Source organism: Pinus tabuliformis, chromosome 1_2, assembly GCF_031772625.1.
Source record: "Pinus tabuliformis cultivar Carrire ecotype Pingquan chromosome 1_2, CPIR1, whole genome shotgun sequence".
Classification (NCBI taxonomy): domain Eukaryota; kingdom Viridiplantae; phylum Streptophyta; class Pinopsida; order Pinales; family Pinaceae; genus Pinus; species Pinus tabuliformis.
Genome location: NC_142298.1, coordinates 472333184 through 472405272, shown reverse-complemented (window position 1 = coordinate 472405272; position 72089 = coordinate 472333184). Strand labels below are relative to the sequence as shown.

Genomic DNA, 72089 nt, shown 5'->3' with positions numbered 1-72089 from the left:
GTTTTTTGTCTTTCATGTTCTTTGATTACCCCACGAAGGCTAGATCATCACCATTGGTCAACTGGAGTATTTTCTGTCGTCAACCCAAGTTAAAAATACAGGTAATTAAGTCCCACTTGTCAGAGATAACCATGGTCATTATGACAGTGTTTGCACAAGATTATTCAAAAGCTCATCCCTTATTGGTATCTTTCCTCAATTACCATTGCCCGAAATTTATTCATCCTCTTCTAAAGCTCATATGCATATGGTCTCTTCTAACACCTATGGACCCCATAGACCTCCTAATCCTTGGATGGTTTCTCCTGATATTATGGAACTTGATCAATCTAGTGAGCATCCTCCACCACCATTAGTGGAAGAGATTGCCTCTTCGTTCGTCCCGTTAATACCTCCTGATGTTGGTTAGAAACTCCATCCTAATATGGAATATGAACTGGATCATTTTCCCACATGGATCGTCATTCCGCCTCTTCCACATGAATCCCTTAACAATGAATCTTTGATGCAGGAGGATCTGTTAGATTAATGTATTCATATAAGTTAGGTTGTCATCAGTCTCGTCAATTTTCGCCAGAGTTTTCAGTTCTCTTAAGGTTGTTTCATCGATAAGGTTTCATGGTGAAAATTTCACAATGTGACAAATTGGTTTGATATGGTTCATTTAAAGGGACATAAGCTATGATATGTAAATATGATCCAATATCTATTTAGACCTAAGCCTAACCTACCACATTAATCCTAAACCTAAAGACCTAATCCAAGCATTACATGCCTAAGACTAAACCCCTAAAACCTATGCTAATACAGCCTCGGCCTATGAACATTATAAATAATTCAAATGTATTTTAAAACAGTCCCTAACTGCCATCGTTAGACCATAGTGCGACCACATGGTCATGTGACCAGAGATGGATAAACCATCGGGGTTTCATAAAGCCGCAAAAACACTTAACCGCGTCGAAGAAAGGTTTGTATGTGACCAATGTGGAAGTTCACCGCTAGAGGAGTTCACTGCATGGGTAGTGTGAATGCTAAGTTTATAACCGGAAACTATGGAGGTAACCGTCGGGGAAGAGTTGACAGTTGTCACATGCGGACAGTTGATGAAGCCATCGCCGGAACTGTCAGGAAGACCACCAGATGGCAGTCAGACAGTTGACCATCGACGCTCACATGCGATAGTTCAACCTCCGCTCGGTTAGTAAGCCACTAGTGGTTCTGAGCTTTATCATAAGGTTAATTATGGGTTTTTGGTAATAGTTCATAAAAAACAACTAATGCAAGACCTAAAACCTAGCACCTATGTGTCATGAAACCACCAGACCGAGTTCCCAAACTCATCCAGGAGTAACCAAATTCACCCTGTATTCAACAAAGTAGAGAATGACAAAATAATATCACACACACATACATAAGACACAAGGTATGCCTTGGGAAACCCTTTCGGGAGAAAACCCAGATGGAAGGTGAGGCTGCTTCGCTCTCTTTCTCTATCTGGAAATATGGCTATAAGTACAAAGAAGTAATGGTTGTGGCCCGTGGGCTACTATAGTGCACAAACCCTTTTTGTGTGCTCTACCTCCTATCTCTCCTGGATATCTTTTCTCAACTACGAAACAAAATTCTCTCAAAATAATGGAATGCCTCTTCTTCCTAGTGGCCCGGTTATGGCTCAGTTATAACCCAACCCGATAGCCTACTCGTGGTTAAGTTTGACTACATCAACTCTTAACTAGAGTTACAATATAGACTCTTCTAGAGTCTTTTACATAAAAAACATGTGGATAGCCCATTTTTCCATGAATAATGGGGTTGACGCAGCATCCTCCCGAACTATAGGTGTGAAAACAAGGTCAACTTATGTGTGGCATAACTTTTGCATATAGACTCCGATTAACGTGCTTCTTGCACTGTTGGAAATATATATGCATGTAGAATAGCATGAAAAGGTGTAATGAGAGAGTGGAATTTTTTTACCCCCAAAAAATGCCATTTGATGCCTCAAAACACTCCCGAAAGGTTTCAGACCCTATTTTGCCAAACTGGGTCCCGCTGGTAAAAACGGTCCCATGAGCTGATTCCTCCACTTTTTCCACTTTGAATGCATTGAGATGGATGAAAAACAATATAATGATCCAATATAGATCACACCTCTCCATTTTGGGAGGATTTTGGCCCCCAAAATCTTTTACTAAATGAGGTGAGGAAATTTTTCCTCCACCTTCTCTTTGGTGTACCATTTAGCTTTGCCTGGAAGTTGTCCCTTCAACAGAATCTGCCGAAGGTCACGCTGCCTCTATTTTGTAGTTCTGGACCTCTTCTACAAAACTACATCTTCTCTTAACTCTGCCTCAGTGTCTGGTGCCAAATCCTCCACAAAAGGTAGTACCTTTTCCTCTTCCTGATCTAGCATGGAAGGCTCATAGAGTTTCAAATTATCTACATTCACAATTGAGTAAGTGCATATACACAGTGGTAAACTGAGTCAATAGGAATCATTACCCACCTTTTCTAGTATCTCAAAGCTACCATACATCAAAGCCTTGATTTTCTTACCAAACCCCTGTAGCCTGTCCTTGTTCAATTGTAGCCATCCTCTATCTCCCACCTTGAATGATTTCTCTATTCTATGCTGATCACGCTTGGGTTTATACTTCTCCTGTGACTTTTCCATTGTTTCTTGTACCTATAGATGGATTTTCCTAATCTTATCTATAATTTTTTCAGCCCTCAAAGAATACATTGTAATATATTCCCTCACTCCTTCTTGTTGCCCATATGTAATATTCGAAGGTGAAGGTGGAAAATATCCAAAACAAGTTTCAAATGGGGACTTTCATATAGAAGTGTAGACTACTATGTTGTAAGAATGTTGTATATATACCATATTTTCATCCCAGGTCTTCGAATTCTTCTAGTTGTATCCCCTCAAAAGATGCACCAAAGTCCTGTTGACTACTTATATCTGCCCATCTATTTGTGGATGGAATGTTGTAGATATCTTCAACTTTGTGTCCATATTCTCCCACAATGTAGTCCAAATTGCACTGAGAAATATTGTATCCCTTTCTAAAATGATGCTCCTTGGTATCCCAAAGTGCACCCAGACCTGTTGAAAGAACAAGTTTGATACTTCTTGTATATTGATGGTCCTTTTACAGGGCATTAGAACACACATCTTGTTGAACCTGTCAACTACCACGAACATGTAGTCATGTCCCTTCCTAGTTGTCGGTAAACCTCCCACAAGTCCATGGAAATTCTTTCCTAAGGACAAGTAGTAGGTAAGGGATGATATAGACCCTGTTTCTTGTTGCTAGGCTTGTTTATACAACAAAGTATGCATCCCTTTATGAACCTAGCTACCTGCTCTTGCATCTTGGGCCAATACACATACCTCTACAAGTTATCCATGATCTTCCCTAGACCAAAGTTCCTTGCAACCTTGGAGGTGTGAGCCTCTCTAATCAATTGCAGTCGCTCACCTTTAGGAACACATAGCATATACAACCTGTAGAGTAACCTATCCTGGAGATGGTAGTCAATGGTTCTATCACCATTGTGTACATGACTTTGACTCTACAACTACTGATAAACTTCCTTAAATTCCTCATTCTCTGAATATGCCTCTCTATATGCATCATGGGTGAATGGATCCATGTTCATAAGAGTCCCCAAAGTTGTGATTTGTTATGAAACCAGCTCACAAAAAGATAGAAAAGATAGATGAACGCCTTAGAAATAAGCCTCTTCGAGGGGGCAACCTCCTTTACATTATAAAAATGAACAATTCTTAGATAATACAAATGACAAGACCTCCTTTCTATATATAGGAGTCTAAGGGGTCATAATATAATCAGAGCCGACATAACAATAGTAATGTAAGGGCATAATAATAATAATAGTGGGCTTCTATGGGGCACAATAATAACAATATGGCGACTACATGGGCACAACAATATAATAAGGGGGTTGTACTAATAATAATAAGGGTTTACACTAGTAGTATAGGGACCTAACATGCCCCTCTCCTTCAAAAAGTGTTGTCCTCAACGCTTGAGTATTTCTTGATGCTTCTGTATAAATACTTGTCCTCCCATGTGGAATCTTTAGTGGGTAAGTTCTTCCACTTGATGAGATACTCTGAAATTGATCTATTTCGTAGTTGTCGATTTCTCAGTTATGTGACTGCTTCAGGTTCCAATATGATTTTTCCTTCTTTGTCAGGTTCTCACAATACTGTTTGAATTGGGATCTTCTGCAACTTTTGAATGAGTTCCCACTCCTTTGGGCATATGGATATCTATAAGGCCTGTTGTTCGAAGGAACACTTCCTGGAATCAAATGAATAGCATGATCATGATCACGAATAGATGGGAGGCCTTTGGGAGTATCAAATACCTTGCAATGATTGTCCAAAACGTTTTGGAGATCTGGGGAAATACATGATTTCGATGTGGGATCCTCTAGTGAACATAATTGTGCAATTACGCCCCATTGTTCTTTATTTAGAAGCTTTGTCATGTTGTTAGAGTTGATTATCTTTCTTGGTTTCCCTTTGATACCCCTCAATTCAACTTCCTTTCCTTCCCAAAAAAATTTCAAGAAAAGTTCTTGAAAATTAAAAGTTATCGTACCCAAAAATTGTAGCCATTGGACTCCTAGTAAAACATCACCACCACACTTTGGAATGGAAATCATTGGGCTATTCAATACATATTCTCCCATGGATAGCTTGATATTATGGCACTTTCTAGAGCAATTTATGGTTCCTCCACTTGGAACCATTACTTGACACTCTGGTGCTGGATATAGGAAGCAATTCAATTCCTTGGCTATCTTACAATGAATAAAATTATGGGTACTACCCGAATCAATCAACACTATTACCTTTTTCTTCTTGATATGTCCTTCTATCTTGATAGTTTAAGGAGTGGTAATTTCTTCTGATGCATTACAAGATATGGTCGGATTCATTTCTTGATGCTCAATGTGATCTTTCACTTCTTGAACATTTTTCTTCTTGATATGTCCTTCTATATTGATAGTTTGAGGAGTGGTAATTCCGGCCAATGCATTACAAGATATGGTCGGATTCATTTCTTCTTTCTCAATGTGATATTTCACTTCTTGAACCTTTTTTCCTCTTGATATGTCCTTCTATCTTGAGAGTTCAAGGAGTGGTAATTCTTTCCAATGCTTAACAAGATATGGCCAGATTCATTTCTTCTTTCTCTGGCATGGGTTCCTGGTGTATATCCTCTTATTTTGATGTCTCTTGATCCTTTTCTTCCTCTTCTTCATAATCTATGTAAAATAATTTCTTCTCAGCACACTTATGACCTTTAGTGTATTTTCTATCACAATTGTAGCAAAGCCCTTTTTCTCTTTTTTCTTCCAATTGTTGTGGTGTAAACCTTGTAGGTTGTGGAAGGATAAGAGAAAAAACACTTTCATAATTATAGTTGTGAGTGGTGGGATTCCTTGTTTCCATAATTTCACTTTCAATTTTTCTTGCCAACCTGAATTCCTTCTCCAATGAATCAGGTTCCCAAAGACGAACCTCGTGTTGAATGTTATCCTTTCAAGTACCTATGAAGACATTCAACATTTTCTTCTTTGGAATATAATTTACCCTTATATTCAATCTTTGGAAGTCCTCAATGTGCTCTTCCATTGAACCATTTTGTCTGAGATTTATCAATTGGCTAAAGAAGGTGTTTCTCTTTATAGCCTCATAATGTGCTATCATTTCCTCCATGAAAATTGACCACATGACAAGTGGTTTACGAGAACAAAGCTCTTTATACCATAAAGTTGATTCAGTTCTAAAAATTAGATGCAATACATACCCTTTTTAATAGTGGTACACCATGTAGATCAAAATATTTCTCCATCTGTAGTATCCAATTTACCGAATCCTTGCCATCAAACTTCCTCATCTTGCTTTTTCTTGATTTTAGGAGCTTGATATTGAAACAACCGTAACTCTGTAATTTTGGATCTTCCAATTCTGAAATCACAACCTGTAGTAGCCCTCTACATCCTCCTTCCAATGCCACTAATCTGATCAAAATTAGATTCTCCAAGAATGAGTTATGCACAATCTCCCAAGATGACTTGATTATATACCTTTTCAGAAGAGCGGACTTGTATGAAGTGCCACGTCTCACTGTTTTGACCTTCGGATCTGAAAATTATACATCACAAACTACAGTCTGTCATCCTTCTGTAACTTCTTACGAAATTTCAATTTGATGCTCAGAGAGATAGTTATGACGATTTTCCCCAAGTCACTTGTTTAGGATGTAATTCGGGCATCTTCCAAAACCCTAATTTACTCAGATCATATATTTGTAAATATAGCGAGATAAGATCTAAAATTTGGACCCGAGGTTCAGATTGATTGCTTCTCAAATGGTTTCTTTTTTTAATCTTTTTAAACTTCGTATCAACATAGTTATATCGAAAATTACACGATGACCTGTTTTAGATGAAATTCTGGAGCTTGTAAAAACCCTAACTTCCTCAGATCATATCTTTGAAAATATAGCGAGAAAAGATCTGCAATTCAGACCCGAGTTTCCGTGAGATTTCACCTCAAATGGGTTTTTGTTTTAGCTTCTGAAACATCGCAAAAAAATAATGATAGCGAAAATTCCACGATGACCTGTTTGGAGCAGCAAAACCCTAGAATCCAAAGCTCTGATACCAAATGTTATGAAACCAGCTCACAAAAAGATAGAAAATATAGATGAACACCTTATAACTAAGCCTCTTTGAGGGGGCAACCTCCTTTACATTACACAAATGAATAATTCTTAGATGATACAAATGACAAGACCTCCTTTCTATATATAGGAGTCTAAGGGGTCATAATATAATCATAGCTGACATAACAATAATAATGTAAGGGAATAATAATAAAAATAGTGGGGTTTTATGGGGCACAATAATAACAATATGGGGACTACATGGGCACAACGATATAATAAGGGGGTTGTACTAATAACAATAAGGGGTTACACTAGTAGTATAGGGACCTAACATGTTCTTTGATGTGGGTGGCCTTGATAGCATGTTGGCCAAATTGTTTGGGATGTCCTTCTTATACTTGATCACCTGTTAGGACTCCAGGAATCTCTCCTAGGTTGTAACTCGGAGATTCCTGGTAGCATATAATCTTCAATATGGTTCTAGGAACTTATTGGGATGGGTGATGGTTTGGTTCAAGCCAGATAACCACTTCTACTCTGTTTCTACTCTAGACATGCATGAACACCCTCAGGCTACAAGGCTTTAGACCACCAATGCTCAACAATTTGGGAATTAGGCGAATAGACGAAGAATACTAACCACACCAGCAGATGCATACAGAATGTATGATGGCCAGCTGCAACTAGTAAAGAAACTTGTAAATCTAATCTATCAATGCAGAGATAAGATGACAGTTATCTTGCATTAGATACAGAAGAAACCTGAGTGACCTACTCACTGATACATTCAATTGTCTAATCCAGAGATAAGATGATAGTTATCTATAATTAGATGTAGAAGAAATCATGAATACAACACTTCAAGCTCAAGCTTAGAACATAGGAGAAATGGACATTGAGCAATTAACAACAAAGGAAGCTTGCATTGTTGAAAATGAAGATGAGACGCTGCAAGTGACAGAATATCTACAGTCTCCAAAAGTTGAACCGAAACACAATTGACAACCCTGATTACATCTTTCTTCCATCTATTTATAACCAATCATTACAATGGCCCTTAGCCGTTTAGGGATGGAGGGGTCTTAATTGACCACCAACTACCATTAACTATCTGATAGCGTCTTTGATGTAGTTGCTTTCTCCACTATGAAAACCTGATCAGTTCTGGTACCGTGCTGCCCTCCAGGTGGTCGGATCGATCATGGAAGTGAAGTTCCATGACTGTTTAATTCGGTTGTTGAGTTGTGCTGTGTCCTTTTCTTCTCCGGCCATGCTATTATTTTAATTCGGTTTCATGGTCAGACTGTCACTAGACTGACAGAGTCAGCCATCTTCTCCTTCATGCAACAGACAGGGAGTGGAGTATGGAATGCATGAGCAGATGAACAGTGGTGGGTGATCGTGAATGGTGGCTGTCGAATCAATGGAGATGTGTGGTGGGGATAGCTTTGGAGTCTAGTGGTCATGGTGGGAGCGGAACATGTCTGGGCCGTTAGATATTCGGGCGAGTAGATTGGAGGATTATCGGGCGATGGAGATGTGCGGGCAATAACGCGCGGGGTGGTTTGATTTGAGTGGTAATGGTTTTTATCAGGCGAGCATCGGGTGGTAAGCGGTAAGTGTCAGAACTCGCCCGATGCCATTCAGTGGATGACACGTAGCAGCGGAGGAAAGAGAAAAACCGCCCTCATCGGGTGGGTACTTTTCATGCTTGTTGTCCACGTGATATGGACGATAACCTTTAGATCCGGTGGGGTTGATCTAATGGTGGAGAACAATCGGGCATGATGCATTGATCGGGAGAAATGTGGGTTGTTGGATCGGCAGAAAAGATCAACAGCAGAGGAAGGTGGGATTGTGAGGTGCCCTCGGGAGCTGTGTAGAGGGCGCATATGACAGAAAGGTAAGGTTTTGCGAAGGGTTTTTGGCTAATTCACTTGGGGCTAAGATTAAAGAGGGTTTCGTCGGGGTATGAAGGTTAATAAAGGAAGTGGGAAAGGTAAAGTGAGAGCGGGATAAGGGAAAAAGGGGAGTGATGGCCCATGTGGGACCCCTTTAAGAACAGCGAAACAAACTGAGCCTTTCCTTCATCCTTAAAAAAAAAATCAACACTGCATCTCAAGGCTAACATCACCAAATGAAACAATTGTAAAAACCCCATCCACTTGTAATGGTTTGTTGTAGCTTACTCTAGGCATGTTAGTGTTGTAATGTCTGGTGATTTGTGTGGATTGTTGTTTCCTTTCCCATAAGATAGTGCTTCCACTTCTTCACAACTTGAATCATGGTATATAGCTCCTTGTCGTAGGTAGGGTAGTTAAGAACTACCCCATGAAATACTTCAAAATGGTAGCAAGCAGGCCTTCCTCCCTACATCAAGACAGCTCCCATAACATACCCACTTTCATCTATCTCCACTTTAAAGGGTCGCTACAAGTCCGTTAATGCTAGAATTGGTGCTTGAATGATCTTCTTCTTTAGCTCCTCGAAGGCCTTTTTTTGACTTTTCCCCCACTAGAAACTCTTTCCACTTGCTATTATGGCGTGGAGCAGTGTTGCTACTGCTGGAAATGAGGCTACGAATTTTCTTAGGTATTGTGTTTCCCCAATGAAACTCTTGACCTCAAAAACATTAGTAGGCATCAACCGTTTCATAATGGCCTCCATCTTAGGAGGATTTATCTTTAGTTCTCCTCCACAAATCACATACCCCAAATACACCAAGGATTGTTGCACAAACTTGCACTTCTAGAGATTTTCTAGCACCTAGTGCTTCTTCAATGTTTCCAACACTTGTGTCAAATGTGAAATATGCTCTTCCCAAGTAGCACTATATACTAGTATATCATCCAAATAGAAAATAAGAAATGAATTTATAAAATGGCACATTACATCATTCATTAATCTCATAAATGTAGCCGGTGCAGTACATAGGCCAAATGGTATAACTAACCACTCATACAAAACTTGCCTAGTTTTGAAGGCAATCTTCCATGTATCTTCTTCTTTGACTTGAACTTGGTGATGTCCAAACCTCAATTCCAGCGTGGTGAATTACTTTTCTTGCCGCAACTGATCTAGCAGACCATCTATCCTAGGCAAGGGGTATCTGTTCTTGAGCGTGATTTTTCAATGCCTTGTAATCTATACACATATGTCAAGTCCCATCCTTATTTGGCTCAATGGTGATGGGTGATGCACATGCTAATGTACTCAGTCGAATGCCACCCTATTCCAATAGCTGATGCAACTGTTTCTTCACCTCACTTGCTTCTATAACAGACTACCTGTACAACCGAATATTTGGCAATGGGGAGTCTAGTAGTTGGATCTCATGTTCCACTTCTCTCTTAGGTGGTAACCCTTTGGGTTGTTAGAACAAATCCTTGTATGCCTGTAACAACTCCTCCAATTGTTGTTTCTATTTATTAGTACACCCCTCCAGGGATGCCTTGCCTCTTATTAACTCCTCTTCAGATTGACTTTCTCTTAAAAACAATAAAACATACTTCTTGTTGGAATTGATCAATTACTTGGCTTGGTTGGCACTTACCAGTCAAAATTTTGACTTGCCTTTGTGCGTGTTGATGATGAACAATTTTCCATCCTTGACGAGTCGGTACTTATTGGCTCTCCTCATTAATATTTCATCTCACATGTACATGTATGGAATCTCAAACACGACCCCACATACATCAAGGGGAACCACATCTAGATCTTCTTCATCAATAAAATTGGAACTAATAGAAAATATAATTTGACATTGTTTTGTTACCTTCAAATCTACATCCTTATTTACCCATCCCAGTGGATATGTGTTTCGATGATCATGAACTTCCAGCTCGAACTTATTGATCAACTCTACTGCAATGAGATTCACCTGTGATCTTGAGTCAAACAGAGCATCAATTTTTGTCTTCTTGACATGTATCTTTATATGGAAGGGTTTGGTCATTTCTTTCTCTTCCTGTTGTTGAAGGCTACTAAGATTCACCTCCTTCTACACTGACATACATACAATCTTCTCATCCACATCTGAGCTTCTTTCAATTTAGTTTCTCGAATATGCGGCCATGATATTCTTCTTCTTTTTATATTTCTTCATGTTCTTCGTGTTTAGCTCTGGATGCAACTTCCAACACTTATCCTCTATATGGCCATCAATGTTGCAGTGGTTGTTAGGATCTTTGCACTAGTGTTTTGTGGTTGTCGTATTTTTATATTTTCCCCATTTTTTCTTCTTCTTTCCCTCCTTAGAAGCTTCTTGTTTCTCCTTCTGCTTCGATCCACTTGATTGCGCTCTTTTTAGGCCTATGTTCTCTAGGTATTGTGCCTGTACACAAGCCTCATCCATCGATTTGGGCTTGAAAAAAATCACTTGCTCACGCAGATGGTGATGCAGACCCCCCAAATACTTGAGGAGTACATTTGGGTTCTTTGGAGAGATACCCAACATTATAGCCATCTTCCTGAATTTTGTGGTGTACTCTTTCATGCTTTGGCCTGACTTTTGTTTGAAGTAATGCCACGGATCCACTAGTCCTTCACATACCCAATGGGATAAAACTATGACTTAATGAGGGTTTTGAAATCTTCCCAATTAGTCACTAGAGGTTCTCCTTCCAACCTTAGGGTTTCTGTGTGGCTCTCCCATCAAGTCACTGCACGACCCTCCAATTTTAGCCGCGCAAATGAGATTTTATGTCCTTACTCAATCTGATGGATGCTGAAATAAACTTCAAGTTGCTGCAACCAATGGTTGAGTTTCAGATCATTGACCTCACCATGGTATGGCTTGATATCAACTTTTTCTTCCATTTTAAACAAGGACTGATTCACGAAACTCGAACCGATTTGATCTTTTCCTGGTTCTTTCTTCGACTAGTTCTTTGTTTCTCCATGATCTTCTGATCCTTGTTTAGATTTGTCCTCTGCATTTGAACCCAATCTTATCCAAATATCCAAAACTTGTTATTCAAGGCCACTATGAGGAGGCTTACATTGCATTTTATATCTACGACTTGTTGTTCTAGCCTCCTAAACCTCACCTCTACATGATCATGAGGTTCATTTACAGATTCATCGACCATGATTAGGGTTTTACAATTTTCGGCCCTGCCGATCTAGATCCATGAAATCTCCATAAACTACCCAAAAGAACTTTCTCTGATACTGAATGATCCGTAAAATATAATGTATATTCCATTGGACAATTCATCACAACAAATCTAATAATAATATATTAAAATTCTATATTTTTACACTATTACAGTTTTATTAAATTTCTAGATTTGTAAATTTAACTATAATTAGTGCATGCAACTGAATGGAAATTATGCAGAAAAGTAGAGAGTGACAAAATAAGCTCACACACACACATAATACACAATATATGCTTTGGGAAACCATTTCGATAGAAAACCCAGCTGGAAGGTGAGATTGTTTCGCTCTCTTTCTCTGTCTGGAAATATGGCTGTAGGTACAAAGAAGTAATGCTTGTGGCCCATGGATTGCTACAATGCAAAAATCGTCTCTGTTTCTCTACCTCCTATCTCCCATGGCTATCTTTGCTTAACTATGGAACAAAATGCTCTCGAAAGAATGGAATGCCTCTTCCTCCTAGTGGCCTGGTTATAACACAACTCGATAACCTATTAGTTGTTAAGTTTGATTACATAAACTCTTAACTAGAGTTACAATATAGACTCTTCTAGAGTAGTTTACAACAAAAACACGTTGTTAGCCCCTTTTTCCATGAATAATGGGGTTGACATGACATCCTCCTGAACTATAGGTGTGAAAACAAGAAGGCTAACTTCTGAGTGGCATAACTTTTGCATATGGACTCCGAATAACGCACTTCTTGCGCCGTTGGAAAGATATTTGTGTGTATAATATCATCGAAAATTTCAACGCTAAAGAGACAAAGTTTTACCCCCAAAAAACATCATTTGGTGCCTCAAAATGCTCCTAGAAGATTTCAAACCCCGTTTTGCCAAAGTGGGTCCCACCTATAAAAATAGTCCCATGCGCTAATTCCTCCACTTTTTCCACTCTAAGTGCATTGAGATGGATGAAAAACAATATAATGATCCATTCTGGATCAGTTCTCAAAGATTTATTTTGGGAGGAGGAGATTTAATCTTCTTGATATTATCTTGGAAATTATTTTAAATGAGACACTACATAGAGATATTTGGAGAAAAATATGAAAGGACACTAGATTGACCTCTTTTGGAAAGAGTGCCAGAAAGGTAGTATTTATTCCTCCTCCAATGTTTTGTGCTTAGAGGCAATAAAATAGCATATAGGCTAGGTTTAATTTTATGATGGGCCGACATAATTTGTAAAAGTGATTCGAGAAACCATCAAGGCCTAGATCTCTGTTGAAGTCCATTAAAGATAATATGTCACAAATTTCTTTGTTAGTGACTGCTCATGTTAGGGCATCATTTTCCTCCTACATGACTAGGTGAAGAATGTGCTCTAATATTCTTTCTTCTACATTTTTTCATAAGCCAAGGGATTCTCTATAGAGGTCAAAATAGTGAGTAAGATTTGCTTCTTTGATTTGGTTGTAGGAATCTAGAACTTTCCCATTTGAAGTGGTAATGTTACTAACATTGTTCCTCCTAACTCTTTAGATTTTCCTTCTTGTGGAAGAATTATGTATTCCTATCTCTTACTTTAAACCATGTGCTTCTTGATTTAGTTCTATTTTGTCTCTTATACTTCCTTTTGTAGTTCCTGTTGCAACCTCTAATAGATCCAATTTTCCTCTAAGAGGAGATTGGTTGATGCTGGAAGGTGCTCTAATTGCTCTTGTGTTTCTTGCAACTAGAGTTTGAGAATTTTTTTTCTTTAGATTTGATTTTCTTAGCATTTTCCCATGATTTAAGAGCTCGTTTGATCTCTTTTCTTTTTTATTCCCATTTGAAGGTTGGAGAGCCATCTAGCTATTGATTCTACACATTGAATATCATTCCTTAACAGTCAGGATCTTGGGACCATAAAAGGTTATATTTGGAAGGAAGGGGGTCATAGTTCTTTGAGGAAAAGAAGGAGAGGGCTATATGCTAATGATCATAGCTAGACCAAGGAAGGATTTGGGGTAGGGGCATGATGTTTTCTTCAAGGACTAAGCTATGAATTAGGAATCTATCAAGCCTAGCCATTATGTGTCTAGGGCCAAGTCGTTTATTCAACCAAGTGAATTTTCCTTTGATATGTTTTAAATTTACCAAATCCATGATGGAAGATTGGTCTTCCATTTTTTACCGAGCAGGGTCTTTGACTAGTGATCCCAATTTTTTTCTAATTGTGCATGGTGGTGTTGAAGTCCCCCATCATAATGTAGTTGGAGCTCCATTCGAAGTCTTTGAAGTCTAATAATGAGGACACACATATAGGTTTGTTTGGGTAGGATTTAGGCATATAAACATTGATAAAATTAATTGTCTTACCTAAGGGGATATGAAGTAGACTAACTACTAGCCAATGAGCTAAAGGAAGGGCTTATATGAATTGAACATGTGATGTGGACCACATTTTGCATAAGCCTCCATATGCTCCTCTTGAGTTAATTTATTAAATTACCATGTTGTTTTTTTAATTATCTTACTTTTGTGGAGGGAAATCGATTCCTCTAAGTTAGTCTCTTGGAGCATACCGATTTTGGGTGTCTCTATTTTGATTAAGTTTTTGACTTAGTTCCATTTTCCTTGACTTCAGAGACCCTTATAGTCACAGGAGATGACTTTCATCATTTATTATATTTGGATCTCTTTCCAAAGGAGGGACTAAACCACTTTCTTCTTTGGAGCTTTTGGTGTTTTGGTTAAAGAAACCTCCAATGGTGTGTAGAGTTCCCAATCCTTATCCAAATCAACTTATTCCTCTCTTTATCCTTGCTAAATTTCCTCCCATATTTCTTGCTAGTCTTGCTAACTATTGATTCTTTGGTTGTTTCATTCTTTGATTGGTTTTCTAGCAGTTTTGATTCTAGGGGAAGGAGGTCTATGTCGAGTCTCGAGGTTCCTAAAATTTTAAAGATAGAGGGACTTTCCTCTTGGAAGGGGAAATAATGGTATGAACAGAGTGAAAAGGGGAATCTTCTAGGTTAGGCATATCTCTTAATTTCTTTTGTAGGTTTTCTTTAGGGTCAAGTTTCATTGGGGGATCCTCATGAGAGAACACTTCATCATAGTTTGTAGAAGGGGATGGAGGGGGGTGGGGGCTTGGGTGGCTACTGGATGGAGGAAGAGGGGCTAAGGATTTAGGGGAGTGATTTGCTAGGGGTTTGGGAGGGGGTTCTTGTCTGGCTCTTCTTCTTCTTTTGGGTTGTTTCCACTTATCCCCTTTCTCATCTTGTTCTCTTTTGGAGGGGCCTTTTGGGAAATTTCTCACAAAATGGTCATATTCATGGAATGATTTGCATTTGAAGGGGATTTGACCTATTCTACTTCTTTTGGGTTGTTTCCACTTATCCCCTTTCTTAACTTGTTTCTCTCCTAGAGGGACCTTTGGATAATGTCTCACAAAATGACTATATTCATGATATGATATTCATTTGAAGGGATTTGGTTGTTGTCCATCTCTTCTATAAATCTATGGTTGCTTAGGTTGAGTTGAATGGCTTCTAGAAGTCATTTTTCAAGGTCGAATTATACACATATTATGACATAGGAAAACATTATTTCTTTTGGTTGTTCCTTATCAATATATCTCCCCAAGCATTGCCAATATTTCTTAAGGTTTCTTTGTTTCGGAAATGAAGGGGAGGTGTGGAAGTTTGAACCATACAAGAACGATTGAGGGGATGTCATTTTTAGGGTTCAAGATCCATATGTTCAAGTATAATTCTTGGACCCCCATAAAGTATGGGCCACTCGTGAATATTAAATCTCTGTCAGCCTTCCCTTCAGAAAGGAATTCAAAAAAACCCTTATTGTAGAATGATAATGAGAGATTATCTTTTATCATGGGTGCCTAGTTCTTGTCCACCCAATTTCCCATCAATTAGAGAGAAGGCCATATTCTAATAAATTGGCCTATGAGGGTGCACTTAGAAATATGTAGAGCCATTAATTAGGATGGGGAAACATGAACAACAACTTTAGGAATTTCCTCGAGGAATTTTACAAATCTCAATTGAATAGGCTTGTTGATTTGGTTTGGATATCAACAAGGGTAGTGAAGGAAACCATATTAGGAGGGGGTGGGGGTGGCAGCAGGGGCAAGGGAGGAGGACGAAAGCCTCCTCCTAGAGGTTGGGCCATCAATAGGAGTTGAGAGGACACTTATTAGGTTTTAGGGGGGTATACAAAAAGAATTTTATGAGATATTTTCCATCCATCTATTATTGTTGTTATGTGTTTATTATGCATTTATTTTTATCTTTTTTTCATAACAAATATAAATAAAAAGCATGTTTCTATTTTGAAAGGCACTAACACATTATTGATTGAGCAAATATGGAGACACAAACTATTCACTAAAGAATTAGTGCCTTGTCAGTGAGCTCTAAATGACTAAACCATAACATGCTATGGGAAATAAATATTGATAAGTCAATGAAAAATTTATCATGGCTTTAAAATTTTATAACTATTCTTTCCTTCTCAAATAGGTAGTAAATCTTTGATTTTAATTTTTTGGGGTCCATTTATGATTAACAAGTTTGTAAAAAAGCTCATATTTCCCAAAATTAGAAAGAAATCTGAGATTCATTTGGAGAAGGGACTTCCTAAACCCCTACAAATCTTGATGGGTGGATTTATCAACCAGTATTGGACTATTGTGAGTAAACCCCATTTAAATACATGACATGTCATGCATAAGGGATTTTTTTTTTATTTTTTTTATCTGTTTAAAATTCAATAAAAGCACCCCACGAAGCTATCTAGGAAGCATCCCAAGTTCAAGAATGTTTTGAACAAAAGGAGTTCAAGATGCTTTTGAATATAAGAAGGAACTTGCAATGAAAAAGGTCATCCAATCAACAATCATCTCAAGTAAACCCAACCCCTTCAAGCATGAACAAATATGAGATTCTTGGCAATTTAGAGAACAAGGAAAATCTAAAACTCATGGAGAAGAAAATTGAAGAGAAACCAACAACATATCTTCATTCAAAACTTGATCAACCACCCATTAGGTGTGATCCATTCTTAAGGGGCCAACACCCAATGTAGAAGATAAACCCCTTTAAACATGAATAAATATGAGATTCTTGGCAATTTAGAGAACAAGGAAAACCTAAAAATCACGGAGAAGAAAATTGAAGAGAACCAACAACATATTTTCATTCAAAACTTGATTCTTGGCAATTTAGAAAACAAGGGAAATTTAAAAATCTTAGACTAGAAAATTAAAGAGGAACCAACAACATATCTTCATTCAAAACTTGATCAACCACCGATTAAATCTGATCCATTCTTAAGGGGCCAACACCCAATGTGAAAGATAAAGAAGAGGTTGAAAAAGAAAAAAAAATGATTCAAACAAATGAAAGGAGGAAAATGAAGAAGTAGAAGAATCAAATATAAAAGGTTCAGGTCAAGAAAAAGTACAACTGTCAAAACAAATTGTGGAAACTTCATCCAAGTCATCAAAATCCTATGCTAAAATTATGGAAAATGCTTCAAACGCTTCAATCTGATCCATTCTTAAGGGGCCAACACCCAATGTAGGAGATAAAGAAGAGGTTGAAAAACAAAAACAAAAAAAATGATTCAAACAAATGAAAGGAGGAAAATGAACAAGTAGAAGAATCAAATATAAAAAGTTTAGATCAAGAAAAAATACAATTGTTAAAACAAATTGTGAAACTTCATCTAAGTCATCAAAATCCCATCTTAAATTTATGGAAAATGCTTCAAACCCATACAACTATTAAAACAAATTGTGAAAACTTCATCCAAATCATCAAAATCCTATCCTAAGATTATGGAAAATGCTTCAAAACCTTCACCCCACATTACCACGGGTAGAAAATCTAATGAAAAATAAATTGCTTCGGAGACAAGTCATCAAAATTTTATGCTAAAATTATGGAAAATGCTTCAAACCTTTCACCCTACATTACCACGGGTAGAAAATCCAATCGAAAATGAATTGCTCTTGGGCAAATTTCAAACAACAATGAGGGAGTTACATTCTTGGTCTTTTAATGTTCTATTTGTGTATTATTCTTTAGTGAATTTGCGGAGATTAATTAATGTATTAAGAGATGTGGTAACATGAGTTTTAGAATTTTGGTGTTTAAAATTGATTTGCAATAATCTCCTTAGTGTTCTCTCTGGTTCATGTGTTCTGTCTGGTTCATTAATGGGAGGAAACCACCACTAAGAAAATTTGAATCATGTTATAATCAAAACTCAAAACTCCTTTTCATGTAACCCCATTGGACACCTTTTCTACAGTTTTTTAGTGACTTTTTAATTGGCGGGTCAATATTGATTTCGCATAGCGCGCTATGGATCAGTAAAGTCGAGCTCACCGACAGGCCACTAGTTCTTTCTTTAGTGAAAAGTTGAAATCTCCATAATTGCTCCATCAATAATGCACTAGTGCATTTTCTATTTTATACCATTGAATCAACGATCTGATTTGGTGCTGCTTTTCCGTAACGTATGGATCGTTTTGTTCACACTACAAGCTTAGGGTCAACAAAGCCAATTGATTTCCAACTATTTCAAGCGTCAAAAATGGTGGCTACTTTTGGTTTAAGTGTGGAAATGAAAAGAGACGACGAAAAACACGTTTAACCTACAACGATTTGTGTTGTAGCCGATCCATTACCACTATTCTACTGATTGTACCGCATAAGGTTGTTTTATGAAGCTGTAACTAAATTTTATATTAGATATTTTGTATGTTTTGGTTAAAAAATCTGATGGTATCACGAATTTTATGGTTGTTATTTAAGTTGGAATACAATTTCATTTCGAATTTGGTTAAGAAAAGTTTAGCTCTTTCTTATTTTCCGGATTTTATTGAAAAAATTATGTGGTTGTTTTAAATGTATATGATTGAATTTTTTTTTTTTTTTTTTTTTAATTTATAAAAAAATAATATATATATATAGAGAGAGGTGATTTTACATAGATACAATGAAATTTTATTAAGTTGATATATTAATAATTTCAGATGTTAAACTAAAACCACGAGTAAAGTTTAAGAGGAGCATCATGCATAACAAAGTGGCCAAAGTCATACCAGTCTTTTTAGGGAAACTAGGTGGGATAGTTAAAAAGCCTTAAAAAAAAGGCATTTAGGCTAAACATAATAATAAAAGAATCTTCCATAGAGGAAACTAAACATTTAAAATTTAAATATCAACACTCAATATAATAAAGAAAATTATATAATTGAAATATAATGAAAATAATGATTAGGGAGTTAACTACTTAGGAGTGCAACAACAACATGAGAAGGAGTAGAGGACTTTGCCCTTGGAGGGCCCAAGAGCCTCAACTTGGATCACACCTCTGCTTTTCTTTACCAGCCATGAACAACCAGTAAAAATTATATATGTGTGTGCATGTTAAATTAAAACTATAAGTAAAGTTTAAGAGGAGCACTCATGCATACCAAAGTGGCCACATAAAATAGAAGGTCATATAGGCCTTCCTAGGGAAACTAAGTGGGATAGTTAAAAAGCCTAAAAAAAAGGCATTTAGGCTGAACATAATAATAAAAGAATCTTCCATAGAGGAAATTAGGCACTTAATGACCAACACTCTCAGTAATAAAGACAATTATATAATTGAAACTTAATGAAAATAATGATTACGGAGTTAAGGCTAGTTAGGAGTGCAACAACCACGGTCTTCTAAGATGGAGTAGAGGATTATCATGGTGTCCTTGGAGGGCCCAAGAGCCTTAACTTGGATCACACCTTTGTTTTTCTTTACCAACCATGAGGAAGAAGTAATTAAAAAACCATTTTGCTTTCCTGGCATCTCGAGTCGACTGTAGATCTCATTCCAATTATTATCATGAGATAACAAAGCATGGGTCGGAAATTTCTTTGTATGTCAATAACGTTCCAAAATGTGGTGGAATTTGGTGTTGTGGGTGCAACTCGAACCAAGGTTCATGAGAAAGCCATAACCGTTGCATCCACCTATTCTTTCTCCCAATAGGCTTGCTAAACACCCACACCCACATGATTCATTTGGTTGCATGTGGCTACAGAGATAGAGAGGGGTGGTACTAAGGAAGGTAGAAGTGGTTGCAACAACATCAATCTCCGGATGAGTGTGGTGCAAAAGGGCATTTCCTTTCTAGAAAGCTTGAGGGGATGAATAGAACTCTATCATTAGATTAACGCATCAAGTGTGGAACGTTTTAACCTCCTCGAGGTGTCACAAATCAAGGATGAGATTTTACTCGTTAGGAAATAAAATTCTCATCTGAATATAATTCCCTCCATTCTACCAAAAATCGTGTAATTTGATGTACCTTGAATATATAGATCCTTTTGTCATCCACTCACCTTTATCATCAAATTCTGTTTGCATGGGATAACTCCCTCCATTCTACCAAAAATCATGTAGTTTGGTGTACCTTGAATACGTAGACCATTTTATCATCCACTCACCTTTGTCATCAAAATTCTATATGTATGGGAAGGTTATGCAAGGAGTCATTCGTGCAACACATGGCTACAAACTGGGGAGGAAGGGATGATACTACTAAAGCTGTCACCATATCACCCCACTTAAGGATTTTTTTTTTTTTTTGTATCCTAGAGGAACCTAGCAATTCACTTGACATGTAGCTACTAGTAAACCTCTCGGGTCTACGACTTGTCCTCCTCTCCATAAACTGGGTCACAATCTGTGGGATTTGAACCTTGGATCTCTTAGTTTTCTCAGGGCTCACATTACTTCAATCACCAATTTGGTCGCCCACTAGAACCACTTAGGGAAATATTTTTATTTTTATTTTAAAAATATAATTAATTTATATTTAGTATAATTATTTATACAACTTGACTATGCCTATTGATTAAGAGTCACTTGTTGTGTCAAATAAACATGAGTTATGGTTTTTTGGGTATATAATATTAGTTAAAAATATTGTTACATTTTCTTTAAAACGTATGTGTTTAACTTATATATAAATTCTTTTCATAAATCATAAATAATAATAATAATAATAATAATAATAAAATTTTAAAATTATATTTTATTTTTTTTGGAAAGGTGAGATTTATCATTAGATATTGTTTATTAACATTTCTCAATCATGTACTTTATATGCTTGTGTTAGTTTATTATCTTTTTCTTTCATCTCATAAGTTTGATACCACATTATTCCCATTCAACGGAATAAAATGATAAATCAATTATAAATTAATACATGGTGTTTATTATTCATCATTTTTTTCTCACACTAAGATTATCAATAAATATTGTTAATCATTAATTTATTGTTTTTCCTTTTTTCTTCTTATAAAATTGGTTATAAAGTTATTTCTATTGAACAAATAAAAGGGAGAAGATAGTAAATCTATTATTAACTTAATACATGGTAGGTATTTTTCTATATAATTTAACTAATAAATAAAATGATTATTTTCTGAGCATTTTTTCTGAATAATTTTATTTAAAATTCCATAAAAATTTATACAAATCTGAAATTTAAATGGTCACAAATCCAATATCTTAAAAGTTTCTTCAGTCTTAAAAGTTTTTAAAGACGTTAAATCTATATGTATTGGAAATGCATTTAAAATCAATCTTACTAATTAATTGCCTTTTTTTTCCTTTCGAAATTGCTTTATCCACCGTTACTATTAATTGCCTATTTTTCCGGAAGTGATTTGCTATAAGTTTATTCTTTTCTAGTGAAAGGAAACATAATGTTTCCCCAGATACTTAGAAAACATCATTCAACAGGAATAATGGAGGATCTTTCGGAGACGCTTTGATGGCTTCATGAATTGAGCTTGACTTGACTTGAATCCAATATAAAACGAACGAGCTTGACTTGACTTGAATACAGAACGGACACGTATCTATCAGACCCTGAAAAGTTCCTTTCCTCTTTCCCCATTTCCCTGACTTTACACGTCATTCCTCAACCCGGGAAACTAGGTGGGATGCTTAAAAAGCCTAAAAAAATGGCATTTAGGGTTAACATAATAATAAAAGAATCATCAATAGAGGGAACTAAGCATGTAATGACTAAGTGGGATAGTTAAAAAGCTTGGAAAAAAATGGCATTTAGGCTTAATATAATAATAAAAGAATCAGCAAAAAGAATCATTAATGTAGGAAATTAAACATTTAATGATAAACATTTAATGATCAACACTCTAAGACAATTATATAATTGAAATTTAATGAAAATATGATTAGGGAGTAAGACTAGTTAGGAGCGTAACAACCACGAGGAGTAGAGGATTGTCATGGTGTCCTTGGAAGGCCCAAGAGTCTCAACTTGGATCACACCTATGTTTTTCTTTACCAACCATGAGCAAGAAGTAATTAAAAAGTGATTTTGCTTTCCCGACATCTCTAGCCCGCTATAGATCTCATTCCAATTATTATCATGAGATCACAAAGCATGGGTCAGAAATGTCTTTGTATGATAAAGTTCCAAAATGTGGTGGAATTTGGTGTTGTGGGTGCAACTCAAACCAGGATTCATGTGAAAGTCCATAACCATTGCATCCACCTATTCTTTCTCCCAATAGGCTTGTTAAACACCCACACCCACTTCATTTGCTTGCACGTGGCTACAAAGATAGAGAGGGGTGGTACTGAGATAGGTAGAAGTGGTTGCAACAACATCATTCTCCGCATGAGTGTGGTGCGAAGGGGCCTTTCATTTCTAGAAAGCTTGAGGGGATGAATAGAACTCTATCATTAGATTAACACATCAAGTGTGGAACATTTTAACCTCCTCGAGGTGTCACAAATAAAGGATGAGATTTTACTCGTTAGGGAAAAAAAATTCGTCTCACTATAATTCCCTCCATTCTACCAAAAATCATGTGGTTTGATGTACTTTGAATACATAGATCCTTTTGTCATCCACTCACCTTTGTCATCAAATTTTGTATGCATGGGATAACTCCCTCCATTCTACCAAAAATCATGTAGTTTGGTGTATCTTCAATACTAGATAATTTTGTCGTCCATTCACCTTTGTCATCAAATTCTATATGCATGGGAAGGCTATGCAAGGAGCCGTTCGTGCAACACATGGCTACAAACTGGGGAGGGAGGGACGATACTCCTAAAGCTGTCACCATATCACCCCACTTAGGAATTTTTTTTTCATTTTTTTTTGTATCCTAGAGGAACCTAGCAATCCACTTGACATGTAGCTACTAGTAAACCTCTTGAGTCTACGATTTGTCCTCCTCTCCATAAACCGGGTCACAACCGGTGGGATTTGAACCTTGGATCTCTCAGTTTTCTCAGGACTCACATTACTTCGATCACCAATTGGGCCGCCCACTAAGACCACTTAGGGAAATATTTTTATTTCTATTTTAAAAATATATTTAATTTATATTAGTATAATTATTTATACAACTCAACTCTGCCTATTGATTAAGAGTCACTTCTTGTGTCAAATAAACATGAGTTATAGTTTTTTGGGTATATAATATTAGTTAAAAATATTGTTACATTTTTTTAAAACATATGTGTTTAACTTATATATAAATTCTTTTCATAAATAATAATAATAATAATAAAGTTTTAAAAATATATTTTATGTTTTTGAAAACATGAGATTTATCATTAGATATTGCCTATTAACATTCCTCAATCATGTATTTTATATGCTTGTGTTAGTTTATTATCCTTTTTTTTCATCTTATGAGTTGGATACCACATTATTCCTATTCAAACAAATAAAATGATAAATCAATTATAAATCTAATACATGGTGTTTATTATTCATCATTTTTTTCTCTCACTAAAATTATCAATAAATATTGTTAATCATTAATTTATTGTTTTTTTCATCTTATAAAATTAGATATAACCTTATTTCTATTCAACAAATAAAATGGAGAAGATAGTAAATCTATTATTTTTCTCAGTAAAATTAAACTATTTCTATTGAGTAAAATATAGTACAATCATGAGAGACAAGAAACCGACAGACCGGAAATGATGAAGCTATCAACCTCGGTCCCGGAGAAGGAGTGAACCAATCACGGAGCTACAACAAATAACTTGAGAGCAAAAACTGACTATTACCCCACAGGGGCAGTAACCTCAGCACGATGTTTTTTCCCTTTCTTTTTATTGACTTTTATCCAGCCATCCTGGGGAGTATGAGCTAAAACAACTTGAAGACTGGAATTCTCCATCAGGGGGATCTCCTTATCTGATTCAGAAGAGGAGGTCTCATGGACACGTTTCTGGGAGATTGCTGTGACAGAGTTGTGCGCAGGAGTATCTGTGGACGGATCCATCGTCTGAGGCGCCTGGTCCGGCTCTGAATCGCTCTCCTCATCTTTCGAGCTTGAGGAATCCGAGCTTACTGCTGGCGGCGGAGAGCAAGGGGTCCAACGCTTGGGTTTGGACTTTGCAAAGTTGCCCTTTTTCGATTTTGCTGGCAGCGATGGGCAGGAATTCTGCAGGTGCCCTGTTAGGTGACAGTGGCGGCAGCGAAAGGCAGTGTTTTCGTAATCCAGGTTCTGGGTCCAGACAGAGTCATTGATCTTGAGATTGATTTGCTCTGGCAGTCCCTTGCTTAGATCTAGCTCCACACATATTCTAGCATATGTGTAGAGACCTTGTTGTTCCCGCGTGTAATCTCCCATTAAAAAGCTGCCCAAGGTGTTGCCTATGCTTCTATAGACTGCTGTATGCCACAGGTGAACTGGAAAGTTTGGAAGTCTGATCCAAACAGGGGCTTTGGTAATGACTGTGGAAGCTGGGTCAAAGTCTGAGAACCATGGAGTTATGAAGAGTCCTGTTGTACCCATGAACCAAGGACCTTCTTCTAAGGCCTTTTCATAGTGCTTAAGACTGTCGAACAAAACTATAAAATATCCTTTTGAGCAGAAGCAAACCTTGCAATGGTGAGTCCAGTTGTCATTGATCCAGTCATAAAGGTCCTTAGAGCGAGGCCAAAGCCCATTGAATCTGCAAATGATGGCCCTTTCAGCAAATCTTTGAATGTCATCTGCAAGGTCAGGGTGGGAGATCTCAACAGAGGGGACCTCCTCTAACTTGTCAACCAGAAAAGGCTTAGGTTTGGGAGGTTCAGGGGAGATGGGTATCTCAGAGCGAACTGCAGCTTTGTAGGAGTAGGGAGGAGGAGAAGAAGATTGCCCTGCAGCGCCACCTCTTAAACGAAGGGAAAACACTAAAGAGCTATTATTTTTTATGCTGTAAGAAGAGAGGGGAAGAGGATCATCGAGTTGTTTACCTTGAAATATAAGTCTCTGTAGGGCAGAGGGGATCCCGAATCGACGTTCCAGATTTACTTTGAGATTCTGCACCAGATCTGAAGGGTGTACCCATTGTAGAGTGGTCTTGCCTGAGATCTGTGTGATTTGAACCTGAAAGGGGGCAGAGAAATTTTCAGAAGCTTTCTGAAGCAGCACAGGGCCAGAGGCTTTAGGGTCTCCTATCTCTTGAAGCACTGGAGGCAAAGGGGGAGGAAAAGGCTTCTGCCGATGGAAGCTTTCGCTCCAGCCCAGATCCGCTGCAAAGGAATTCTCTCGAGCCGGAGACTCTGACAGAGATCTCATTTTCAGGTTCACACTATCAGGGGTTTCAGAATGTGAAATTTCTGAAACAGCTTTGGAAGTATCAGGCGTCGAACTTGAAGGCTGAGTCAGAGGCAATGCCACCACAATCTCCAGATCCGAGGATAGTGATGGCGAATCAGGCGTTCCGTTCTCCAGATGGGCATTCTCATCCGATAGCTTCTTCGTGCTTTCTGCGGGAGAAGAAGGGCACCTGTTCGTGAAGGGTTCGGTGCCATTTCGGTGGGTTCTCTTCTTTCTTTCACTAAGGGGGAGAAAATCCGCCTTCCTCTTGTATCCGCCATTGTTGTGCCTCTGCAAGCGATTTGGCAGCGATTTTCCGAAGAGCAGCTTGTGAGACTTGCTGCGGGTAAGTCTGGGGAGTTTCTCCATTGGCGGGAGAAGGCGGCGAGCCAGAACTGCGAGAGATCCGCTAGGTTTTTCCCTTTGCATGCAGAAATTATCCTGGTAAACCTTAGTCTTGAAAGTAACTTTCGGAGGCTTAAAGGGGTAATCAGGAGGGAAATGGATGACGATGAAGAAAACTCCTCCGGCATATGGGCTGTCCACTGGACCCATAATCGTGGCCTGCCAATGAAATAGATCGTCCCCCACTGGTCCGGCACTGCATGAAATGGGGGGATCCCTCTGCAAGTCCTGAAGCTCCTTCGTTATACGCTTGGCGGCCATTGCTGTTCAGCTTCAAAACCCTCTTTACCCGATAGTAAATCTATTATTAACTTAATGTATGTCACCTTTTTTGTGTAGTTTTCTGAATATTTTTGTTTGAAATTTTGTAAAATTTTTAGAAAAACTGAAATTTAAGTGGTCAAAAATCCAATGTCTTCCAATTTTTTAATGATATTGAATCCATAGGTATTAAATTAATAATTGCCTTTTTTTTCTCCTTTCGAAATTGCTTTATCCACCATTACTATTAATTGCCTATTTTTTCGGAATTGAAAGGAAACAGAATCTTTCCCAGATACTTAGAAAATATCATACAACAGGAATGATGAATGATCTTTCGGAGATGCTTTGATCGCTTCATGAATTGAGCTTGACTTGAATCGAATATAAAACGAACGAGCTTGACTTGACTTGAATACAGTTCGGACACGTATCTATCAGAACCTGTCAAGTTCCTTTCCTCCTTCCCATTTGCCTGACTTTACACGTTATTCCTCAACCCCGCTCTGCTCAGAGATCTCCAAGCGGAAAGGACGAGCTCGGAAAAAATGAATCATTTCAGTTACTAATGACAGAATGGCCTCCTCCCATATCAGTAATTGCAATACCATTAAATTCACTGCAAAATTTGATATATTTCTCTCTTTATTGCTGTTACTACTAAGATTAACATTAGCTCAGTATGATACTTATAATCGCTCGTTTAGCGAGTGCGGGCAAGACAATATTTTGCATCGAAGTGCTTTGGAGACGAACCTGAAAGTGGTTCTGAATTCGTTGGTTGAAAATGTTGGGGAGACAGGCTACAATATTTCAAGTTATGGAGAGAATGGAGATAAGATCTACGGTCTTGTTCAGTGCAGGGGCGACCTCAATGCCTCTGCTTGTAAGACATGTACTTCACGGGCTGGAGATAGTCTTCGTCAAATCTGTAATGGTACTTCTGGAAGCATTCACCTCGGTCTCTGCTTTCTGAAATATGCCACTCACAGCCCTGATTCAAGTTTAAGTTCATTCGGCAACTTTAGTGGGCTCTGCAATGAAAGTAAATCAGAAAATGCAGGGGGTTTTAGCTGGAGGATTGCCAATCTTTTGACGAGGCTTGTGGAAAAAACTGAGTCCAGTATGGTGGGTTACAGTACACTCAGTGATTATGGGGTTTATTCTTTGGCTGAATGCTGGCGAGACCTTACTAGGAGCCGGTGTAGTCAGTGCCTCAACACTATCTACACACATTTAAATGTATGTTCAGTAGGAACTAACAAGGGAACTGTCCTGAATGGCTACTGCATGATTCAATTTACAGAGCACAAGTTTTACAGTGATCATGTCCCTCTGCTGTCACCCCCCAATGGCCCATCCCCAGAAACAGAAGGTACTATTGTCATTTTTTTGTTTGTTTTATTCATGGGGATTTGGAATTTTTTTTGTTCAGTAGAAAAAAAACCCTACTTCTTAGTATTAATATAAAAGTAGCACATTATCACGTTTCTCTATCTTCTCCGGGTAGAAATTCTTACAATATCTTAAATTTGCTATCTGTCTATTCCTTTGACACTGTTCTAATAACATATCTTTATAATCATTACTTCTCTACATTTGTCCAGGAACATAATAAAAACTAATCCATAAAGCATTCCACTTGCAAACTAATCCATAAAGCATTCCACTTGCTTCGCCAAACATTTAGTAGCATGAAAAAAACCTAAACATAAGACTTTCCACTTGTTTCGCCTAACATCCAGAAACATAAAAAAAACCAAAACATAAAGCGATCCACTTGCTTCGCCAGAAGTCTGTCGGAGATTACACAGTTCCAAATTCCTCCCTTGTTTGTATGCGTAATTTATGCTCTCTGTGTTGATCAGATGACCCCTGCTGGAAAACAGAAAAGAAAAATTTACCTGTAGGTTTCATCATCCCTCTCTTTGACAGCAAGTCAGCTGTCCAATTCTGTTCTCTGTAGATAGGATCGAAATAAACTACTTGGAAAGTACTCACAATGATCTGAATCCTACACATCCAGTTTTTGAGAATGGGAGGACTGAAATTTGTGTTGTTCTGCACCCAGTCGATGATTCCTTTTGCCTCTCTAAAGATCTGTATACTATCAATCCTTAACCATTTAGTGGCTATAAAAACTCCCCATAGTGCTAAAAGTTCTGCCCTGCTATTAGATCCCTGGCCTCCTTCCCACCAGAAATGGTAAAATTTCCTGGGGTTGATGACTATGACCGCCACACATCCACATCTCCTCTCTTTACAGGCTCCATCAAAAATATCCCACCAGAAGCTATCCATATATCTTTGTTTCTGATGTTTGGACCCATTTCCTCATATGCTGTAATTATCTTATAGATGTCGTTCTGAGGCTTTTCCATTTCCTGTTCGTAAATTGTTGCGTTCCTGCTGCCCCACATGGTCCAGAGTAAAAAAAAAAATATTTGAAATTTGAATGCATAATACTTCATAACAAAGTGATCCATTTAAAATTACTGTCAAAATTTCAAAATAAATTAATAATTCAATTCAGAAATAAAGAATTTTATTTGCTGCAGGGAAAGCTGGCCCTAAATTGCTGGGATTGAGCGTGGGTGGTGCGGTTCTTATAGTGGTGTTGCTCGGGGTGGTTCTAATTTGGAAAAGAGAAGCTATTAAGGCCACTTACAAGAAACAGCTACCAGGTAAGTGAAGTTTCTTTCTTACTTTCCTATAATGAGAGTGTTATTTTTTCAATAATATTTAATCTTTATTTATGTAAAGATCAGCACTTAATGAATTGCAAAGATACTCCAATATGATGTGAACCAGAGCTCAACAGTCCATGAATTACAAAGTTACAGTAAAGGTTAGTCAATATTCAAACCCAACATTGAACAATACACTATTCAGTCATCTTAAGATTTTTAGTATTTTAAAACAGTGATCCTCTGAATCCATCTGAAACCTTACAAACCTGATCTTAAAAATGTAAAGCAACCTGGTATGACAAGTTTACAGTAAAGGTCAGTCAATGTTCAAATCCAACAAAACACTCCTCAGTCATCTTAAGATTTTTTGTTTTTAAAACAGGGATCCTTTAAATCCATCTGAAACCATACAAACCTGGTATTGACATGAGAAGTAAACTGGTATTACAAATCTACGGTAAAGGAAAGGTTAGTCAATGTTCAAACCCAACAATACACTGCTCAGTCATCTAAAGGTTTTTTTTTTTTTAAAACAGTGGTCCTTGAAATCCGTGTGAAACCATACAAACCTGCTATTAACACCATCGAACATACGAGAAAACTTCGAAAAGATCCAGAAAACCAGTACATGATTCTATGGATTAATCATGATAGACTGAAGGATTGGTATTCAAGACTTGGTGTATATATATACACACTTTTGTTTATCTCCGTATATGGTTTATATACACTCTTTTGCATGTCTCTATATCTTGTTTTGTGGTTATTTTACCATATTTAAAATGAGATGATATTTTAAAAAAAAATTGGTGAATGGCAATTATAAATTTTAATGATATTTTTTTTCACATTTTATTTCAATTTTTAATTTTAATTATAAAGTTTAGTTTCTTAGTTTAAATTATCTAAATCATACTTTTTCTTATCTTTTCTTCAACTTACTAAAAGAGCAATTAATTTGATGAGGAAACATCTCATTTGATGGGGAAACAACTCAGTCATTCATTTTTTATATATACAAAGACTAAGGCTTCTAGGCATTCATCATACATATTAAAAGACTAGGGCTCTTAGGGTATTGCAGAGCCATTTACAAAAGAAATAAGATAAAATTTATAAGTATACTTCTTTGGTAGCCCACTAAGGATTTGTTACTAAGCTTTTGAACCGAAGTAGGTTTGTTGTTCTTTCATCTTTTAGCATTAGAAGTTAATATAGAAATCAAATAGAAGAGAAAAAAAGGCTAAAGGCCAATGACTTGAAACTCTTTCTCTCTTTTCTCATGTTGAATTATGGTGGCAATGTCTTCAATAGCTTTGACAACTTGAAATCTAACATAGCTTGAGTGGGTCTTGAGTTCTTGAGTTTGAGAAGGAATTCTTGCATAAGTGTCAACTACAATGGGATATCCCATGTTGAAGAGTCTAAACATCTAAGAGCTTGTTTTTGTAGTAAAACATTATGACAAACCAACCCTACATGCCCCCACATTTTGTGTGATGCCATCATGTGGGAGAAAGGGTGGAGAGGATGGAGGGAGGTGTATTCACCCCCTCATGCCTCTACGTTGTGCATAATCCATATTTTGCAAGATTTGTTAGCAAATGAAAAGGGAAAGAAAAGAAATAAAGCATGTGAAGAGGGATTAATGTATAAGCCACCACGAAAGCCATAATTACTTCCCTATTTCCACATTGAATCCACATAAAAAATGACATTGATATACATGTGTGGTTGACAACAAGAATATGCTCACCAAAATTTGGAGGGAAACCTATTTCCACATTGATTCCACATTAGGAATGACATTGACATACATGTGTGACTACCAACAAGAAAGTGTTTACAAAAATTTGAAGAGTAGTCCAAAATTGTGAAGAAAATATGATAATGAATTGGAAAGCAACCAAACCACCTATAACTAACTCTTAAAGGAAAAATACATGAAAGGAAGAAATTGAATCGCTAAAGGAGTTGCATCAAAGACTCATGAGTAAGAAAATTGTAGAGATGTACATACACAAAACTAGAAGGAAATTTAAAGGTTTGTATGTGGAAAGAGTAAAGAGAGAAAACATATATGGATAACTTCAAGACGCTATATGAGAATTCAAAGGTTTCCTACAAAGTTATTCAAGTTAACAAATTAATTTCCATGTGTGAAAATAAAAATAGTTGTAAGCCACGTACCTATTATAAATCAATATCATATTGGAGTGTTATTGCTCATGAGTGTTTCTATAAATGAAAAAAATAAATCATATTGTTTAGAATTTTATTCGTGTGACTGAACTTTTGTTCTCTGTATTTGTTTTCGTCAAGTATAGAGGAATGCAAATACATAGTTAAGCAAAGTGAGAATCCTTAGTGAATCATAATGAGCAATTTTGATTTTTCCACTAGAATATAGATCAATTTGGTATAATATAAGTTTGTTTTAATTCCTAATACAAAATTAAATGGTGAAGACAAAACTTCACTATTCGTTGGGTGGAGAGCCATTTTGTAGGACTATCATGCAATATAGCTCCAAGAATTAGACATGATAAATGAACATGAGATCAAACATTGTGAATCAAGTCTTTAGAAGATGTAATCATGCATGGAAGGTGTTGTACCCTACTCTTCTTTCCTTTTATGCTTCATATAACAAAGGGGTTGAGGTGCAAAGCATAGCATAGTTTGGAGCCATTTTTAGAGTGGAAGAAGAACTCAAAGAACACATTAGACTCACTCAATCAGAAAGTGCTCTGGAAGAGCTTTCGAATGATATAAATAAGTATGAAAATGGCCTCCTGGACCATAAGATAGTGGTAGTCAAAGTCAGGTTCATAAAAGTCAAAATCTCGGAGACCCTGCGACCTCGGAATCTTGTAACTAATGAGAAAATCAATTTCAAAAGGCTCTGGGAACTAGGGACCAGGGATTCATCAACTGTTAGAGCAGGAGTCGTCTATTGACAGAACCCTATAACAGAAATTGGAGGCCTAGACCTCGCGGCCACAGAACCTCGTAACCTTTGGTTAGATGAATTTTCGAAGGCGCCAAGATTGGACCATTTACAGAGAAATTTATCACACAAAAAAGGATCGGGGAGCCTTCTCTCTCTCCTCTGACTCGACATGTTGCAACAAGTCATTAGGTAAAGGTGACATTACCAACCACCCACTAGGAGGTGGACATGTGGCTTGTCGTTTTGAAGGTTTCAGGTACCCGAAGGGATCATATAAGGATGACACTTGGACCAATCATAGGTTGACACGTGGTGTGTTTGATGTCAGCATGACATCATCCCAATTGCATGTCCCCAGAGGGTTGGAAACTCATAAGAATTTCCAATTATATTTCAAAAGGGGTTGGGATTCCGAGGACCAGGGGACTAGAGCATCAAGGCATTTGAGTTCCAGCTCAACAATGAGGATGATCTGAATTTAAACAACAAAGAAACAAATTACAGATATAACCATACAAACAGAGATGCAACGGAAATAAAACTTCATTTCATTAATATCAAAGAACTGAAATATGCTTACATACAAAATGGAAATAAACTAGCTCGAGCGATGGTAGCTTACCTCTGAGAAGAGATGTGGCGACTACATGCCTATGGACTGTGTTCCAATGAGGCTTGAAGGCCTATTTATTATTGTGAAACAATAGAAAACCATAAACATCCAAAAACCTAACCCTAGGAGATGAAACGCCAAACTATGGGCCTTGTTGGGGTAAGTTGGTACATCAACTTCCCAGGGTCGTAACTTTGGCATATGATCTCCATTTAATTAACATGATACCTTATTATAAAAATATATATGAGGACTACAACTACTGATAGCGAATACTGAGTTTAAAACTTATATTCACCACTGGTAGTTTTCCCAAAAACATCGTTTAGGACCTCAAAATGACTCCAGAAGTTCAGGACTCGAAAAATTGCCAAAAATAGTAAATTGTGCTACAATTAAGGAAACTGAAAAACTAAAAGAAACAATGGTGGGGTTCCAAGTGGAGTAGATGGATGGCCACCAATATCCACCTGGATCATTCCTTCCCCCTTAGGAAGCAATGGTCCCCATTGTGTTGAGTTCCTCCATGAGATGAGGAAACTTCTGTTGAATTTGGTCCCTCGTTAGCCACTTGCCCTGGTGAAGGAGTTGGCCTCCTTTGACAACTCGATATACATTAGGGGAATTTTGAGGTCTAAAATGGGCCTCCTAAGAAAAAATTACAACCAAAATAAAATTTATAAGAACCAATAGGATTCAAGATGATGATGTCAACCATGGGGGATGATTCACCATTTTTGGAGTAAAAAAGTAAAAATATTAAAAAATAATAAAATAATAAAACTATTTTTTCAACTCGTATTTTTGACTTATCTCCCTAATGTTTTACTCAAATTTTGAGCGGGAGTACTCGTTGGATGCAAAATTTAATTCCTCATCCAAGGAGTACGATGTTGCATACTTTCGATGGACCTTGCTACAAGAAAAATGAGAAATACATGAAAAAATGTGATTGCAATCACATCTTTCATGTATTTCTCACTTTTCGTGTAGCAGGGTCCATCAAAAGTATGTAACATGGATACTCCTTGGATGAGGAATCAAAATTTTCATCCAACGATTGTTTCCACTCAAAATTTGAGTAAACCCATAGGGAGATAAGTTGAAAATACGAGTTGAAAAAATAGTTTTTTTTTTTTGCTCTAAAATTTGATGATGTAATCTAATATATTATTTTATAATTTCCTTAGGAGGCCCATTTTAGACCTAAAAACTCCCCTAATGGTTGGATATTTTGCTGTCGGGTGTTCTTGATTTGTGTGTCCAGGATCTGATCAGTTGTGTCTCGTTCCACGCAGTCTAGGTTTAACTCTGTTGGTGTGAGTTGTTTTGCAATGTCGGATGTGTCCCACAATAGTGTAAAGTAGGGTCGAAGCTAGTCCACATTGAACACTAGGTGCAGACCAAGGAATGGTGGAATACTAAGCTCGAAGGCATTGTCCCCTACTGCCTTGTTGATGGTGTATGACCCATATTAGAGTGGGCGAAGCTTGCGGTGCGGCCCAATGAGGCGCTCCTTCTAGAAATGTAGCCAAACTTTGTCGCTCACATGGAACTTGTCTGGCACCTAATGTTGATCATGCCATTGCTTGTACTTAGCATTGGTTCTGTCCAATATGTCATGGACTTGTTGGTAGATGTGTTGAATGTGCTCAGTGAAGTTGTTTGCCTTGTCAGCTTCGGACTAGACATGAGACAAATCTACCTGAATAGCTACAAATGGTATGGCCACATTAATGGGACATATTGGCTGAAATCCCAAGCCCGCCTGAAAAGGGTGTGGTGAGTTGCACTGTAGAGAGCCTGGTTATAGTTGTGCTAGACATAGGGGAGGCTCTCATCCCATGTGTATGGGTGCTTTGAGTTGTACATGTGCAAAATCTGTAAAATCATCTTGTTGACGACCTCTGTCAGGCCATCAATTCGGGGATGGAAAGTTGTGGACTTAGTAAGCTTGGTGTCCAACATCGACCAGAGACTGGATCAAAATGTATTAAGGAACCTGTTGTCCCGATCCGAGATGTTATACTATGGGATCCCAAAGTGCATCCACACTTGTTCAAAGAAGAGTTTAACAGTGACTTCTGCGGTGATATTCTTCTTATAGGCCTCCATAATGGCCACCTTCGATAATCTGTCAACGACCACAAAAAGATAGTCATTTCCCTTCTTAGTAGAAGGAAGGACTGACATGTAATCCGTGGAGATGGATTCCCAAGGTCGCCTAGGGGTAGGCAATGAAGTATAGAGGCCTTGCTTCTTGATGGTCGGTTTGGAAATGACCCAGGTAGTGTAGGATCTGATGTGCTTCCCGACATCCTGTCGAAGATTCGACCAATAAAAATACTTATGTAGTACTGTCACTATTTTCTCGACCCCGAAATGCCCAATGACCCAAATGTAGTGCGCTTCCGAAATCATCTTGGCATAATCACTTGAAGGAACACAAAGGTGTCCCAGGTGGCATAACAGTGCATCTTGGAGGTGAAAATCGGGAACTTGCTGACCCTCTAAGAGCGTCTGGTATGTGTGGCTGAATTCTGGGTCGCTTTTGTAGAGAAGTGGCCAATCAAAAGTCTCATGCCCACAGGAGTTGAGAATGGTAGTTAACACCATGATTGAGGGTTGGCTGAGGCAGTCTACAACATTATTGGTGCTACCCTTCCTGTACTTGATATTCAAATGGAACTGTTGCAGGTATGTGGACTAATTATGATGGCGATAATTCTACAACTTCCCTTACACTTGTATGAACTGCAGGGGTCGGTGGTCTGTGTGGATGATTGTTTCTTTCCCCAAAATGTAATGCTTCCATTGTCAACATGACTACACAATGGAATACATCTCTTTTTCATAAGTGGGATAATTTTGGATTGTGTTTGAAAGTGTCTCACTGTGATATGCCATTGGATGCCCCTGTTGAGTAAGGACTGCCCCAATAGCAAAATTAGAGGCATCTGTTTCGATCTCAAATGGTTGTTGCAAGTCTGGTAATGTGAGCACTGGTGCAGAGTAGAGACGATGTTCCAACTCTACGAATGCCTTTTGTTGAGATTCAAACAAAAATAATTTTTCTTTCTCTCCTCCCTTGGTGATTTGACTCAAGGGCCAGTGATATGAGAGAACTCCAACACGAACCCGCGGTAGAAATTGGCAAGACCTAGAAAGCTGCAGAGCTTTGTCAGAGTAGTTGGGGTTGGCCAATCCCGAATGACTTGGACTTGGTTGGATCCACATGCACCCCTCGTTCCTCAATATTGTATCCCAGATATTGAACCTGGGTCATGCCAAAAGTGCATTTCTCCAAATTGGCACATAACTTGTGTTGTCGCAGTGTTTGGAGAACCTCTCGGATGTGGTGGAGGTACTCTTCCCAAATTTGGCTAAAGATCGAGATGTCATCCAAGTATACCGCTACAAATGAGTTGGTGAATGTCCACAATATGTCATCCATCAGCCTCGTGAAGGTTGCAGGAGCATTCGTCAACCCAAAAGGCATAACTAGCCATTCGAAAATTCCCTCCTTGGCTTTGAAGGTAGTCTTCCACACATCAGAGGGTTTGATTGGTACCTGGTGATATCCGAACTTCAAGTCGATCTTATTGAAATATTTTCCCCCTTGAGTTGGTCTAGAAGGTCATCAATTCGTGGGATCGGGTACCTATTCCAAACAGTGATCTTGTTTAGTGCCCGGTAGTCAATACAGAGTCTCCAAGTACCATCCTTCTTCTGTACCAACATGATCTGGGTCCCACAGGGTGATGAACTCAGCCGGATGTAACCTTTCTGCAACATCTCTTGAATTTGCCTCTTGATTTCGTCGTTCTCCAGAACATAGTGCTGATAGATTGGTCCATTGGGAAATGACACACCTGGGGTCAGATCGATGGAGTGCTTGACCTGACAGTGAAGAGGCACTGCTCTAGGGGAGGTGAATATGTCCTCGTACTCCTCCATGACCTTGTCCATTTGTTGTTGTCATGCGGAGGGGCCTTGTCTAGAGGTCATGGCCACCGTATTCTTCTTTCCCTAAGGGTGTATCATCAGAAAAACAAATTTCCCAGTTTTGGAAATGAGCTTAGTGCATTGTTTTGCAGTAACCAAAGAGATTGTGGTAGGCGGTGCTACCTCCAATATCCTATACAATTTATTTCCCAAGGTAATAATAACAACGCGAGGCCTTGACTCATACATAGCATGTCACTTCCACAAGTATGGTTGGCCTAATAATACATCACAAACATCAAGAGGATCAACGTCACATAATACCTCATCCATGAAGGGCTTGATGCTGTATCAAAGGTGACATTGCTGGCTGACGCGGAGATCCCGTCCTTGGTAAAGCCACTTGATGGTGTACAGTTGTGGGTGTTCTATGGTTGATAAGCCCAGCCGCTTCACAACCTCTGCTGAAATGAGGTTATTTTGGATCCCGCTGTCGACAACGTAGCGGGGAACCCTTTACCCACATCTGGGAGTGGAAGAGGCACTCTTCCTCCTATGGATCTTCGGGTTCTTCCTTCTGTGATCATTGTGGTGGAAACGGTGGCATTGGGATTCACATCGATAATCTGCTTCCATTTGTCATTCCCCTTGTCGGGTTCTGACTTAGAGTCGGAACATGCATCTGATTCAAAATATTTCAGCTTGGCCACTAGTGACTGCTTGGCTCGACACTCACTTGTGTTGTGAGTAGAGCTCTTATGGAACTCACACCACTTTCCCGTGTCCTTCTTCAGCTTCACAGTGTTGTTCTTTGGTTGCGGCTTTGTCGGGTTGTTCAGGAATGCCCTGCCTTGGCTTTGTCCTTTGTTTTGTGGGTTGGGGGCACCTTTCCCTTGCTTCGGATTCACAAATCCAAAGTCTCGCTTTTTTTGTTTAAGTTTTTTCTCAATCTTGACAGTGTATCGGTACGTCGTGCCTAGCGAGGTGATGTATAGGAACTCCATCTCATCCTAGATGTACTAGTGTAGGCAACCATGGTACTTGAGTACCAAATGTTTCTCAGAATCCTTGATACCCAACTTCGTGCGAAGGGTATGAAAAGCATTGGTAAACTTCAACACGTCTTGGTCCCTTCCCTGCCACAACGTGGTCCACTTTATGTATTTATCCTCATAGCTCTTGACAGGGTAGTACTGCTCCTTGATGGTGTCCCAGAACGAATTCCAACTGGGTGTTGCTGAAAATAGCGAGGGTGTACATTCATCCTTTTGCTCACAGTAGGCTTCCCACAAATCCTTGATGTGGGGGGCAGCTTTGAGAAGAGAAAAAGTAATCTTTTCCCGGCTGGAAAAATCATGAACAGAAAAAAAAGTCCTTCTAGTAGATTTAACCATTTGCCTATGGTGTTTGCATCTATTTGGCCGTCAAATATGGAAATGCCAAAGTTTACTTGTACCTTAAAAGTTGTGGCACCTCTAAAGTGGCTGTTGGATGTGAATGCGCCACCGGTGGGAAAGCGTTGAAGGATTTGGGCAAAGTTATCCATCATTGTGTTCCTTTGTTTCTCGAGGGCCTCCTTGAGAAATATTTTGATAGGATCTCTTGCTCCCTCATCTTTCTTTTCTTCCCCCATGGGAAGTCATCAGGTTTTGCGAGGCTAACCTTGCAAAGATTCAACTAGATCGAGCCCTAACTCCTTATACCCCATTGGGGACATGCAAAGAAGGATCGAGAAAGAGCAGACCACTATAATACCATTGGTCTGAATTTAAACAAGAACGCGACAAATTACAAATATAACCATACACATAGAGATGTAGTGAAAATAAAACTTCATTTCAATAATATCAAAGAACTGAAATATGCTTACATACGGAATGGAAATAAACTAGCTTGGGCGATTGTAGCTTATCTCTGAGAAGAGATGTGGTGGCTACATGCCTATGAACTGTGTTCCAATGAAGCTTGAAGGCCTATTTATTATTGAGAAACATTGGAAAACCCTAAACATCCAAAAACCTAACCCTAGGAGATGAAACACCAAACTACGGGCCTTGTTAGGGTAAGTTGGTACATCAACTTCTCAGGGTTGTAACTTTGGGATACGATCTTCGTTTGACGAACATGATACCTTGTTAGAAATACCTATCTGATGACTACAATTGTTGTCAACAAATATTGAGTTCAAAAATCATAATGGCCACTACTGGTTTTCCCAAAAAATATCGTTTAGGGCCTAAAAAAAGCTCTAGAAGTTCAGGGTTCGAAAATCTGCCAAAAATAGTAAACTATGCCACAATTAAGGAAAGTGAAAAACTGAAAGAAACAATGGTGGGGGTCCAAGTGGAATAGTCAGATGGCCACCAATATCCACCTGGATCAGAGGAAGCATTAGAAAACACCATTTCTGACCCACAAGATCTGCAAAGTGGTAGTGGGCCCTCCCCCCACTTTCCAAATGTATATGGTTAAGTAACAACCACCAATAGAGCAGATCATGATCCATCTTGAAGCGACCTCACCCAGGAGAAGCTCCGTAGGGTAAATAAGTGTGACAATTAAGTCAACGCTTTCTCTTGGAAAGTTAGAGTCAATAAAGTGGATAACACAAATCAACCGTTGTGATTAATTTCGAGGGGTCGAGCCTTGACTCCATGTTCGCTTAGGCACCACGACAGAGGAGGTAAAATGGGTCCACCACCTATCGGGTTGATTCAATGACCATGTCAGTAGGTAATACCACTATTAGGTGAGCATGGCAAGAACATGAGACTATTTGATACATAACCCTCCTCCCTTGGCCTCCACCCAATCCAATTCTGCCACATGTCTCCCCCGCGCCACCTCTTCCCTTTTCTTGTGTAAAAAAATCTGTGAGCCAACCGTTGCACCTCACACACTAAACGTTGTAATTTAAACTTGCCTATTTTAAATTGTTCTGTCTCTAAGTCGTGCCATCTGTTTGTAGCTATCTCCACTTGACTGTCTGCCAATTGGTGTAAGGACCTTTGCACACCCTTAGTGTCCATTTTACTCCACTTACTAGGTAATTCACAGTATCGTGATCCTTGCACAATTTATTATCATGATCAAATTGAAAAAGGTATCGTCAAAAACCCCAAAAAAGCAAAACCAAAACTCTCGAGCCACACTGAACCCTTTATGGAAACCGAGGGGGAAATTCACGATTTCTCCTACCCTCTAAACCTATCCGACTTTCAATTTGACTTCTATGGATGCTATTTGGACAAGGAAGACACATTCTAAGTAATCATGATAGGATTGCATCACTTAGTCACCCCGATGGTGTACCCTTTCCCAGAATTCACATCGTTGCTCATGGCCATGTTTGTTAAAGCGAAAAATTGTTGTATTTTCTCCATTGGGGAGAAAATTTTGGAAGTCACCCCTGAATTGATACACAATGCCTTCCTTTAACCAAAATCCCAAAATTTGGATAAGCTTATAGGTACCATGCTCTTATGTGATTACATTGGACATTTGGCTGGAGAGAAACAAGTCTTTCACCAACTAATCCTAGCCCCAAATGCACAATTGCATGCCAACTCATAAAACCTTCCTATTTCTTTGTTTTAACAGTTCTTGTAGCCCATCCTCTCTGTTATATTATGGTTATTTTGTGAGGATGAGATAACATATGTCTCGAAAGAATCCTTAGGGCTTTTACATAAGATTATGATGCCAGACATTGTCCTTGACATTCCCTCTTTCATGGCTGAAGACATCAAGTTCAGTGCGAGCGATACTATTTGGATTCCTCCTTAAGTCATTACTCCATATTTATTTAATTGTTCTTTTACACTCATGTTGAATAATTTGTGTACCTAGGCCTCAACATTGTAGACACCCATAATAAAAGGAAGTCTATGGTTGTCTGGGATAGTTCTCTGAAAAAACCCAACAATGAAGGGTTTTCACACTTTCTCTCTACATTAATGGTCATTGCTTATAAAATTATCAACAAAGTCTCCCCTCCTTGAATATTACCCCAACATAGGAGCATTCATCAGCTCAACAAAGATGCTAGGTTGTGTGAGTGGTATTTGTTTGAAGACTACACTGAAATCAAAGTATACACGTTTGAATTTCCTCCTTACTGGTTTCTTGTAGTTTATGCCCATGAGAATTTTTGCCTTGGAGTTTATTAGGCAGAGCCTAAACATAGATCAAATCCATTTTGTCCCTACCAAAAATGGATATATGTTTAAGCTTCCCATGACTGTAGGCCCCTTTGTTATGAACTCTAGACAAACTTTCTAATAGGTGGAACTTATGTTGAAGGAGTTGAACTTTGGAATTGGAGAGGTGTGGCGTTATGATCCTCATGGTATTATTTATAGCTGGAAGAAAGAGATTAATGCATCGGCCTATGAACATGAATCCAAACCAGAGTTATAATGGAATGCTAATCTTGATTCATGGCCCATTAATACAGAGATGGAGATCGAGACACTAAGCATAAAGGAACAACCTCAGAAAAGGAGTATTGATGAGGCAGGCGACACTGAGATGGAGGATGCATCCTTGACCAAGAAAGTGAAGCTTTAGGAGCACACAAAGGAGGAGATTGAGGTAAGATTGACAAAGAAGAGCCTAAACTAACCAAGCTTCCAGGTGCAACTAGAGGATCCCCATCAAGCTATCACCTCCAGCTCAACTGAGGTATCAATTTTGGTTTCAATTGGAAGCACAATAATCGCCAGACCTAAATGGGAGGAAGGGGATCTAACAAAGGAGAGGAACAAGAAATTATGGGAGGAAATTTCATCACAGATGGCCTCTCATTCGGTTCCATATCATACCAGGTCCTTGGCTGCCATGGACCTAGAAAGAAATCATATGAATTTTTCTCTGTATCACCCTTCAGTGCAGTCCCTCCCCTCTCGGCCACAGTTCAGAATAATGGACTTATCTCTAGACATGACTAGTGTCTCCTTATAGGATACAATCAATTTACATAGGCATGCAGGGCAGATGATATATAGTGAGTTAAGCGAGCGAGCCTTGACCATCAACAAGGCCGAGAATTTGTTGGAGAAAGTAACTACTAAGGTAAAGCAGGAGAAGGCCAATGCAAGAGCCCTCCATATCCAAAATGAAGGTTAAAAAGAATGTATTATCAAGTTGGTGGTGGATCCAAGTGATAAGAATTCCATAGATGCTATTATCAAAGGTTCACAATCAGAAATACAGTCACTAAGGCAACAACTTAAAATGCCTGTTGCAGGGCATGTACAAACCAAGGAATTGGCATAGGTTGAAAATGAGAACGAAATCTTGGCCAAGGAGTTGATTGAGAGGAATAATGAGGTGGTATCACTCAATCTGAAGGTAGTTGAGTTGCAATACGATATTGATTCCTATAAATTCATTGTGTTTATGCCGGATAACCCACAGGACCCCAATGGGTAGTTAACCAAGGCCCTTATAGAGCCACAACTGTTAAAGCGCGAGATTAAAAAGATATAGATTGACATGGACAACACCAAGTACACACTGGAAAATAATGAGAAACAACTCAAGTCGACCTAGGCAAGTGTGGATCAAATTAATAATAAGTATCAGGTGGCACAAGATGAGATTAAAGCAATGAAGAATAAGTTGAAGAGCAATATGGCCCTCGTCAAAGCTAGGTAGGTAATATGGGATGATATAATCTCTGGAATAAAGAAAATATGGGAACACCTAAAATTAGTTGTAGAACAGAAATCTACAGTGAAAACCACTAAATTCTCTATCTTGTCAGCCAAAGAGGAGAATGCAAGGAATGCCAACACTGTTGAGAATTTTATCAGACTCCTTAATGAGAAATCACCTAATGAATTGAGGGGAATAGATATTGTTGATAGGATAGGTGTAATCATAGAAGTTTCCAAAATTATCCAAAATAATAAAGCGAGGGATAGGGCCGAAATGCATGTGACTGAGTTGGAAGAGTTAGTTGCAACATTTAACTCTAATTTTGACTAGAGGACTAGAGCGGGTTTACCTAGTTGTTGGGATTTCCAAGAACATCTACTACCATGGGAGCAGTATGAGAAATTGTTAGTTGAGGCTAAGAGCAAGGTGGACTCATCACATGAGAAGACTGCCACCCTCAAGGGCAAGACCATAGTGAACTATCTGCAGAGAGACTTCTAGTTGTTGTGGCTTATGAAGACCTTGTTCATGGCTAGACCAAATTACATTGATCTGACAAATTTAAGTATGGTATATAATACCCTTATGCACACTCCCCTACCAGATCCAGTTTCATGGAAAAGATGTGACCAACTGGTTAACCCACCGCGAGTACAAGTAGTGGAGCATGGGTCCACTTCGAAGGATCAAGCGAGCCCGTAGTGAAGATCGTTTTTGATTTGGAATCATGACATATCTTTTTCATTTTGGGAAATTTTGCAAATATTTGATTTTCAAGAAAGAATCAAGTTTGTTATGTAATACTTAGGACAACTAGGCCATTGGCACACTTGGATAGCTGATTAGTTTAGACAGGCGTCACACTTCAAGGTATTTTTGTAACTACTTTTTTTAGGACTCTCCCTATAAAAGGGAAGAGGAACTCATTTGTAGGGGTTTAATTTTCTATTATGGAGGTTGTAATATTCTACAAGTTTTGCAAGTTCTGAGGCTTTATGATATGTATGCTATTTTGGAAGATTAATGAAGAAGATTTTGTTGATTCCAAGAACTGATATGTGGAGCATATGTTCTTGTCTTTCTTTATCATTTTCATATGTGTTTCTTTCCTCTTAGAAATCGTGTAATTGTAGCTATTGGAACTCAATCTTGTATGTCAAATTTATCTATGTCATGCTATGGAAAATGGTACTTGTAGATGTGAGATTGAAAGACTTAAAATGCACTCCATGGTTTTTGATTTCATTTCCTTTGTCTATACATAATTCTGCTGAAATAGTTCCATGATTCTATATTTAGTCCTCTGCACCATATTTCTTTCTTTTTTCTCTTCCCTCACCTATACTACAATACCTAAACAGACTTCACTATCTGTGTATAGGCAACCATGGTTTAACTTTAATTCTTTGGAATGAAATATCGTCAATGTATGTAATGTGGTTGGGCTTTGAGTAGGATTATTGAACCCTATTTTAATCATTTTACATTTAAATCTTGAGCAACAATGATTCATCTTCGCGAGACTCTAAGAGGTCCTAGGCACTGACCCTTCTCCTCAACCCCGGAGTTGTCTCTAGGAGCGACAATAAAAAGTGTTGTAGAGATGTTGTGGGAAATGGTTCATGGAATAGTAGGTAAAGGTAGAGGCACAAATTCAAAATACCTAATGTAGAGCAGTAAGAATAGGCTAGGGAATCCTAAATATGGATCACATTAATATATTTTGAGGACAATATGACTACTAGACCTCCAAAAATCCATTAAGAATCTATGCTAATGCTAACACCAAAATTCAAGATGGAAAAAATGACCTTGAAAGATTGAGTAATTTCCTAAGGTGACTAGAAGCTTATTTCATCTATTATGGGTTGAATGCTACACATAAAAAATGTTTCTCTCAATTAAATATGGAAGGATATGCACTTCTTACATGGTGGGAAATATCTATCAAGAAAGGAATTTTAGCAAGTAGAATTAGATAGTTGATATGAAGTGTTCAAGACTCTTATTAAAGGTAAACTCTATCCCGTGGGTTATGAATTAGATGATGAGTTCAAGTGGCATTACTCGAGATAGTGACAAGGACAAGAAGTTCATGATTTACAACTGAGTTAAAAATTAAGTGTATTCGACCATAACCACAAGGAAGTTGTCATTTTCAAGGTTAAGGGTTTTTATGAGGCTTATAAGGAGACTATGTATATATAGCCTAATCATGGTAAGTAGCAAGTGGATGCATCCAACACAAGAAAATTAGATGGAAATAAGACCTAACAATAGAAGGGGAAGAAATAACAAGTTAGGGTTGAAATTTCAATGCAACATAACTAAAAGAACTAAAATGTAAATTATTAAAATAATGGTCATGTTAAGAAGAACTACTAGGAATTGCACCAAAAGTCATCTCTAAGAAAAATATTTTCATAAAGTTTCCTAGAATTTCATTCTACAAAAATGGAAGGGAAGGAGATTGCTAGGCCATTTGATGTTGATGATAGAGAACGAGATTGCTAGGCCATTTGATGTTGATGATAGAGTATCAATGTTCATACAACCAAAATTTAGCAATAGTGTCTAAGATAAATTCATTTCCTCTACATATATTGTGAAAAGAAAAATATTACGAGGGAGAAGTAGTTCCATGTGAAGATGCAAATCATGAAGAACGTTATGATAATAATTTTTATTCATGCACCTAAATGAATGTGATTTATGAATCCTTGGTCCAATAATGGAGATTTATTTCGATGATACATCTCAAACCATATCCATTGTGATGGTTATGGAAGGATATTGAGCTTTAAATCACTTGTTAGCACAATTCAATTTTTATATTTCAAGTCAATTCATTGATGAGTTGGACAATGCCATTATTCATTTGGATGTTGTGTGGTTTTCAGTGGTACCTTATATTTATGGGATATAGACATTATTTTCATAAGAAGTGACATCACATGAATGTTACTTAAGGAACATAAAACTTACCTAACTAACATCTCCAATTGCAAGAAGAGTAACTCTTTTATTTTATTGATTAATCCAAGGGGCTAATTAATGAAAAAAAAAATATCTGTGATGCTGATAGTAAACCCCCAAAAGGATATTTCCATAGAGAAATAACATGTCAAAGATAATAACATAACAAAAGTAGGATTTACATAAATTTTTGAGATGCTATGAATTAATTTTTACAAAATCAAGTGATTTCCTCCAAATACACTAATTGAGCACGAGATATAATTACTACAAGACTCCAACTTTCCCTAACCTCGGTTTATACCAAAACTCTGTGGTGGAGAGTGAGAATATATATATATATATATATATATATATATATATTTCAAACTTCAAGGGTGATGACATCCCATATATATAGATATTCATGAATGGTGTAGTTTCAATTTTTTTTTTTTGGAAAAATGGAATTAAGAGACTTTGATCTTATATTGGAGAATACACACACTTTAATTATTGACACAATTTTCCATGAGAAATGGCAAAAGTTCCATATGGTTAAGGAATGAGAGAAATAAGGGGAGTTTGTGGAAAATTAAAAAAACAAAGCTTTTATTTCTGATTTTTTATCTTTTATTTTTATTTTTTATAACTTCATGAATGAATGTTTTTCAAACATTTTTTACTAAGTGACCGTGCTAATTGAAGCTAGCATGTTCCATGTGGACCCTTATGGTGTTGGTGCTAAAGAAGGATTAAATATGGAGTATGTGTGTTGAATTTTGTACAATGTAATGGGTATCACTAATTTTTCCCCTTTAATACTAGAAATTCTACTTGAAACTCTAATTCAACATTAATCATTCACGACTATGGGTATAAAAAGAATAGTGTATAAGAATCAAGCCATAATTCATAAAAATTAAAACACATAACTAAGTTAAAATAACAATAGACCTAAAAACACATTGATTCTGAAATATACAATACATGTATCTTTTAGCTAGCTATAATCCAAATATTGAGCTACCATTGCTCGTGATCCCTTGAGCCAACCTTCAATCAATTAGTGTTGAATTCACACCTAACGGTTGATTTTCGAACCAATTAATGCAACTAGCTTCACACGTGTTTTCCTTGAGAAGGGTTCAAGCTCAATGAGGCAAGGAAATCACAAAGCCATGGTAAATCTCATGAACCCCACCCACTATACTCAAGAATAAATTGAATAATATCACAACAATTCAACCTAGGTGTTTTGGATAATATCTTGAACATTTAGTGGCTTTAAGTCTAGTGGGATTATGGAATGCAAGGATATTTACTACTGCCTTTAGTTGGTGACCGCAACCATGATATTAGTGGAACCCCACTCAAACAAGGATCTTACTACCACCATCAACTAGTGATTGTAACCACAATTGTAGTAGTGTCTTGCAATTTGGGCCAAAAGGAAAATATTACAAGGCACTAGGTGCATAGACATCCTAATTGTGACATGATCCCTTTCTCTAGGTGCATTTCCTCTTCATTGTTTCACTTGCATAAAATTAGTAAATCCAACACATCCATGTATACACATATACAACAACGTCATCATAAACAAATCATAACATCTGGGTAACCCATATCATTGATGAGTCAAAGAATAAAAAAAATATTCAAGCAACATTGTGGTATCCCAAGGGCTCCCTAAAGACACAACCGCTAAAGTTATGGGCCAACGTTTTCTAGGTAAACATATAATATTAAAACATCATATATGACATGAAATAAGGACATATTTTCAAGCCACACTATCATCAGCAATCAATATGAATAGGTGTTAAGAGTTAATTTCAACATCCATAAGCCACATAAATGTCTAGGTCCAAGAATTAATTATAAGAGTATATTAAATCTAAAACAACATAGAACAAAATATAGCATCATGGTTTTCACAATCCTACCCCACTAGTAAGGGCTATGATCTAGTGCCATGCCATGATCAAATATATGAGGGTAAAGTTTCTTTATTTATGAGTCTAAATCCTATTGTCATCATATCCTAAGTATTGTTACCAATGGATCTTAACCCAATTTATTATTTAGTTTTGTAAATGTTATTTCTCACTATCGATAATTATTAGTGGCTCAATGAGAAACTCTATGGATTCCTTCATCTTTGTAGAATCAATGTCCAACACATGACTAGGGCCATACACATCTTTCTTAAGTAAATGTACATAAAATACATTATGAAATCACACTTGTGATGTTAAAGTTAATTTCTAACCTACAACACCCTTTTGTGATATGATTTCAACAAATTTCGTAATATGTACGTGTGAATTTCCTCCATTTTCTTAAATGTAATGCAATTCTATTATGCTTAACGATAAGGAACACCTTTTCCACCACCTTGTTTTCTCTATCCTTCTCTTGCATGTATAATTCTTTTGTTGACCATAGGTACTCTTTAGATTCTATTGAACTTGCTTTACTATTCTTTTCATTCCCTCTAGAGTATCCTATTCAACAATAACTACACTTCCAAATTATCCTAACTCATAGGAGAGTTGTACTTTCATCCATGTAGGAATTAAAATGGACTCTTCTTGATAGAGCGTTGATACTTATTATTGTAATAAAACTCTATCATAGGTATACAATCTTCCTGACTTCCAAGTTGATTCATTACATACATTCTAAGCATGTCTTCCAAAGTTTAATTGACTATTTTTGTATGTCCTCTTGAGTCCCATATTTGGATAGTAGGTTGTGTTGAAACTAACTTAGTATGGAAATCATGAAATAGGCTCTATCAAAATCCAGAGGTGAACTTTGAATCACAATCAACCACACCATGTAGCCTCACTAATTCTTTGATGAAGATGCAATCTATGTCACCTGCCCAATCGATCATCATTACTAGAATGAAATGGAATATCTTTGTTAATCAATCAACCATTAATAGTATGGAGTCATTACCATTATAGGTGTTGGGTAATCCTTTTATGAAATCCATAGATATTTCTCCTCATTTCTATGATGGCATGCCCAAGGCATTCAAATTTCTAGTGCGATGTTGATGTTCCACTTTTATCTATTGACATTCTAAGAATCAAGCTACAAATGTGGCTGTATCTGAATTTAATCCTAGTCATTACTACATCTTCTTTATACTTTGATATGTCCTTTAATACATTGTGAATTCAAAATATGACACTACCTCATGGAATGCTAACCTCCTTAGAGTCCGTTTGGTTGGGCACATAAATATTGTCTTTCCATTGCAACACATCATCTTCAACAATCTAATAATTATAATATTTCCTAACTTATATTTTCTTCTCAATCATTTCTTTGTAATAATGCTTATTTTTTTTACTAATGCCACTTATCTCCCTTTGATCATATTATGATGATTTCTCTCAAGTATAAATAGGATTGAGATATTGCGTCTATATGCCATCTCCATCTCAAAGATGTAGCTTTTACCTTGTACAAATAATTGCTACAAAAAGATTCTTAATAAAATAGAAAATATACAATGGAAAAAACACTTATTAACATGGATATTTTTCCCTGAGAACCCAAACTAGGAACACTAGAAATATTTTTCAATATAAATTATCTTTATAGTATTACATTACCATATATATATATTCAATTTATTTACCTTGAATTAGAATGCAATTGTTGTTGTTGTTTATTAATTGAAACTACAAAACTATGGGATAAACCACCATGTGCTACAAAATTGCTAAAAGTGAAAATAGTGTGCCGAAAAAAAAAATGCAAAATACCACTTTTTTATATATATTTCTTTTAGCTTTACCTCCTCTACACTCCCCACAAATGGGTGGGGGGGGGGGGTGGGGTGGGGTGGGTTTGCCTCCTTTGTGATCCCCCCACTACACCTGACATAATGTACAATGCCTAGGGGTAGTTGTGCAAAGAATATAACACACCTCAAAAATTATTTCACTTGTTCTTTTCTTTGCACACAAGGGGTTGCAGGAGTACAAGATCACTCATCATTTCTCTACACCATTAAAACTTCTCAATGCTCATTGATTTTGTTAATAAATCCACAACATTGTTAGAAGTGTCTACCTTCACGAACAACACCCTGTTTTTTTCAATTATCTATCGCAAAGTGATATTGAACATCAATATGTTTTTTCTGAGAATGATATGGTAGGTTCCTTCCTAGGGATATTGCACTTTTACTATCACAATATATCCTTATAGATCCCTATGCTAACCCAATAATTGAACACAATCTCTAAAACCATATTTCTTCATTTCTTGCATGAGTGGCTTCCATGTATTCAACCTTAGTACTTGAGAATGTTGCTACAGGTTGTCTCTTTCTCATCCAAATAATCACTCCTCTAAATATATTAAACACATACGCACTTGTGTATCTTCCACAATCCAAATTTCCATCTCAATCTACATTAACAAAGGCATGTATGTCCAACACTCTGTCCAATCTTAGTCTTCGTCGAAATCAGAATCTATAGCTAGTAGTTCCATGTAAATACCTGAAAACCATCTTAAGTATTGTCTAATGTTGCTTCCTTGGTTTTAACATATACCTGCTTAATACTCCCACTGCATGTTCAATGTTTAGTCTAGTACAAACCATTTCATATGTCAAACTTTCAACCACATTGGCATATGAAACATGGGACATGTCCTCTTCCTCTTCTTACATCTTGGGACATTGTTTTGCATATAACTTTACATCTATAAAATAGGGACCTTTACTAGTTTATATTCCTATATATCAAACCTCTGCAATATTGTCTCAATGTATTTCCTTTGATTTAACTAGAGTTTCATGTTTTCTTGACCTCTTTTAATTTCCACGTCCAAAATGAAATTTGTAGCACCAATATCCTTCATATCAAATTAAGAGGATGATTAATTTTTCAACTCCTTGATGATTTCTCTGTTATTTCTAATAAGCAACATATCATCCAAATATAGGACCAAATAAGTATGATGATCATCAACTAATTTTAAATACACACAATGATATGTCTTGTGCCTTGTGAAGCTAAGTCCCAATATATAAGTAACACATTTTGATACTATGTCCTTGGTGATTGTTTTAACCCATATAAGTACTTTTTAGCCTACATTCGATCTCTTTCTTTCCCTTCACCACAAATCCTTTTATATGTTTCATGTAGATTTCTTCTAGATCCCCATGTAGGAATTTTATCTTCACATCCAACTATTCTACCTCAATATCAAAAGTAACAGTAGCAGATAAAAGAAATCTAATAGAAGTTAAATTTTTAATAAGAGAAAAGATCTCACCAAAGTGAATTCCCTCTACTTTTGAGTAACCTTTTGCTACTAACCAAGCTTTGCATTTCTCCAGTTTGCCTTATGCACTCATCTTCTTCTTAAACACCCATTTGCAGCCAATGACATTTCTTCCACCCGATAATGACATTGGACCCTAAGCCTCATTATTGTGCAAGGATGTTGGAAATACTAATATGGGTGAATCAATAAGTGTCTAGAATCCATTATTCTAAATACATTCGGCATGTCCATAACATGTTGCATAGGCATCTAGCAGGGGACATCATCCCCACCTTTCATACCTGATCGGTCCCCTCCATAATCATACCCTGGGGGTAGTATCTCGTGCTTGGGGGCATGATGGACCCCTTGGCCACCTAGTCACTTATTTAACATCAGTCTTGGCCTATACCCCAAAGATCTAGATATGGTAAATTATCCTTTCATTCCTTGGATAACTTGTCTTATCAAACTCTCCAGGAAGCCATATACACATCACACAGTGTACATGATTGATACCATATATTGAACCATTATACTCTATGTGATGCCACACTTACCACTCGGTCCCCATGTTTGACTTGGTAGGTGGGGATGGCTCTAGACACCCTCTAATAGTGGATTCCCTCACTCTAATTTCCTTAATGCTTCACCATGAAGCATCGTTCCATGAAGTATTAAGGCCATTTTAGACAAGTTAGGCCACCCACCTAAAAGTCGCAAGATCCAAATCCATCGATTGGTTTTTCCACTATGAGCTTGTAAAGTTTTAGGGCTCTATCCTCCTCTCCAAATTGACCACCAATGCAATGCACAAATGAATTTGAATTGGGGGCAAGAAGCCATTTTATAGGAAAACCCTAGTTTTTTCCCTTGGCCATTACAGACTCAATATAACTCAGTTTAACGATTCATCTATATGATTGGAAAGCTCTCATGAAGCTATATAATGGGTTTCTTTTCATTTTTGGCAATTTGACACTTCAATTGAAAGCCATCTTTTCCATGAGGTCTCAATTTGCCACCTACTGAAATCAAATATATTCATATTTGTCGCTCGTACTTTGGCACCACTTTGTCTTTGCACCTGCAAAATTATGTGTGTAGTTTCATCATGAGTAACCACATTTTACACATGTTTTGATTCCCCCTTGGGGCTCATCCCTGTCACAACATCATTGAGTGAAATTATTCAAATCATCAGATATGAGTCATGCTTATATCCCATGGAGTTTGTTTAAAACCCCATTGAGTCCTGTTACAATATGTCATCCTCTCTGTGTGTCAAATTCATCATGTATTGCCCCAATTTGACCTCCAGCTATCCTCACCTGTTTTTGAAAAGCCCCCGACCGAGTAATTGACCATTCCCTCTAGAATCATGTCATTCGCTGCTAGGTCAGCCTTACATATAATACTCTGACAAGTGAAGTCATAAGTCCACCAATCCCCTTATTTTCTATCATTCTCCTTGGTGTCAGTTTATATCAGGCATATTCTATGTTCCTTATGCCTTGGTTGAGGACTCCTCACTAACTCAACTCTGGTGGGCTCTCTTTTGTTAACTTCAACACATTAGACCAAATCAAGTTCTAATAGCTAGGAGTATTTTATTATATTTAAGAGATGAAAAGATGAATGAAATGGTCAATAATATTTATCTAGTGAACTAACTCAAAAATAATGATTAATTAAGTTAATTAAGATAAGTGATTAGATAAATCAATAAATAAAATGATTTATTAATTACTTTAAGGAGATATGGTCTAGGTGAGTTGGAAATAATTATTAAATATTGATTTAGAAATGATTCATAGCATAAATGTATAGAGATTAAGGAATAATAAACAAATAATTGTTTATTTAATTATTCCTTGTCAAAATGGGTTAGAAATAATTACTAAGTAATGATTTAATAATTATTTCAAGGGAGAGAAGTTAAATTATTAAGGAATAATAAATAAATAATAGTTTGTTTAATTATTATTCCTATGGATGGGTGAAATTATTTTTTATTATATTCACAAAATGGGTAAATATGAAAATAACATGAAATTAATTAAATGAATTTATGGGTTATTTTCAAGTGGGTAAACATAAATAATATAGGAAAAGTGTTCTCTAAATTATTTCCTAAGGTGAAATTGGGCTTGTTTGTGTAAAACCTATACTACATGGTGTATTTCGATCATCCTAGTGGAAATGGCTAGGTGATAACAATGTGCCCAGAGCCCACATGTTTATTGCTCCAAATGAACTTGCTGTTCACTAGTATGGTGTCTATCAATTTTTGAATAGCTATGAAATATTCCATATTTTGTTGGAAAGGGTCCTTAAAAAGGGAACCCCCCAATTTTTCCCAAATATCGGTAGTTGTATTAAAATGTCCCCCAAAATCACAACAATGATTATAATATGATTCCCAAATATTGAGCAAAGAATACCTAAAAGAAATATTTTCTTTATAAATTATTTTCATATAAATATTGGCTATATTACATACCTTTTGGCCTAGAATGTGAAATAAGAAGAAAGTTATCTAGTGAAGAGAACTAAGCTCTAGAAGAAGTTAAAAAATAGAGGTGGACCATACCATGCACAATCATCCTAAGGCCCCATGAGAGCTAATATCCCTCACCCAACAATGACACCGCCTATTGCCACATTTTTGGAGAACTTCTTGTTCCCCCATTTTCATCTCCTAGAGAAGGATGATTAGTAGCTTTTTTTTTGAAAAGTTTTTTTACTTTTGACATTTTTCTTTCTAAGCTAATCCCATACAAATCGAAGATATTCTTTTCACCATTAAATAGTGTTCCTTGTACCCCCTTTAGTAGGGTTTGGGTTGCTTCCTTTCCAAGTATTCCTTGGGCATTTTGTAAGTGCATCACCTGTTATTTGTTGAATCCACATTTATTTATCTTTGTCTGCCTACTCATGCCTATCTTGTTTTTCCTTCCATCTTAGTCTTTTATTCATCTTGCTTAGTCTTAGGTCCTATTATCATTCTCCACAATTTATTTTTTATAGAAGGGAAGCTTTATTCTTCTTCAATCCATTCATTGGTTATCACATCTTCTAAGCTAGGGCATATCTTCATTTCCTCCTATTATGTTTTTATTAAGAGAGAAGGCCCAAAGAATCTCCTTGTTTACATTGATATGAATTTCCCATTCTTCTTTCTCCCGCTCTAGTACTTCATACATGTTTTCTTGAGGTTTTAAGTCGTTATTGTGATTAAGGAGGAAGCATGAGCCTCATCCATATATTTTTTTCTTTTTTGAGGAGGGATTTCATGTTTGCTATGTTTACGTTTGGCACTTTTGCTACTATATTTTGATGATTTAGGACTCTTTTATATTTTGGTTGTTTTCATTGTTCACTATCTTCATCCTATTTCTACCGCTCCTTTGATTTTGGGCAATTCTTAATGAAATTCCCATACTCATGGCACAATTTGCATTGAAATGAAAACTAATCAAAATCAACTTCTTGAAGGACAATCTAGATGTCTAAATTGAGACAAAATACTTCCTACAAACTCTCATTTATGTCCACTTCAATACATATCCATGCAAACATCCATTCCCATGGTTTAATAGAATCAATGTATCAAACCAATTCATTCCCAATTTTCCAATATGCCTCCTTATTCTAGTGATGGAGCAGAAACTTAGGAAACTTAACCCACACAAGGGCTGCAGAATGGGCATCATTCTCAAGGTTAAATTTAGGACTCCATCTATTTGTATAGATTTTTTGCGCACCCATGAAATATGGCCCACTTCAAAAAAATGAGATCTCAATCCACCTTTTCTTCAAAGAGAAAGGTAAAAGGATCTCAGCCATAAAAATAAACTAGTAGGTGTTCCTTGATGAGAGGGCATCAATTTTTATCAATTTAGAGATTGAGAGACCTTAGGGAGGGCTAGATCCCTATAAGAGACCCTACTAAACCTTGATATGGTAGTTTCATGGTCATAACTCATGTTTGGTTTGTGTGAACTAAAATATTTGGAATGTCATCGATTTTCTTCACAAATATGGTAGATATATCTTAGTAAATGTTTGGTCCTACTACATTTAGTGCATTGAAAGCTACAATGTCAGGAGCTAGGGGAGGATTTGGAGAGACACACCCTCTAGAGCTTCAAGCCATAAAAAATTAGAGCCACAACTAATTTTTCATTAATTACACCAATCACAACTAATCAAATCAAGAAAAAATATTACCTCCCTTATTTTTTAATTATTTATGAATATATAATAGTTAAGATGTTTAAAATATCCCTTGTAATAAATTAACATAAAAAATCCTAATCTCACAAAAAAATATTGTTTCAATTTTCAATTTGTTGATATTCCCGTCTCTATAAAATTGAAAAAATACTAAACAACTAGTTACTCTATGTTTAGTTAATGATGTCAACACTCTATTTTTAGATAATTATGTCAACAATAAAAATGAGAAAGACAAAATCCCACCAATATCACAATTATATGGGGGCTATGCCATAAAACATTGAAAAATTCTATTAATTTTTTTTACATTTATGAGAAAATCAAACATCCAATAGTGTAATAAATTACTAAAGAATTCAAATCCTACATATATAAAATTTATAGAAGATCATATAGGCCTTGAAAATATAAAATCCTGCAGCCTTTGATAACATAGCTATACAATGTTTCTAAAATACTTTTTATTTTTATCTTTTTTTACAGGTCATTATGAGGAATCAAGTGAACTTTCAACAGCTATATCGAAATCAAAATTAAATTACAAATTTCAAATTCTAAGAAATGCTACTCAAAATTTCAATTTGAAAAACAAAATTGGTGAAGGCGGCTTTGGTTCAGTTTATAAGGTGATGCCCACATTCATTTTTTACTATTTATTTCTTAGATACATTGATAAATTTACATCATTATTGATTAAAATAGATAGGACTTATTGACAGGGAATTCTACCAAATGGAATAGAGATTGCTGTGAAGAGAATATTTATTAATAGGGAGCAAGGCATGAGTGAGTTCTTCAATGAAGTGAATTTGATTAGTCGTGTTCAACATAAAAACCTTGTTAAACTACTTGGGTGTAGTGTGAATGGACCAGAAAGACTCTTGGTTTATGAATACCTTTCAAACAAGAGCCTTGATCTCTTTTTATTTGGTAATATTTCTTATCTCTATAAATTTATTTTCTCTACTATTAATTTTGAAATTACAAGCATTGATGTTTTTGAGTTATATTTAATTTATTTGAGATATAATTGTACTTTGTAACAGATGAAAAAATGAGAAAAGTACTAGATTGGCAGAGAAGGTTTGAGATTATATTGGGAATTGCTAGTGGGCTAGCATATCTCCACCAAGAATCAGATATACGCATAATACATCGAGACATAAAGTCTAGCAATATTCTATTAGACCAGAATTTCAAGCCTAAAATTGCAGATTTTGGGCTGGTCAAATACTTTGCAGAAGATCAAAGTCATCTTAGCACAAGAATTATTGGTACTAGGTGAGAATAATTTTGAAAATTAAATAAATCATTATTGTTAAAAATGTGGCTAATACTTTTCTGTTTTTGTTTTCACAGAGGTTACATGGCTCCAGAATATCTTGTTCATGGTCATTTGACAGAAAAGGTTGATGTATATGGCTTTGGAGTGTTAGTTCTTGAGATTGTTAGTGGCATCAAGAATAAATCCCCTATGCATACCAATGACATACCGTCTCTCTTGACAATGGTAATGATTTCATTAAGTACATAGTTTTCACTATTTCTTAAGATGAGATAATATTTAAATATATAGTATATGTGTGGTGCAGGTTTGGAACCATTATCTATCGGGTACCATTTTAAACATAATTGATCCTAACATCCATGAAGACTACCAAGAGGGGGTACTACAAGTTGTTCACATAGCCCTTCTTTGCACACAGGCTTCTGCAACACTACGTCCTTCCATGTCCAAAGTTATCATGTTCCTCACCAGCAAAGAGCCAAATCTTATAAAACCTACTGAACCACCCTTTGTAGGGGGAATTCATTCAGAATCAAGCACTAGTGTTACATCTATCCATTCACCATAAATGATTTACACAAGTGATTTACATACATCATAAATGCATAATCCCAGCTAAATATTATTTTCTCCCTTGCTACTCTAGTGTCAATGAACACCATTTCAACAAGCTATTTTGGTGCAAGATGATAAGAAGAAAATTTTTCAAAGTGATGAAATTATGGACTACCACATGGTGGGGGGATTACTATACTATTTTATTGGGATGAACATATGTTCATCTTATTTAGATAAAGTGTTCTATTAATTCGTTTAAGTCTTATTAGATTAAAACTGGTTCAATAGTGAGTGTTTATGGAACTTTATATCATAATTTTTGATTATTAAGGTAGAATGTAGAGTAAAAAAATACAAATTACAGCTATGAAAGTGTCAATAACAAATTTTCTAAAGTTCAAAATTGGGTTTTAAAAGTGATAATATTGGTTTTTGAAAGGGTGACTTCTTACTCCAAAAGTCTAATAATTTCAAACCAAAAAAGGTCTGATTTTCTATTTTAAAAGTGGAGTTTTTTATTCCAAAAATGTGGATTTTGAAATATAAAAGTGTCCATTTTGATTATGAATGCATGATTTTTTATTCCAAAAGTGTGAGTTGTATCTAATTGCTATAGTGATGTATTTAGATTCTAATATTTATATTTTTTCTTAATGTGTATATGATATCTAAATCCAAGATTAATATAAAATTTTATACATATTATTTGCATGTGCATGCATAATATCACTATGATAGCTATTTCTAAATATATAGAGATTAATGAGTTGAAATAAAATAGAAACAACTGGCAACAATCATTGTATAATAAAAATTTATGGCAACATCACTCAACTAAAGTGCCATTCATTCATGGCACTCCAACTCAACATTATTCTCCATTTTCACTTGTTCATAGGTTAGAGATGAATAAATCCATGCATTAAATAAAAAATATTCATTGATGTGAATCATACATAAATACTTTGAGAAGTTACCTTTGGTTTCATCTTGCAAGAGTGTTGAATGACTCTTCACATTCACCTATACTCGTAATATTCCTCTTAAAGTTAAAGTTTACAAGAATATTTACAATATACCATAATCCCAAGGATTAGTTATCTAACATTTCCCCATTAACCTTAGGGGTTGTTTGTAAGTCCAATAATCTTTATATACTTTTCAAACTTTTCTCTTCTAGGTGCTTTGATGAAGATGTATATAATTTTATCACTTGTGGAGTGATGTATCAATTGAATGGACTTTCCCTCTATATGATGTCAAATAAAATGGTAATTCATGTTGATATTTTGGGTTCTATCCATGTTATATCATGGAATCTAGGATTCTTGGCCAACTTGATTATAGAAGTGTTATCAATAAAACATGGAGTAACATTCACCTATTTTTCCTATAAATCCTTTATTATCTACATGAGCCACACAATATCCTTTGTCACATTTGCAACAACCACATACTATGCAATTGGGGATTAGGATAATAAAGAGAGGGGGCGAATCAATATTATATAATTTTTAACAATTGTTTAACTAATCAAATAAGTTCAATCACATAATGATGCACTATTCACATAAGATATTGAACAGAAGAAATTTACTTGGAAACCAATACGGGAGAAAACCAGAAATTATTTTTAATTATGATGTAAATGCAAGCACCAACTTCAAATTATAATAAATTAAGTAGGCAATAACCCATAGGATACTACCACCTCATTTTCTTTGCAAGCACCCATTTGTTGGAAACACTAACTCCCATTATTTGTAGATACCAACCTATTGGAGGCACCAACCCTCTGATATTTATAGGCACCACCTAAAGGAGACTCTAATCCCCTGATCTATAGGCACCAACCTGCTCTAGCCACTCAAATCCATTTTTCATTGGCTTTGAAACTCAGATCTAAGGTTCTTTCACCAAAATATTACACTCAAGAAAATATTAATTCTCATATCTTCTTCTCCTACTTTGCAATGTTCTTTCTTTTTCTGTTTCTCTAATTCAATTAAATCCAGACCCACAATCAATGGATCTCCCTTCTTGATTTAATTTCAATTGAATTTTGTCACCACAAATTAACTCTGAACACTTTCGACCAAAAATTCTCAAACTCACAGTAGCTCCAAATCTCTATTGATCTTCACACTTAGTCTTTAACTAGTGCTTATCTTCATCTCTACCTTAGTTTAGCTTCACATATAACTACTATTTGATTCCCCCTTTTTCTCCTTGTTCAATTGTTAAGTTATGGTATGTTCTATGCTTATAACAGTTTACTTCTTTTTCTTATTATATTCCACTGATTAGCAATCACATGTACATAAAGTAAAGTGCAGATAGAACATTAAACAATCGACAGAAAACAAGCCAAGACAAGAGACACAAGATGTGGCGGCTAGCCAGGGAAAAACCCCACAATGTGTGGGGAAACCCTTTGATCAAATCTTCTTTTATCTTCAATAATTCAGCAGAGAGAAATAGTACAATAAATCTGATTCATATTAGCAGTAGCAAACCCTAGATCAGTAGCATCAGCATTAGCGCTTCATTATCAAACTAGGGCAGACCATATCTCATAAACCGAAAGTCGGATTGACTTCATTCCACCACCAAAAGTTTCGGCTTCCAGAGGAGGTTCAGATGAACCTACAACGTAGTTCAGATGAGGAGATCTTCTAGGCCACGCAAGTCAATCTTTACTTCTGCAGTTGCAGCTTCAATTTCAGCAGTTTCCGGCTTCAAACTAGGGCAGTCGATATCTTGCAAACCGTTCGTCGGATTGACTTCATTCCACCACCAAAAGTTGCGGCTTTCAAAGGAGGTTCAGATGAACCTACACCGCAGTTTAGATGAGGAGATCTTCTAGGCCACGCAAGTCAATCTTTACTTCTCCAGTTGCAGCTTCAGTTTCAGTAGTTTCCGGCTTCAAACTAGGGTAGTCGATATCTTGCAAACCGTTCGTCGGATTGACTTCATTCCATCGCCAAAAGTTGCGGCTTTCAAAGGAGGTTCAGATGAACCTATAGTGCAGTTACAAAGAGGAGATCTTCTAGGTCACGCAAGTCAATCTTTACTTCTGTAGTTGCAGCTTCAAATTCAACGGCTTCTGGCTTCACATGTGCGAGAGAGAGACCCATATCAGTGCAGTAGAGAAGAGACTCATATCTGCGCAGTAGAGAGAGAGAGATGTGATGAGATGAGTGAGTCTAAATGAGGAAAAACCCTCTTATATTTATACACAACGTTGGTGGGTGAATAGATGCGACTGTTGGGCTTCTGAGCCTACATGAGTTGTAGGTCGGCTTGATAATAATTCCATAATCAAAATAAATTCATATCTCCATGAATACTTATCGGAATTGGATGATCTTTATATCAATCCTACACCTCTCGACGAGAGGAATCTAATAAAAATATTATTAGCCATGAATAAGATGACCCACATGAATTTTTGTCCTGGTTGCCAATTTTAACACTCCCTCTCAACCATGGAGAACTTCATCTGCAATCTGTCTATTGGTCGTTACTATTCATCCATCAAATGCACTGCCTTGTACAACCTGACCCTTGCCTCGCTCTGCTCTATTTTGCCTATTTTTCTTTGTCTTGTTCTGCCCTGCACTGATCTGTACTGTTTTGTTCTGTTCTGCTCTGCTCTTGCATTGTTCTGTTCTACTCTGCTTTTGTCCGAATTATGAAGAAGAAGAAATGATCGAGGATGTATCATACTGACTCAAAGTCAGACTCAGAGTATGTACCACTGGTCCCAGACCAGTCTCAACCAACCCAAAGTTAGCGTCATAGTGAGTACAACTCCAATGGTCCCAGACCAATATCATCCTCCACTGACTCAAAGTCAGTCTCAGAGTATGTACCACTGATCCTAGACCAGTCTCAACCGACCCGAAGTCAGCGTCATAGTATGGTACAACTCCTACCACTGGTCCCAGACCAGTATCATTGATCCCAGATCAATCGAGGTCATCCTAGCGTAGGGAGTACGGTAGTTACAACGATGCGTCCATCGGTACTACTATGGTCCCTAACTTCATTTCCCTGCTCATTGATCAAATGAGAGGTACTTCCCATGAGTCCCAGATTGCATGGGTAGGATGCCCCGACAGGAGAACTAATCAATCCTTTCCTCAAAGGAGAACACATCAATCTTGCTACAATTGCCATGGAGAACACATCAATCCAGGCCTCACAGGAGAACACATCAATCCTGCTATAATTTCCATGGAGAACACATCAATCCAGGCCTCACAGGAGAACACATCAATCCAGGTCTCACAGGAGAACACATCAATCCGGCTACAATTGCCATGGATAACACATCAATCCAGGCCTCATAGGAGAACACATCAATCCTGCTACAATTGCCATGGAGAACACATCAATCCAGGCCTCACAGGAGAACACATCAATCCTGCTACAATTGCCATGGAGAACACAACAATCCAGGCCTCACAGGAGAACTAATCATCCTGCTACACAGGAGAGCGAATCATCCTGTTCCACAAGAGAGCGAATCATCTTGTCCCACAAGAGAGCGAATCATCTTGTTCGAGTGTGCACCACCAGGGGAGGGTGAGTCACCCTGTGGTCATATGTTGCTCCAGCAGGGGCTGCAAGCCCTCAGAGGTCCCAGATCTCAATGTATGCAACATGCAGGACCCTTGTACAAGGGTTTCTTGGCGACTCGAAGTCGTTTGGGAAAATCACAGATTAGATCTTTCCTCGGGGCTTTGAAAAGGTGTATCAACCTGTACATCATCTTAATGTGATGGAGCTCCTTGCTCATCGACTTACCATATCCCAGATGATGTCTATCTGCTGGAGCAATTGACGAATACGGGATTCCTCAATAATCGAATCCCACCTCTGGTTGTTACATAGAATCATAGTGGTATCCAATGTAAATCCAAACAGCTCACTGAAGAGCTTTCGGAACCAGACTGCCTCACACGAGGTTATGCTAGCAACAATATATCCTTCTTCGGCGGTGCTCAAAGCCACCGACTTATGCTTCTTGCTCATCCAGGATATCGAAGCAGATCCCAAGGTAAAACAGTACCCAGAAGTGCTCTTACGGTCCACCACACTGCCTGCCCAATCAACATCAGTATATCCAAGTAGTCTCACATCTCCGGCAGTGTATCTTAATCCATGAGAGATTGTGTCCTGAAGACATCTCAGAAGATTCCTGGCATCAATCCAGTGAGGCTCAACCAAATATGAGCTCACAATGCTGTTGTTGGGAAAAGTATCCAATACGGAATGACCCTATCCCACTCTAAGGGTGATAGTACCTCAGCAACAATCAAAGCAAAGCTATTGAAGATTACTTCTTTATGAGATGTAAGAGAGAGGAGAAAGAGATCCACTAACCGTTATCTTCCGCTAATGATTGATCCAATCTTCCCTCTTTGTTGCTTGCTCCCAGCTCCTTGCTCTTTCACTGGCCCAGCTACACAAAGATCCTGCAAAAGCACAAGAAAGGGAAACTACAAGAAGCATACATCCATAATTGATTCAAGGATTAGAATAAATCAAATATACAAGCATCAATATGCCACAGAGACACATGCATATAGAAGAACCTCAAATGCTTTATTAATGGAAGAAGTAAAGTTCTGAGAGTGTTACAACCATAAGAGGCCCAATCCAGCAACACCTCCCAGCAGAAATAAATCTCCTCTTCACCTCCTTTAAAGCAATCACCCAATAGTTCTATACTCAAACCAACAACACTTCCTTACATTCACAAGATTCCAGCCCCCTTAGACCTCATGAGAGAGCTCTATATATAGGAGTTTTGGAGAAAGGATGAGTCAGCTTGAGGCTGGCATGAAGCTGACTAGTGTCCTCTCCCACTTCAGTTATTCTTCAGTTCTTGAGTCCACTTGGAGTTTCTTGCTTCCACTTGGAGATCTAGATCCTCTTACTCATCACAAGGCGAATTCCCTGATCCAAGTGTCATTTTGGAAGCTTCCTGGGCATTTGACACCTTGCAGAATGACTGTGCCACTTGGCCAATCTCGCCCAGCGCAGGTAGCCTTCATTAGATTTGACATTCAGCGCAGGTACAGAGTGGAGCAGTTGACATTCAGCGCATATGCTCAGTGGAGCAGTTGACATGATCCAGAATTAGCTTGTTTTTGAGTGTTTTCAGGTGGAGAACTGATTTTCAGTGCTGTGGTTTGCTGACCTTGTTCCTCTAGGGGTAGGAACAACATGTTTAGGGACTTTGGATCCCTTAGATTATCGACATTTCATGCTTCATGCTGTAAGGCACAAAAATGTCTATAACAGTTGCCCCCTAAAGTATGAGGTCGTTTATCGGGTGAAATGCTTTATCAGGAGGATCCGAAGTTCATTCAATCGCTGAGAGGCGCCCTGTAATAAAATACAATACAATATATTATTTTTCATTCTGCTTTCATGATCTAGCTGAGGCAGGCATTCCCATGCTCAGCTTTATAAATTCATTTTGGTACGTAGAACAGACGATCGTCTGATGGTAGACTGATAATTCTCTACTGAAATTATCCTCCTTTGAGTAGGATGATCATCTGCTGCAATGATGTACATATCAAATGTCTTTATATTTCCTGAATATATATCGCAGCCCGGATGGATGAAACTAGATCCGGGGTCTTCAAAACTCGTTCGATCTTCACTCTAAGTACAAGTCGATCCATGTGAGAATTGCGCTGAAGTCGAACATGGAAAGACATCGCTTGATTACCGGTCAATAATGTAAACCGTTAACAAGCGCGAGAGGAATCACCAATAATGACAATGACCCTCAAGGTACTGCAGTACAATTTACGTGGTGTGAATAAAGGACTTGGCATCGAACACCACGCAAAATCTTCTGGTCGAAGGTCATTGATGTATACCTGTCGCCGGAAGTGAGAAACTTTCCATTGAGGCATGCAAGCTTCAAAGTACTCGGGGGTTTGTTCCTAGATCAACTTCTTGGATAATGAGCTGAAGTCGACAAGAAGCGATTCGTCAAAGGAGGGCCTTAATGAATCCCACATCAGTGACACGGAATGGAGCTAATGATTTTAGTGGAGGTGAAAACAATCTGTGAAATATGATTCAGGGTGGCGATCATGGGTGGATGAAGGATATTGTATGGCAGTGGATGGGACACGGTTGACTCTTTCTGAACAACATCTCTTGAACATATAACGACACTGATGTGATGGATCGGTAGCATTACCCCAAATGTGGATGGTTTGGCGAGGACCATGGTGATGAGACCAGTGAATGAAACAACCCAACCCGATGTGATACGGAGGACAAAGTGTCATGTTCAAGAGCGACTTGCTACCATTAAAGCTTTGAGGTTCTCCCAATTTTTCCCCAGTCATTTCTGACCAGTACCTCTTTATTTTTGTCAAGCTTGAGGAGGATAACATATGCTTGTTCTATAACCTACCCTTCGAGCAAGCCCATCGCTACGTTTTAACGAGGTTAGCAATAGGGAAACTCGTTCTCGTCTAAAGACAAGTTTGTCGCTATTTAATCATTTTAACGAGTCTAACGACAAAGAAAACTCGGTCCTTTTCATTTTTAGAGAGTCTGAAAAGGTACAGAAAGTTAACTCCAAAATTCCTTTTTCGTCATCTAATCCCTTAAGTCCGAAAAAGTATAAAACAATACAGAAGGGATGAGTTTTCGATAACTTTAACGAGCCGAATAAAACAAGCGCTCGACCTTTTTGTGTAATAATCCCTCAGGTCCAAAAAGATTAAAATCTAGAGGAGGGATAGCTCTTCCGGTCATTTTAACGAGCTGGAAGGCCAAAACTCGGCAAACTTTTCATATTTTACGAGTCAAGAGAAAAGAGCTCAAAGAAGACTCGTCTTTTGAGGAACGAGTGATAAACAGGGATAGCAGAAGATTCCAGGTACAGGTTGGAATTTTCCAATCACGGCAGTGTCACAAGGATGGCTAAGTGAAATCACTCTTAGCAGCTGTTCCTCAAAATGGGTAAACAATCATATGGGGGTGAACGATCGGCCAAATGGAATGGAGGTGGCAGGTGCAAACACGACCAAGGCTTTTTATGGCTAATAAATTTACGATTACAATGGTTATTTACCGGAATAGGTTCATTTTTTATTTAAAAATGAGCTTAAACTCTGGGGGAAACATTGCTCACTGCTTTTATTTATTTTTTAACGAGCATGAAGACCACGGTAAAACTGCTCGATCTTATGTTTATTTTTTAACGAGCATGAACTATGTGCTAAAACTGCTTGGTTATATGGTCAAATTTTGATTTTTTACCATTACTAGCTTTTCTCTTTTCAAATATAGTACTGCTTTTTCAATTGCTGCAACAAACTTTGTTAGAAATGAATAATATTTGCATGAAAATGAGATTATAACCCTAATATTTCACTTTAAATTGTGTAAAAAGCCATTAAAAGGTGTTTTTACCTCTCATTTACCATTTCATTTGCATTTGGTTTGTTGGAGCTCTGGAGGTGCTTCTTCCCCCTTGATTTTCACCAGCTGATTCCGGGAGATTTTGCGGACGATTTTCGGCGCCGTCTGGACCAGGTAGGAGCTAAACCCTAGCTCTTTCTTTTCATGGTTTCATTTTCCTGTTTCATGCCTATTTTCCAGTATTTCTATGCCCCTGGGGTTTTGCCAGGGCGCCCTAGGATCAGCGTAGGTTCCCCTTTCGAAACCTGCGCTGAAGGTCAAGCTGCCTTAAGGCAGCCTGACCCTCAGCGCAAGTGGGAGACTTTCTGCCTGCGCTGGGCTCAAAAACTGAGTTTTTTAGGTCATTTTTTGATGATTTTTTCGCCAGTTTTTCATCAAAATCAGGAACTTACTCCTTCTCTTGTTTGCTTTGCAGGGAACCTTGAACAAAATGTCCCTTACATGGAGAGAACGAGAACATGAAGAGGAGGACATGATTGCCCTCCATGATCCTGTCACGGTGAACGCGTTGCGGAACTGTGGCCTGCTGAAGTTCTTCCGCATGTCTAGTATGAGAGCATAGATTTCTTTACTGCAGTACACGCTTGATGCTTGGGATCCTGTTAACCAAGTGTTCCAGATTAGGGGAAAGGCCATCCCCTTGACCATAGAGGACATGTACTTGTTGACTGGACTGTCAAGACGAGGTGCCCCCATTTCCTTGTCGGGTACGGCCCGGGGGACTGATTCCACTAGAGATTATGTCCGCCAGTATTGCAGGGAAGGTTCTCAGCTGAGCAGAGACGGCAAGATTGTTATCCGTGAGATTACTGATCGGGCTCTCAGGTCCATTCTGTTCACTATTGGTAGGATGGCCGGCAGTGCAGCTCTACATGTTGCCAACAGGTCTTATATGCAGCACGCCTTGGAGTGTCTCCAACCGAAAGTATTCAACTGGTGTGATGCAGTACTTGTTCAGATGAAAAGTCAATTGACCAAGGTAAAGGACGGGAAGCTGAAGAACTTTGGATTTGGTTCTATTCTGACTGCCTTCGCCTTGGAGAAAATCTCACTGATGCAGCCTCAGTACATCATACTCGACTTGCCTTCTCCGACCGAGCCACGCATGCAGAGGTGGGTCGACCACATGTCTAGGCATGCTGGTCAACCTCAGATTACTTTTACTGAGGCCTTCTTTAGGTGGTTCGAGCGCCAGGAGATGGCATTTTCCGAGTATCCATATGTGGGTATAGATTTCCGAGGTGATCCGGATTTGGTGCTACCGGATGGCGAACAGTGGGGCGCCATTGGTAAACTCCTTGACCATATTACTGCTTACTGTTCTTTATTCATAATGTTGCTGTGCTTTATTCTATCAAGACTTTTAATTGTACTCTTGGGTGCGTGAAGATATTGGTCCTGTTCGTCCAGCAGTTCGTCCGAGATCGCCAGTTGCTGCCCCGGCAGCGGAGCCTGCTAGGAGGGTTGTTATTCGCGATCTTGACGATACTGAGACCCTTACAGCTGTGCAGGAGTAGGTTGAGAGCCTTACTCGCGGTCTTCTGAATGTACAGATTGACGAGTTACCTTTACAGCTGCAGCGACATACTATCGGCGTGCCTAGATGATGGACTCGTCTCTTGCGCATGATTGCACAGGCCGTGACGTACTATCATGAGCACCACTAGGCTAGGGTGCCCCCTAGCATCTTTTTGAGTTTTTAGGTCATATGACCAATTTTGTCTTGGTTACAGAACATTATGTATGAACTTATATAAACAGCTTATATGTATTTTGATTTTCGAGTTTTATTCTGGTTGACTTATGTGATCCATATGTACAATCTTTAATGATGTGTCCTTTTTTATAAATGTTGCAAATGTCTATCTAACACATAGTTTGCTAATGAGTCAGTTAATGTGTTTAAGTTTCTTGAAATATGTTGATATTGAATTGAATCAAAGCGTCTTTCCAAGATCTTAACCCTTAGGAACATGCGATATATAGCTGGATTGCGAACAGAGTATATACCATTGAGTTGTAGTATTACGAGCTGTGAGTCTAGCCTGACAATTAGTCGGCGTATGCCACGTGTGATGGCATCAGAGAGTAGTTCTATCAACGCGCTATACTCAGCGATGTTATTCGTCGATTGCCCAATACATACACCTCTGAAACTTACTAACTCACCGCTTGGATAAAAAATGGCCCAAGCTGTGGAGGATAGGTTCCGCGAACTACGACTCGCTCCGTCGGCCTATCCAACACATGTCTCCAGAAGGTTCGACATCTGCAACGAATGAAAAGGTGGATCACTCGACCAGAACAAACACTTTAGCGAAAACAAAATACAACAAAAGCATGCAGGTTACTATTTAAGCATAGTGACGCTTGAGGTACAACCCGTTGCAGGGCTGCGCCAGTGGAATTCCATCGTAATCCATTAACTCGTAGGCTCCTTTTGCTAACACCCTTTTAACAATATAGGGGCCCATCCATAAGGACTTGAATTTTCCTGCTCCCAATTTATCGGATTCTTGGTCATAAAGCAAGACCAAATCACCTTCTGAGAAGACACGGGGTTTGACATTTTTGTCGAACTGAGCCTTGACTCGTTTCTTATGAGCTTCGTTAGCCAAAGCGGCATCACGACGGGTTTCATCCAATTGGATTAGTTCCAAGAAATGAGCCTCTTCTTCTGAAGTTCTGGGGAGAAGATCGATTGCGAGTTTAAGCGACGAAATTTCGCACTGGATTGGCAAGACTGCTTCCAGGCCATACACCAGTTGAAAAGGTGTGAACCCGGTTGCGTTCTTTACCGACGTTCGTTAAGCCCACAAGGCTGAGTACAGGATTAGGTGCCACCTTATTTTATGAACCCCAATCATCCTTTGCAACATACGCTTCAGGACCTTGTTGATTGCCTCAACTTGTCCGTTGGCTTGCGGATAATATGGGGTAGAGCTGTCGTGAGATAGCCCTAGCTTGGCAGCTAATTCGACCATCATGTGATTGCGAAAATGCGACCCATGATCTGTAACTATAGCCTGTGGTACGCCGAACCTGGCGACTACATGATTGAAAAAGAAAAGGGCAGCTGTTTCACCAGTGTTATCCAATGTAGGCATCGCCTCGGCCCATTTGGTAAAATAGTCAACAGCGACTATAATATACCCATGCCCCCTGGTCGAGGTGGGGTTACATTGCATGAAATCGATGCCCCACTTGGCGAAGGGCCCAACAGCAACTATCGGCTGCAAAGGTGCGGATGGTCGTCTGGTTTTGCTATCAAAAATTTGACAAGCATGGCAACTTCTGACTGCGGTTATGCAATCTTTGAACATGGTTGGCCAGAAGTATCCCGCTCGTAAGATTCTTTGTGCTGTTGCATATCCAGACTGATTCCCCCCACACGCGCCTGAATGACAATCATTCAGGGCTTTTTCGACCTCCTCATGGGTAAGGCACCTCCTCAGAACTGTATCGACACCACGACGGTAAAGTGTATCACCGACGATCATGTAGTCTTTTGCTTGGTATCGTATACGTTTTTGTTCGGAGCGAGAGGTGTTAGGCCTGAACTTTTGGGTTTGGAGATAAACTATGATATCTCCATACCACTCATCGCTTACAGATATCAGAAACAAACTTTCGTCCACGATTGAATCTTCCGATGTTTCATCGTTGGACGATGATGGGAGATCACACAATAATTCTGCGAAAACTAGAGCTTTCTTTGATTTGGATTTCACAAATTCCAGATCAAAATCTTGAAGGATCGCTATCCATTTTGAATATTTGCCCCCCAGCAACTGTCGCGACAGTATATAAGTCATGGGGTTGCAATCTGACAAGATGGTAGTTTTCCGAAAGTGGACATAATGTCGAAACCTTTGAATCGCTTGAACAACTTCAAGCGCTAGTTTTTCAACATAAGAATATTTAATTTCTGTATCGTTTAAGTTTTTACTTAAATAATAGATAGGATGTTCAATTCCATCGACTTCTTGAACTAAAACCATTGCAATGGTCGTATCCGCTGTAGCCAGATACAGGTTAAAATCTCTTTGATAGTCCGGGGCGTACATTAATGATGCTTTTACTAGACAATCTTTCAGAGCATTAAAGGAAGCTTGCGCCACTTGGTCCCAGACAAAAGGTACATCCTTTTTCAGAAGAGGAGTATAACCCTTAGCAAGTTCTGCGTAATTTGGAATGAACCTCCTCAGAAAGTTTGCTTTCCCTTGGAGTTTCTGAATCTGAAGCAAATTTGAAGGTGGAGGCAAATTAATGATTGCCTGAACCTTACAGGGGTCGAGACGAATCCCATCTTTAGACACTACAAAGCCAAGTAAACGACCAGAACCAACGCAAAACACACATTTGTGCAGATTGAGTCTTATCTTGTAGTGTCGGCAACGTAGAAATATCGCTCTTAAATGCTGCGGATGATCAGTCCGCTTTCGCGAATGAGCCGAGAGATCGTCGAGATAAGGTTGAACAATGTTCTTGATGTCATGGAAGGCATAATTCATTGCCCTCTGAAACATCGCCCCTGCGTTCTTTAAACCAAAGGGTAATTTTCGATAAGCGAATGTGCCCCACGGACAAATAAATGCAGTCTTTGACTGGTCCTGTTGGCGGATATTTATTTGATTATACCCGGAAAATCCATCCATAAATGAAAAGATTTCACATCCGGCGCATTCATCAATTATCTGGTCGATGAAGGGTGTAGGGTAGTTGTCCTTCGGACAAGCTTGGTTTACATCCCTATATGTTATAGACAATTTTGTGCCTTACAACAACAAGCATGAATTGTCAATAATCCAAGGGATCCAAAGTTCCCTAAACATGATGTTCCTACCCCTAGAGGAACAAGGTCAGCAAACCAACAGCTCTCAGATCAGTTCTCCACCTGAAAACACTCAAAAAAAAGCAATCCTGAAATCAAAGCAGGTGCTCCACTAGGTTTCTGCGCTGAAACTCAGTTGCTCCATGGTGTACCTGCGTTGCAAAGCAAGTGGAACAAAGGCCACCTGCGTTGAGCGAGATGGGACAAGTGGCACAATGAGTCATTGCTCTGGAATCTTCCAAAAATGACACTTGGATCAAGGATTTCGCCTTGTGATGAGTCAGAGGCTTTGTTTCTCCAAGTGGAAGCAAGGTTCTCCAAGTGGACTCAAGAACTGAAGATCAACTAAAGATTAACTGAAGAGAGAGAGGACACAAGGCAGCTACACATCAGTTGCAAGCTGACTCATCCTTTCTCAATTCATCTATATATTGAGCTCTCTCCTATGAGCTCAAGAGGCTGGAATTTTGTGCAAAGTAATGATATGCTGTTGGTTTCACTATTGAACTATTGGGTGATTGTTTGAGAGAGGTGAAGAGGAGAAATTCTTTCTGCTGGGAGGTGTTGCTGGATTGGAGCCTTCAATGGTTGTAATACTCTCAGAACCTTTACTTCTTCATTAATAAAAGCTATTGAGGTTCTTCTATGTGCTCTTGTTTCAATAATATATTGTGATAATTGCATGTTTGGTTTACACTAATCCTTGAACCAGTTATGATTGCATGCCTCTTGTAGTTTCCTTCTTTGTTATTTTGCAGGATCTCATTGTAGCTGGGCAAGCAAAAGAACAAGGAGCTAGGAGCAAGCGGCCAAAGAGAAGAGTTTGGATTCGACATTAAGCGCAAGGCAGCGGTTAGTGCATTTCTCCATTCTCTTTTGCTTTCATAAAGAAGTAAACCTTAAGTAGTTTGTTTTACAGTTGTTGCTAAGGTACTATCACCCTTAGAGTGGGATAGGGTCATCCGAGTCGGATACTTTTCCCTACAACAAACTGGCGACTCCGTTGGGGATCGTATCCGTTTGATTGTGTTTGTAGTATTTTGCTATTCATTTCCTGAACAAAAGAGTACCAAATCGAAAAGCTTTTGACTATATCAAAAGCGAAGTAGAGGGCAGCTACTCTAGCTCATTTCTGAGCAAGTTCATGATTTGAAGAGCTGATCTACAAGGATCCTTGTAAGCTCTTAGTGATAGCTTTTCACCTTCCTAATCATCCCTTTGAGTGTGCTTGACTGATTGTTTCTGATTTGAGAAAAAACCGTGCATTTTTGAGAAAATTATGACCTGGAAACTGTGAAAACGCAATTCTCGTTTTCCAAAGCAGGTAGTACACAGGCTACCTGCTTTGCAACACAGGTCCCGAAGGGGCTACCTGCGCTGAGAGCCAGACTGGATGTGCAGCACCTGCTTTGGCCCAATTTTTCCTAGTGCTGTTGGGGTTTCCTCCTTTTCTCTTGCCTGTTTTCACCATTGATTTGGCTGCCAGTTACCAGTCTTGCACCTGTTCTGAAACCAATATTACTTGCCATCATTCTGCCTCTGTTATATAATGAAATTGTACTTGTTCTTTGTATTTCTTACTCATTTACAATTTCCCATAACGAAGAGTAAACTAGTCTTGCTTTTGGCCTCTTAGATCTGAACCTGTGTTAGGCATTTTGCTGGTCTAAAGAGTTAGCTTGTTTGCTGTCCATAGCTGATTAGTCATTTTACTTTCGTCAGTATGGTTTGATTTCATGTATTTCCAGTGATTAAGCAAGTGAATCTTAAGGTGTCTTTTGATTTTGGACAAACTTGTTTGTTTTCGCTCTAAATCGAAATCAAAGTTATATAACCACTTTCTTTTTGTAATCCATTGACATTAAGAAAGGGAAAAGAAAATACATGCATTGTGCATTTTGCATTTGAAAAAGTTTGCATGATGATTTAGGAGAAAGTGCATTAGTTTGTGCTGTATGAACTGTGTGAAAATAATTTGCCTTTCTTCTCCCTCAGTAGTTAAGATTTTCATCAGTCAAAAAGATTTGAAAAAGCTTGCTTCTCATCTTAGGCTGCATTTAGGAATTTGTCATATACATCTCGTGGTGAACCTTGAAAGGCAAACTTTAAAAAGATCAACTTAAAATATACTGAATGAACCTAACAACGCATTTGAAACATAACGCAAACATCTAGAGGTCTAGGTAGAGACGTGTTCCGGCGTCATTAAACATAGTGACTGTCGATCTCTACGAAGGTGGGTGATTCCTCCTGAGAGTCGGTGGCACTAATACGGATTTGTGCTCCCACGTACCGTCGCGTATATATTGGGAGACCCCTATAGGCAATTATCCTTTATCCATAGGAAGCTGTGTCGGCCGCCCTACTGATTGCGATGCAGTGAACACAACATTCACGAAGATCGACCACCCGTACCGTAAAACGTATTCTGT

General features: G+C 37.9%; 1 protein-coding gene across 2 annotated transcripts; it reads left to right on the top strand.

The window, feature by feature from the left end:
- Window positions 1-26564: 26564 nt before the first annotated feature.
- Window positions 26565-56612, top strand: LOC149206398 (cysteine-rich receptor-like protein kinase 2). 2 transcript variants are annotated; one of them, XM_089393708.1, is made up of 7 exons: window positions 26571-27517; window positions 28701-28826; window positions 54992-55134; window positions 55228-55438; window positions 55555-55789; window positions 55868-56018; window positions 56101-56604. In XM_089393708.1, the coding sequence occupies exons 1-7, from the start codon at window positions 26719-26721 to the stop codon at window positions 56362-56364; spliced, it is 1929 nt and encodes a 642-aa protein (XP_089249834.1). In that variant the 5' UTR covers window positions 26571-26718; the 3' UTR covers window positions 56365-56604. The 2 variants fall into 2 exon arrangements, with proteins under 2 accessions (XP_089249835.1, XP_089249834.1); XM_089393709.1 differs by lacking the exons at window positions 54992-55134; window positions 55228-55438 and having other exon boundaries at window positions 26565-27517; window positions 56101-56612.
- The last annotated feature ends 15477 nt before the right edge of the window (window positions 56613-72089 follow it).

Coding starts and splice junctions, on each gene's coding strand:
- LOC149206398 (XM_089393708.1), top strand. CDS start 26,719: ATGGCCTCCTCCCATATCAGTAATTGCAATACCATTAAATTCACTGCA. Junction 55,135..55,227: donor GCTTTGGTTCAGTTTATAAG/GTGATGCCCACA, acceptor ACTTATTGACAG/GGAATTCTACCAAATGGAAT. Junction 55,439..55,554: donor CCTTGATCTCTTTTTATTTG/GTAATATTTCTT, acceptor ACTTTGTAACAG/ATGAAAAAATGAGAAAAGTA.